Genomic DNA, 72089 nt, shown 5'->3' with positions numbered 1-72089 from the left:
TTATACAAAGACAAGTGCTTGCCCTTTCGGGTCTGTTCCACTTTGGCAGTTTTCCAAAGGCACCCGGAACAGTTAACCATGTCCATCCGTGCTTGTACTAACTACGTCAACAACATAATTTTCATGGGCACTACACACCAGGAACACATCTGCTCAACCTTTGTATCCTCTTTATCATGTTGATGCAGGGCTCAAGTGCCACTCACACAAATGCCAGTTTTTAAGTAGCTCAACAAAGAAGAAATCCATCCCACTGACTGCAATCTTTTTGCAATTGACTTTGTACCCTACCCCCAACACTTACAGAAGTGCAGGCATTTCTGAGAAAGATGAATTATTATTGTAAATTCCTTGTGTAAGCAGACCACATTATCCATCTACTCAATCAACTGTGAAAGAAGGGCATTCAGTTCAGGTGGATGGCTGACTGTGAGCCAGCTCACACACGGCTGAAGCAGCTGGTGCCCTTCACATGCTTCCTTATGCTTTTTTCTCCATTACATCCACTGGTTTTTCTGATGCTTCTCCTCATAGTATTGGTGCAATGCTTATTCATAGGAAAGATAATGGTACCAACTTATGCACCCAAGATCGAAGATGGCAACCACCCCCCACACAGTTGCAAATTGAAAAATAAGCTTTGGAAATCAGATTTTGCATTAAAAAGTACCATGTTTACATATTTGGAATCAAGTTTACCATCATTACAGATCACAAACCTCTGGTAGCACTCTTTGGACCCTGCACTCAGCTTTCAGAATGGACAGCACAATGGCTCCAGCACTGGGCACTCTTCCTCAGCTCCTACAGTTAGCCACTAAATACAAACCAGCAGAACAGCAAGCAAATACAGACGCTCTCTCTCGTCTCCCCTCAGGGCCCAACCAGACATTTGACCAACTGGAGACCTCATGTTTCCACATTGACATGGAATGACAGCATGATTGTGATGGGTTCCCATTATAGTTACTCACATCATTACAGTCACACACCAAAACCCTACATTACTGCTCATCCTGTGATATGTGCTCCACAGATGGCCTGCACACGCCTCACCCAGCATTTATCATTCATCTCCGATGTTCTCCTGCTTGATGCAGAGGCTGGTGCTCATTGTTTTGTCACTCCTCCATCATGGGCATTGGGGTATGTCATGGATGAAAGCCCTTGTCAGGTACAAGCATAGTGGCTTGGATTCAAAAATGATGTGGCAGTCATAGTGCATAAATGTTCTACTTTTGCTCAGAAATGGGCTGCTCCTCCCCAGTCCTTCACCTCCAGGCCCACCTCCCCAATAATCCCTTGTGCAGCCACCAGTGGCTCATTGTTGTGGACACATATTCCAACAACCCACATGTGTTCAGCATGGTGTCCATTTACACTGTAACTGACATCAATGTCCTCGTCCAGATTATAACCATCAAAGGACTTCTTTTCACCTTTGTGTCAGGTAATGGGCCCAATTCATGACAACAGCTTTTGGACAGTTCTACACATCCAGTAGCATTAATCACCTGTTTAGTCCACCAGTTCACACATTCTCCAGTAGCAAAGTGGAGCATATGGTGCAAATGTCTTAAACAACAAATGTTAAAAGTGGTGGGCATTTCTACCACCACGGCTGTGCACACAATGTTTCTGAGCACCTACAGGACCACCCCTGTCCACCACCTTAGCTTGGTGGAGCTCCGCCATGAGTGGCAGCCGTGTACTTCATTCCACCTTCTGGCCCCACAGCCCACAGAGGTGCCAGGCTGCGGCACACCAGGGGGTACCCATGGGGATCAGCTGTATGAGCACATTCATATGGGGCAAAACCATTGTGGATTCCAGTTAAAGTGGGTGTCACCCATGGACGACACCTTACAATGGTTGATTCTCTGAAGGATTTTGAACACTTTCACACCTATCAACCCCACCCCCACTCATTGACCATAACAGCATTAGTGGCTCAGTTGGACCTAGAATGCCCACCCTTGCTGATCTCCCACCTAAATAGATGCAGCTTGTATTCCTGCACACAAGTGGTAGCTCCTGTGGATGTGGTCATGGAGGTGGAATCCTCACTGCAGCCTCCAGCCGTGCAGCCATTGTCACCTCCGCTGTCACACTCCAGTGCGCTGCAGATCCCTGGGTGCTTCCCTCTAGCCAGCAGGCTTCAGTGCTAACACTCCTCCCGTAATACCATTTCGCCTTCCCTAACATCATATGTGCACTTCTGGACCTATGTACATTTTTTCTGGCAGATGGGATCTGGTATCCCATATTAGCCAGTATGAATGCTCACCAGAACGCATGGACCCACATGACTGCTGCTGTATGTCAGTACTATAATCTTCAAGCACTTCTGTCACCATTGCAGCACAGGCTACAGAGACACACCCAGCCTGCTGGCCTGTCATCACCAGCAGCTGCTGTTTAAAGCCAGCAGCACAGCCACCTGGTCAGTCATAATTTCACTGTGCTGTTGTAGAGGATCTCGCTACACATTGTTGTTTTGGTTATGGATTCACTACATCTTGGTTTACTTGTTGGCCTTGTTTTTCTACTGTGCAATCTCCATTGTCTGTCTCTGTCATTGTTGTCCACCTGTTTACTGTGTGACAGCTTGCTGTTAACATCCTCGGCCAGTCTCCACAGCTTCTCGAGTCATTCCCAGTGTTGTTCAATTCCAGTCACTATACTTTATCCTAATGAAAGACTTTTTCTAATGGAATGTTATTGAAAAGAAAGAGAAGTCACTTCAGAAACTGGATCAGGAGACACACAAGGTACACCATACAATTAGGAACTAACAGTGAACTAAAAGCTTAAGCCCTGATTCAAATTCCAAAGCACTCCTAGAATGAGCTTTTCTAGTATTGTTCAATAACATTTTCATTCCATCAGATTCTTGTTCTCTGCTCCACAGTTTGTTAATACACAAGTTTTAATACTTATTATTTTAATTTCTTGCTTACAAGAGTGTCAGCAATAACTTCTCTACAAGAAAAATTATTTGTTACTTCAGTATAAATAAGTTGTTGTTACAAACATACAAAACTGCAATCCTTGTACAGCTGATCTACTTCCTCCTTATGTCACAAAGACAGTAATGTGTACCACTATTTCACAGTTCGTAGTAGTGGTCATTTGGCCAGATCTTCTTCTATTCCATGCTGTCAATGTACAAATATGTAAACTGACACAGTAATCACTTCTTCCCAGTCACTACTTGCCTTTGCCAGCCTTTTTAAAAGTTGTAACTAAGAATAGCTATTGTTTAAGCACCTTATGTTCATAATTTTAATCTTCATGTAACTTACAGTTCTTTCCTGTTAATTATGTACTCACTCAAACTTTTCTCAAAGTAAGTATTTTACTGAAGTGCTTCTTGCAGTATTTGATGTAATTATGATATACACACAATTTAACTCTATTTGTTCATAACTATTCTATTTGCATAACATGAAGCCGCCACAGCCACCGGAGTCTTGGACAAGCAAAAGAGATGCTCTGGAAGAAGGCGCAGTTGCCCCACATGCAAACTGGGTGGGGAAAAAATATAAGGGTGAAGAGGATTGTCTTTTCCTTAATGTCTACACTTCAAAGGTCTTACATACCTGTAATATGCCTAGAATATTGCAATTGTTTTAGTACTGTTAGATCATAGGTTTTAAATAATCTTTGGTACTGGACATACAAACAGTAGCTTCATAAAATGCTCACACTACTAACTTAAAATGTGAAGTACTAAGTTTCAATACTCAACTAAGTCATCACATGTTGTGTTCACAGTTCATTATCCTCTAGTAAATAAATTAATGTAAATTATCATTGTGGGAAAAATATGACATCAAAATTTGTGATCCCAAGATAGACTATAGTCTGTTTGAAATTAGTTGCAACTTTTGACAGTTCAGTCATTTAACATCAGCCAGTTTGTTTACTTGGTAGTGTGGAGGTTTTGATGTGTACAGCACTACAAGTTTCATTTACTCCACCTTATATATGCTATGTTCAACTTTACCCAGTGGAAAATTTCTTTGTCAAATGTGGAGGAATATTGTCTAACAGATCTTCTCAGCTATGGATGAGTTCTTGGGCAACCACTTTTATTGAGAATCTTGCGTTTAGATGTGCAGCACTATTATTATTAATGCTATGCCAACACAGGACACTTGTCACTATAACTGATGATGCAAGAACACTAAAATGCCAGAAAATACCAAGAAATCTGATGAACATAGATGCATCTGATGTACAACACCACATGGTACTGTTTAATCATGTCATGGGAAGAGAGGCACCTTATTGAACCACCTACTGCTGGCACAGCAGGTAAAGTTGTCTCGCCATTGGTGCTACCTGGGCAGTGGCATCGCATCACTATTGCTGAGCCAAACGTCAAAAATAACCACTAATTTTAAATTAACTGTGAGTGAGGAACTCTACTGTCTTTTAAGTGGAATAAAATGTTGCCAGAAGCAAGGAGGACATACAAAGCAGACTAGTATAGGCATAGAGCTCATTCCTGGCCAACAGAAATTTATTTGTTTCAATTAACAGCCATCATTTAAAAAAGAAATTTCTGAGAATGTATGTTAGGAGCACCGCTTTCTCGGGAAATGAATCATGGACTGTGAGTAAACTGGCAAAGAAGAATTTGATTTGTGGTAGTACAGAAGGATGTTGAAAATTAAATGAAATGAAGAAGTTACCCATAGAATTGGCAAAGAAAGGAACATATGGAAAACTAACGAGAAGAAGGGACAGGATGACAGGACAAGTGTCAACACATTGAGAAATAACTTCCATTCTACTAGAGGGAGCTGTAGAGGGTAAAAGCTGTAGGGAAAGGCAGATAATGGAGTACCTCAAACAACTTATTGATGATGCCGGGTACAAGTGAGTTGTAGAAGTGGGCACAGAAGAGGAATTTGTGGCAGGCCCTATTGAATCAGTCAGAAGGCTGATGATCTGGCCCTCTCCATTTTTTTAAAGGCTTGTTCATATTTGGCAGATGGCTGTAACAATATTTGAAGCATGAAATACATTTTGTAACTTGAAGGAGGACATCATTATCAGGAGAAAGAAAACTGGCATTCTATGGATCGGAGCATGGAATGTCAGATCGGAGCATGGAATGTCAGATCCCTTAATCGGGCAGGTAGGTTAGAAAATTTAAAAAGGGAAATGGATAGGTTAAAGTTGGATATAGTTATAATTAGTGAAGTTCGGTGGCAGGAAGAAAAAAGACTTCCGGTCAGATGACTATAGGGTTATAAATACAAAATTAAATAGGGGTAATGCAGGAGTAGGCTTAATAACGAATAAAAAAATGTAAGCTACTACAAACAGCATAGTGAACACATTAGTGTAGCCAAGATAGATATGAAGCCCACACCTACCACAGTAGTACAAGTTTATAAGCCAACTAGCTCCGCAAAAAATGAAGAGATTGATGAAATGTATGATGAGATAAAAGAAATTGTTCAGATATTGAAGGGAGACAAAGTTTAATAATAATGGGTGACTGGATTCAGTAGTAGGAAAAGGAAGAGAAGGAAATGTAGTAGGTGAATATGGAATGGGGTGTAAGGAATGAAAGAGGAAGCCGCCTGGTAGAATTTTGCACAGAGCATAACTTAATCATAGCTAACACTTGGTTCAAGAATCATGAAAGAAGGTTGTATACATGGAAGAGGCCTGGAGATACCAGAAGGTTTCAGATAGATTACATAATGGTAAGACAGAGATTCAGGACGCAGGTTTTAAATTGGAAAACATTTCCAGGGACAGATGTGGACTCTGACCACAATCTATTGGTCATGAACTGCAGATTAAAACTGAAGAAACTGCAAAAAGGTGGGAATTTAAGGAGATGGGATCTGGATAAACTGACAGAACCAGAGGTTGTAGAGAGTTTGAGAGAGAGCATTAGGGAACAATGGACAAGAAGGGGGCAAGATATACAGTAGAAAAAGAATGGGTAGTTTTGAGAGATGAAATAGTGAAGGCAGCAGAGGATCAAATAGGTAAAAAGACGAGGGCTAGTAGAAATCCTTGGGTAACAGAAGATATATTCAATTTAATTGCTGAAAGGAGAAAATATAAAAATGCAGTAAAAGAAGTAGACAAAAAAAGAATACAAATGTCTCAAAAATGAGATTGACAGGAAGTGCAAAATGGCTAAGCAGGGATGGCTAAGGACAAATGTAAGGATTTAGAGTCATATATCAGTAGGGGTAAGATGGATACTGCCTACAGCAAAACTGAAGAGACCTTTGGAAAAAAGAGAACCACTTGTATGAATATCAAGAGCTCAGATGGAAGCCCAGTTCTAAGGAAAGAAGGGAAAGCATAAAGGTGGAAGGAGTATATAGAGGGTCTATACAAGGGCAATGTACTTGAGGACAATATTATGGAAATGGAAGAGAATGTAGATGAAGATGAAATTGGAGATATGATACTGCGTGAAGAGTCTGACAGAGCATTGAAAGACCTATGTCAAAACAAGGCCCCAGGAGTAGACAACATTCCACTAGAACTACTGATAGCGTTGGGAGAGCCAGCCCTGACAAAACTCTACCATCTGGTGAGCAAGACGTTTGAGTCAGGTGAAATACCCTCAGACCTCAAGAAGAATACAATAATTCCAATCCCAAAGAAAGCTGATGTTGACAGACATGAAAATTACGGAACCATCAGTTTAATAACTCATGGCTGCAAAATACTAACACGAATTCTTTACAGACAAATGGAAAAACTGGTAGAAGCTGATGTCACGGAAGATCAGTTTAGATTCCGGCAAAACGCTGGAACACATGAGGCAATACTGACCCTACGACTTATCTTAGAAGATAGATTAAGGAAAGGCAAACCTACATTTCTAGCATTTGTAGACTTAAAGAAAGCTTTTGAAAATGTTGACTGGAATACTGTCTTTCAAATTCTGAAGGTGGCCGGGATAAAATACAGGGAGCGAAAGGCTATTTACAATTTGTACAGAAACCAGATGGCAGTTATAAGAGTCGAGGGGCATGAAAGGGAAGCAGTGGTTGGGAAGGGAGTGAGACAGGGTTGTAGCCTATCCCCGATGTTATTCAATCTGTATATTTAGCAAGCAGTAAAGGAAACAAAAGAAAAATTTGGAGTAGGAATTAAAATACATGAAGAAGAAATAAAAACTTTATGGTTTGCCAGTGACATTGTAATTCTGCCAGAGACAGCAAAGGACCTGGAAGAGCAGTTGAATGGAATGGACAGTGTCTTGAAAGGAGGATATAAGATGAAATCAACAAAAGCAAAATGAGGATAATGGAATGTAGTCGAGTTAACTCAGGTGATGCTGAGGGAATTAGAATAGGAAATGAGACACTTAAAATAGTAGGTGAGGTTTGCTATTTGGTGACCAAAATAACTAATGATGGTCGAAGTAATGAGGATATAAAATGTAGACTGGCAATGGCAAGGAAATATATATGACTTACCAAATGGGAAAGCACTGGTAGATAGACACAATAAAACAACACAAACACACACACAAAATTTCAAGCTTTCGCAACCAATGGTTGCTTAGTCAGGAAAGTGGGAAGGAGAGGGAAAGACGAAAGGATGTGGGTGTTAAGGGAGAGGGTAATGAGTCATTCCAATCCCACAGCGGAAAGACTTACCTTAGGGGGAAAAAAGGGCAGGTATACACTCGCACACACACACATATCCACCCACACATATACAGACACAGTGAAACCCACATTCTCAATGTATTGTCCTGCACTACATTCGTAGTGCCCCTCCCCATTATACTTATTACTTGCGGTGCGTTGCCAATTCCCGTAAGAGTTCGGGCAATGTTTGTGCATTTTCATTGTAATTTCAATGGCAAGGAAAGCATTTCTGAAGAAGAGAAATTTCTTAACATCGAGTATAGATTTAAGTGTCAGGAAGTCTTTTCTGAAAGTATGTGTATGGAATGTAGCCATGTGTGGAAGTGAAACACGGATGATAAATAGTTTGTACAAGAAGAGAATAGAAGCTTTCGAAATGTGATGCTAGAGAAGAATGCTGAAGATTAGATGAGTAGATCAGATAACTAATGAGGAGGTATTGAATAGAACTGGGGAGAAGAGAAATTTGTGGCACAACTTGAGTAGAAGAAGGAATCGGTTGTTAGGACATGTTCTGAGGCATCAAGGAATCACCAATTTAGTATTGGAGGGCACTGTGGAGGGTAAAAATTTTCGAGGGAGGCCAAGAGATGAATACACTAAGCAGATCCAGAAGGATGTAGGTTGCAGTAGGTACTGGGACATGAAGAAGCTTGCACAGGATAGAGTAGCATGGAGAGCTGCATCAAACCAGTCTCTGGACTGAAGACCACAACAACAACAACAACAACAACCTGAAGTGCTAACAGAGCTAAACAAGAAAAAATATTCTGTGGTCTGGCCAAAACTCTGATTGTGCAGATCACAAAGTTATATTAAGTAAACTAAAATATTATGGTATCTCTCTTACCTGGATAGCATCTTACCCGCCCAACAAAAAGCAGAGGGTCACATTAACAGACTGTATCTAGGGTGTGAAAATAACTGAGAAAGGGGGAACATAACATGTGGAATGCCACAGAGTTCAGTACTGCCCCACTCTTGTTTTTAGTGCATAAGGATGGTTCACAGTTAGAGCCACACTGCTGTCATCCTCAGAGAAGTAAGGGCCAATATTCCCAAAGGAAGCAACTCCACACCACACTAAGCAGATTCAGAAGGATGTAGGTTGCAGTAGGTACTGGGAGATGTAGAAGCTTGCACAGGATAGAGTAGCATGGAGAGCTGCATCAAACCAGCCTCTGGACTGAAGACCACAATAACAATGCAGATGGTTCATCTAAAAGAGACATATTATGCAATTTCAAAGAAGCAGTAATGGCCTCCTAGCACTAGAAGTAGATGTTAATGGCCATACACTGAATTATGCTCAGTGTAAAATTCCATAGAGCCAGATGGATAACAAGCAATCATCTAGTCAACACACAGATAAAGTAATTAGATAGCTCAGTTCAGTGTGTTATACACTTAGAAGCACCTCTGATTGTGTTGACCTTAGGACAAGTGTGTTGGCTAATTTTACATATTTTTCACTCCCTGTTCTCATACAGAAATATCTTACAAGGCAGTACATCTGCAGTAAATAAAGCATTTATTCAGCAGAAGTGAGTAGTATGAGTATTATGTAAAGTAGATAATCACACAGCTTGCAGAAGTTTTTTGAAGGAGCTTAGAATTATTACATTTACTTCCCAATATGTTTACCCCTTGATGATTTTTGTTACTGACAATAAAAATCAGTTTCAGCCCAACTGCAATATACACAATAAGAATACAAGACACAGGAATAATTTTCATGTATACTTTTCCTCCTTGCCCCAGCTTCAGAATGGAGTTATGTTCTCTGTAAATAAGATATTCAGCAAGCTCCTGTCTAACATAAAGTGAGAAATAAAGAATCTTTATCAATTCCTAAATCATATCTCATTAGTCACTCTTTCTACGAATTATCTAGATCCACAGATAGAAAATTTCTGTTAGCTATCTAGTAGGTAATAGTGTTTGTTAGAAATCTGTATGGCAAGTAATAATGCATCAGCAATACTACTCAGTGTTTGTTATTGTTGTCGCTGTGGTTGTGGTCTTCAGACCAAAGACTGGTATGATGCAGCTCTCCACACTACTCTACCCTGTGCAACCCTCTTCATCTATGAATTAGTACTGCAATGTACACTGTTATCAACCTGCTTACTGCTTATTGTATTCATCTCTTGGTCATCCTCCACAATTTAACACTCCTTCTCTCCGCCCCCTCCCCACACACATGCATATATGTGCACGTGCATTTCCTTTATCCCCAATTCTATCCAGTAGCTCCTCATTGGTTACATGAACTGTCTACCTTATCTTCAGCATTCATCTGCAGCACCACATTCCAAAAGCTCCTAGTCTCTTCTTGTCTGAGCTGTTTATCGTCCACATCTGACTTTCATAGAAGGCTACCCTTCAGATGAAACATCATGGGGTAATCAATCCTTAATGCAGCTGCTTGGTGGCAATGCCTTTGTTTGTGTCAAATTGTCAGCACATGCCATAAGGAGATTATTTCATGAGGAACTTCCTGATATTCAGGTTCTTAATTGGAGTATGATCCATCAATTGATAAATAAATTTTGTGAAATGGAAAGCATTCTTGACAGGAATTGTGGATGATCACATTCTACAGTACTCGCAAAAGAAACTTTTGATAACATTAGTCATGGCAGATACTGCTAACTTCTCATCACAGGAAATTCGTGAAGAGTTTCAAGATAGAGTTATCACTAACAGCATATGGCTTCCTTGTTTTCCCAACTGAACACCCTGTGATTTTTTATCTCTGGGGGCCATTGAAGGAGATAGTGTATAAATCATATCCATACACTTAAGATGAATCTAAAGCAAACGTTCGTCAGGAAATTGCTACCATTTCTCAGAGGGAACTGCAGAGTGTAATGAGCCATTTCCTAAGCAGGTGTAAGAAATGCGTGAACAATGAAGATAGGCATATCCTTGCTTAATAAATGTCAGTAATTTACTTTTACTTTTAAGTGGTCATGTTTGTTAGAAATAACTTATGCAGCAAGCCACATTATACAGGGTGTGGCAGAGAGTGTAATTTGACTTGCGTAGTACAATGACGTACTGCAGGAATGCATGCCAGCTCGTGTCACATTTGTGTACTAATGAGCTGCCATTTCAAGTGTGACAGTGATATGTAGCGGTGGAGTGGACAGCATTGTGCCTTTGATGTTGAAAACAATTTCAACAATAACAACTCTGTTATTGCTACTCAGCATCTATTTCGGCAACATTTCAGCTTGGGAAGTCATTGGAAAGTTCCAGATGGGAGGACCATTGTGAGGTGGTACATGCATTTCGAACAACAGGTTCTGTTTGCAAAGGCAAATCGGGAAGAACTGAAAGAACTGTGTGGAAACCAGAAGCCATGGAAAATGTTCGTGCTGCACTACTGCATAGCCCAAAAAGATATGCTCATCGTCATGCACAAACTGTGCATATGTCCAATCGCTCATTCAGGAGAATATTGCATGAAGATCTCTATTTTCACCCATATAAGCTGCAGATTGTTCAGGAAATTAGGCCTCGTTATTGGGTTTCACGTGAAACATTCTGCTTAGTCATGCATGATCTCCTTCACCAAACTCCGCAAATGTTGCACACCACCCTGATGTCAGATGAAGCTCATTTCGAGCTACATGGTTCACTGAATAAACAGAATATGCGTTATTGGAGTGATGTAAACCCACATGAACTGCACATCAAGCCCTTGCACAGTTCTTGTGTCACAGTGTGGTGTGGAGTTGCTTCCTTTGGGATTATTGGCCCTTAATTCTTTGAGGATTACAGCGGTATGGCTGTAACTATCACCAGTGAACGCTACCTAAAGATGCTTCAAGACTTTGTTCTTCCCCAATTATGTATGGTCAGAAGCAAGAAGTGTTCCAAACATGTTGTGACACTATTCCTGATTTGACGGATCACATCAGAACTGCCATCGGCAATGTCCGAGGGAATATATTACGCCAAGTTATGGAAAGCTTCCAACGCTGCCTAGATGAATGAGTTGTGCATAGGGGGCATCATTTGACAGAAGTCATATTCAAAAAGTAATCCACACAATGGACAATGGCTTACATATTAGTAAGTGGCATACCTTTAACTTCCATGTTAATTGACATAAGAGGTAATAATTAAATTACTCTTACTGCCTGGTGGCATGTTTTTAATATCCTACTATGAATACTGCCACACCCTGTACTTACTGCGGATCTCCTGTCACCCACACCATGGCCACAGCAGCCAGCCTCAAAAGCCAGCTACATGCTGCAACAGCAGTTGCATTAATGAATGATAACCCTGTAGGCGTAAAAATCTTTTCTTTGAAAAATACCATTGTAATCAAGTAAATGTTGAGCTTCCAAGAGAAGACAAACAGCAGCTATATAATAAAACAGAGCAGGCTTTTTTTTAAGTTGCAGCTTTGTTATTAATTTGGTGGACTGAATTCAGATGGTATATAGGTGAATAGCATTAAGTAGTGTAATGATAGTTTATTGTTAATGGAGTATACATCTTAAGGTTCTTGCCTCTTTCCACATCCCTGAAGGTTCTCCTTGATAGGATCTACAGAATAGAATGTGTCAGCCACAGGTGTCAACAACTGATTTTGGTGACTGAGACCTGAGGTAAGACAACAATGTTAAAACAGTGAAAAGAATAGAAGGCATGATGGAGTGTGTTCTCTGCTCAGTTGTTGCTGTAGTAGCTGTTCTATAAGGGAACAAAAAATTTATTTTTTCTTCAGTTCTTCACATTTGAACTCTGAAAAAACTATCAAACATTTTATTGAAGACTCCATTAAAACTATCTTATTATGTGGAGATTAAAACAAAAAAACTAAAACAGAAAATGTGTGTCTGTGTGTGTGTGTGTGTGTGTGTGTGTGTGTGTGTGTGTGAATTCCTAAGGGGCCAAACTGCTGAGGTCATCAGTCCCTAGACTTACACACTACTTAAACTAACTTATGCTAAGAGCAACACAAACACCCATGCCTGAGAGAGGACTTGAATCTATGATGGGAGGGGCCATGCAGTCCGTTACATGGCACCTAAAACTGCATGGCCACTCCATGCGGTCAGTGATTGTGAGGCATTGTTACCACATCAAATGAAAGCAGTGAGAAGAATACCAACGAAAGTGACTTGTCGGAGCTACATAATCATTGATAACATTGGCACCAATTTTGATACCTGTGATTATGAAGTTAAAATTTTTACAACTGCAATCTATAATCATCATGAGTTAAAGAAATGGGATTTCTGAAATATCACCAGAGTCAATAAGTGCAAAAAGATTAAAAACAACAGAAATGTCATTTAACTGATGAGAACAGAGAACACCTTGTTTACACATGGAGTAAGAATAATTTCAACAATTTCATAGATTCTGTGCAAAATTTGAAGTATGAAAGAAGCCACCAAAGACGTACATGCTTAGGTATACTTGAATGACCATCCCATTCAGAATTCTTCAAAGGAAACACTGACAAAAATCATACAGCGAGTAATGTATAAAAATTATGAAGAATAAAGTTCTCTGATAATGCATCTGTGGTTTTAAAGAATAACAAATAATGATGGCTAAGTTGTTCATGTGAAGAGTTTTTCCAGAAAAAGTTGTGCAAGTTTACAAGAAATGTGACAAGGATGACCCAAACAACTATAAGCCTGTTTCTTCAATATCTTGTTTCTCAAAATTACTGTAAATGCTTATTCTCAGTAGATTACTTAAATTACAAGAGAAAGAATATTCTGATCCAGTGCAGAATGATTTCTGAAAACAAAAATCTGCAGAAACTTTTGCTTCTAGTCAAATAGAATCTGTTCTGTAGACATTAGATAAGAGAGGCCCGTAAGGAGCTATTGACACAATTACTGATATAGCTATTACAGAAGAACTACAAAGCTGTGTCATACATGGATATGCAGCCCTGTGGATAAAATGGAAGTTGATAATCAGAGCCATTAAGTCTATTGTGCCACAACAATTTGTTTCTTGATAAACAGTATTTCAATTGCCAGAATGAACAGAAAATTCTGTACACAGATGAACAGACATTATTATATGAAAAAAAAATCTAGATTTGTGCAAAAGAGCATTTATTTCTGGCAAATCACAGTGCAGTGGCTTTAAAATTTTTAAACTATAGATAACTAGAGATCTGAATAAGAGAACATTCATGGTGTTCAGCAACAAAGCAAAGGGATACCATATAGACATAGTTATTGAAGCAGTGAGACTACAAAGTGTAACTGGTGTAAAAAAATTTCCAATTACGTTAGATACTGAACTACAGTTGAGATCATATGTAGACAGTGTTTGCAATAAACTGAACATTATGAAAGAGCATGCAAAATATGCTTGCAGATGATGTCTGTACAGTGTTCTATGTTCATTTTGAACCTTATGGAATTGTATTGTAATGAAGCTAAGAGAGAGAGAGAGAGAGAGAGAGAGAGAGAGAGAGAGAGAGAGAGAGAGAGAGAGAGAGAATTAAGACCATTCTACATATGTTTTCCAATACTTCAAAGTAGTGACATTCCCACTAGATGTAGATAAAACCTACTAGTGTCCATTCACATGACAAAACCATTGTGAAGTACAGTTCCTGGCCAGTTTATTAGACACACTACAGTTTTTAAGCAAATTTTGATTTAAGTCTAACAAAATTTGTTTTTTTAATACATAGATTGTGATAAAATGATTATTTGTAGTTTACTTCATAAGTAAGATGATATAACAAATAAGGGAAATGTAGTATTTGTTGAAAATAGTTTACATCAGTAATTACAACAAAAATTAAAATATTGTGAAAGTGAAAACATTAGTTTTAACATCTTGCTGAGCCAAATTTTGCAGCTATGAGAGTCTTAATACAATGTGGCATGCTGTCAATGCAGGACTGTACTGTATCCTGCATTTGTGGATGATGATACCACACATGGATGATCTCTAAGAGCTGTGTTTTTATTGTGATGACATCTTTTGCCACCTCCCTCTTCATTGTTCCCACACATTTTTATGGGGTTCTTGTTGAGACTGTTACCTGGCCAGTCTAACAGAGGGACATTTTGTTCCTTCAGAAAGGATTTAATTGACCTGGCTGTGCGACAGGGGGCTCCATCCTGCATAAAAATAAATGGTTCCCCATTTGGGAACCATTCTATAAACAGTGGTATTAACCATTTTTTGCAGGACTTCCTTGTAGTGGTCTTCCCTCATTATGCCTTTAACCACATTTGTTTTACGGTCTGAATAATGCAGTTGGGATTAAATTTTTCTCCTGTTAGACACCACACATACTGAGACTCGTTACTTAAAATTTCAAACATGCTTTCAGCTCTGAAGCATACCTGTAAAAATCATGAAACATAATTAATATACTATGAATAAATGTATATAGGTCAATCAAATTGCAAATAATAATTTTAAAGTTAAATTACTGATCTCCAGAAGTCCACATCCTTATCACACCACTGTTTAGCCCATTTCAGATGCTTTGCTTTCATTGTTGCTGTTAACTTTGGTTTTCTCTCAGGTTGACAGGCCTTGAAATCAGTATCCTTCAACTTTCTGTGAAAAGTGCATTCAGATGCATTCACATTAGCCTCTTCCAGTTGAGATTTTATCTCTTTGATTGTTGCAAATCTGTTTTCTATGCAAATTCTTTTGAGAAATCTTTCTGACCTTGGGGTGAAAATTGGTTTTCTTCCACATTTATTCTTCCTTCTGGGGCTCAGTTCTTCAACCAAACCAATTTTCTTCTTTATGCATCTTATGCTAGCTTCTGACATTTCCAACCTTCGTGAAATTTCCTGATTGGAATACATTTTCGTATTAGTGAGGGCTTTGACTTCAGCTTTTTCACGAGGTGAAATGTCCCCTCTTTTACCCATTTTTAAAGCTCACAATTAGTAATATGTGGCTGTTAAACAGTCAACTGTGATGTCAATATTATGAAATTGATCATCAAAGCGAACAAAGTATTACACCAGTTACATAAGAGAACGCCACTGAACAGGTCATTTCCTGTATGCTGTACTCTGCAAACTGATATCTACAATAAGTCAACAATCCAATGTCACATAGCAACAATAGATACAAAATTCCACACAATAATAAGTGCCCTGAATAACTGTCATAAATTTTCAATTAATAGAATTAAATATAGTACTCAACAGGTAATTACTACAAATAACATTACAAATGTGCAGTGCATCTAAAAATTTGGCCAGGGACTGTGTACCAAACAGAGTATTCTTGAGAAAAACCCCCAGTACCTATATTTACAACTGTAGAGTCTCTTTTTATTTCTTTCTTGTTATTCTTATTATTTGTCAGGCATGGAGAGCTGGGCTACATGGGTTCTTCCCTTGGCTCAGAGGATGAGGTACAATAAAACATCCCTTAGTCCAACAGTTATTTACTGACAAACATTTCCTTGACAACAGTGCATTCAGCGGACTTCAACCAGTTTACTTTACTCGCTTGGTTCAGTGCTTCCGTAGCAACACGGCGTAGTGGCCTCGGTGCTGGCGGCAGCGGGAGATGCTAACGTAGACTGCAAGGAATGCCCCAGAAACAGCAGCTGACGACGGCCACACGTGTCGAGCACTGCTTACGCACCAAGACTGTGTGTTTGGCGAGTGTACTGGCTTGCAATTCCAGACGGCTGGGCGGCCTCTGCGATGACGAAAGTTGCCCCGTGCTAGGAGCGAACCCATGTTCTCAGATTCGGCGGCTCTGGGCGGCATCCATTGAACTGGAGTTCCTCCCAATTCACAGGTGACTTTAGTGGTTTGGCCACATCCCTTCGTCCGAACCAGTCAACCGGGTTATTCACTATACATCTCCCTCTGCTGCTGTCCTATGACCTCCATAGCTGCCGCTTCTTCTTCATGCGTACCGTCGGGAGTACATCAGCACACCCAGCAAACGTCACGGGGCTTCCGGAACATGACAAGCATACTCCATAAGTTGACCAGCACTTCCAGCAGACTTCGAGCAGACTCCCAACAGACTTCAGAAGAAGCTGCAAACTTCCAGAGGGAGCTGCCTCTTTCCGGGGTATTTATTTCGTGTTCCTGCTGATGGCGTGACGTTTGTAGCACAGTGACTGACCTCTGTGGTTCGATGCTAGAAGGTTCCCTCATGTATCGTACATGTGACTTATGCTGGCTCCTGATCCGTCTGCCCTGCTTTCCAGTGGGGCGGGCAATGTCCTCCGGACGACGCCCTCAGTAGACTGCTGACTGCTTGGTTTGCATACTCGATCGCACGATTACCTCTCCACAGTCCTGCTCCACTTCCGTGTATCTGCTAGCGTGCTTGAGTCCCTGTAACTTCCTTCACCAAGTCTTTACTTAATTTTATAACTAATATTTACACATACGATCACTACACGTATTACACTCCTCCACCGTTTTAAAAATTCGTCCTCGAATTTACACTGTGTCCACTGTTTGGGAAATTCATCCTCCACAACACATCTATTTACTCACAACACTTTGTTCTTGGTTAGTATTTTCGCAATACATTTTCACAATACTGTCACTACTGTACCTGTGACATTCCTCCCTCTCCACGAAATTCGTTCCGAATTTTTACCCTTAGCTAGCACAACAAAAGAGGAAATTATAAATAGAAGTACATAATGATAACCTTAGTATAATATTATAATATAATAATGTCAAGTAATACATTTTTGTTCTAAAGGAATGTAAGTAAAAGGGTAAGAAAAATTACAATTGTGGGCATTGTGTAGGTTTCATCCATTCTGCCAGTATTTGATGTAGGACTACATTAGGGTTTGTTTTAATTTTACATTTTACGTACAGGAAAATAATACAAAGTATAACTATAACCAAGAAGCTTCCAGAAATACCTGTGCTCTCAGTGATAAGTCGTATTTTATGTTGCTGCTGTAACTCTAACACATGCTGCATTATAGTATTGGTGTTAATTTTGCCTTGTGCATTAATGAAATCATCTAGGGATTGTAAGATAGAAGTATCTAGGGAATTATTTAGATATGACAGGTTTTGAGGAGAAAATAGTTGCATTGTTGTTTCTGGCCAATAGATTAGTGAGAAGTTTGAGGAAACAATAGTTGAACCGGTTACAGTTGCTGGTAAATGAAATTTTGAGCTGAAGAAGGAACAAAAGGTACCATTTACCAACAATCCGCTATCTCGAAGTTCAATGTGCTGACTTACAGTAACTACTTCGTTACTGTAACATTGCGTAACCACACTGGTTGGATGGTGTATTGCGTAAAGCCAATGATTTCCTATTTGTTCGAAAAAGATCGGTGTATCAGTTAGTACATCGCATGCGCAATTTGAGGCGTTATTTCGTTGGAAGAATAACTGAGATTCACAATTCTCAGCGTTCACTTCTGTGGCACATGATGAATTCCTCATGTATGCACTTATTCAATTCCGCAGTAGTCATTACTGCGGTTGAGTTCGATGCTTTCGAAACTAACAATACCTGGTTTGTGCGGAATTGTACAAATTTATTGATTTTACTCCACTTAACTGGAAATGGGTGTATTGTGTAACAATCAAATATATCAGTTTTACCAGTTACTGGGAAGGAAATATGGATTCTTAATTTTACATCGTCTGTATCAACAAAGATTTTTGCTAAGTGGTAATATTGCGGTAAATATTCCTTGCATGGAGGAAAAATTAATTGGAGTGAATCTGGTAGTTGTTTACGGATCTGGATCAAGGTTACTATGAATTTTCTTGGTGATATTAAAGTTGGTGATAAATGTCCTTGTATTGCATGTTGTACAGCTTCTTTGAGGTCTCCTATTGCTAACCGCGCATCTATTAACTTATCTGTGAGTAACCGAAGTAACTTTGCTACTAAAATTTTCCGGTCCGCCCAATCTAGCCTGGTTTCGACGATCTGTAAATCCGTATTTAGTACCGCTGACGTAGTTTGGATGTATTTATTTAATTCTTGCGTGACATTTCGAATGATCTTTGTGTTATTAAGTATTGATCGTTCTAAATCGTTCAGCCTTGTGGTATGCCACGCCATGCTAGCTTTATTGTGACTTACTGTTTCTGTTGTATCTTGCAAAGTATTATTTAATTGAATGATGTCATCATCGTCGGCTGTACCGAAAAGAGTTTTTAGAACTTTCCCTCCAGCGTTTATCCATCCTCACTTGACCCGTCTAACTGCATGAGGTACTAATTCTTCCAGTTGATGTAATTGATCTCGTAGTTGGTTGTAAAAGTTTTGTAGAGTTTAATACTCAATTTCGGTGTCATTAAATATCTCTGCTTTTCGTGCCGTTGTGTTTAATGTACTGAACTCTACGTCTAGCTTCCTTAATTCATTGCGTATTTGCCATAGATTATATCCTAACACTATCGTCCACTGGTGATTGGTTAATATTACCGGATCTTGGTGAACAAAAATGACGCCACTTGTCAACTGATGAACCTGCAACCCATCGGTCATGCATGTTACGAGTAATAGTAGTACTGCTGCATGGTAGTATTCCATTGTAGTGGAAGGCGATACCTGCAAAAATATGATTACTAAGTAAATTGCTATAAGTAAGTGATTAATGTATGTGGAGACCATGAGAAGAAAGGAGAAAGAGAAAATAATAATAATAATAATAATAAATCAATGGTTCTCAAGGTTGTAAAACCTTCGTATCCTTGAGTAACCTTCAGGCTTACCTGCTTCCAGTCTAATACATATTATCTATTGCTATACCAATAATCCATAACAATTAATTAGTGTTTAGTATTGTATTTACACTCTTCCTTTCTTGCTATAAGACCCTTATCGCTACAAAACCTATATACACTTTCATCAACAGTCGGATGGATTGTGCAGTGGATGCTTATTTCACTGTGCACGGTCGAAGACTATATGGTGCTGTATGTATTTTTTGTGCAGATGTGTCTGTTGTTTGTCGTAGTCTTGGTGCTGCACGTTTATGTTGTATTGGTGGAGGTGTCATATCTCCTTTGTAGGGTTTTACTCTGCTGGCATGTACTACAGTTGTTTTAGTTGGTAATTGCAACTTAACATTCACTGGTGATGTTATTTCTACTACTTGGTATGGACCCTGGTAATTTGTAATGAACTTCTTAGTTTTTCCTTTCGGAACGTAAGGTGTTGATAGCAGAACCCATTGTCCAATTTTAAAATTCAGATACTTGGCGTGTACGTTGGTTGCCTTTTCCTGTCGTTCCAAAGCTTTTGTGTTCGATTTTTGCACCTTTCTCCATACATCTTTAATTATTCTAGCAAACTTCCTAACTGCTTCTCCATTCTTTCCTTCTTTGGGCTTAATGACTTCGAAAGGTGATGGCATCTTTCTGCCGAATACTACTTCATAAGGAGACATGCCCGTTCCTTCGTGAATTTTGGTGTTGTACGCGGAAGTGCAGTAGGGTAAATAGATGTCCCAGTTTGTGTGTTCCTTATTTATATAGTGAATAAGCATTTTCCCTATAGTGCGGTGTACTCTCTCCGTTCGTCCATTAGCCTGTGGGCGTAAAGGAGTGGTTTGTAACTTCCATACTCTTAAGAGGTGACAAAGTTGCTGTATGATATCAGACATAAAGTTTCGTCCCTGGTCAGTTATGATAGCTTCCGGCACACCGGACTTCAAAATCCAATAATTTACTAGAGCCTGTGCAATAGTGTTCACCTGCTGATCAGGTAGAGCAACCATCGTGAGATATCTTGAAAAATGGTCCAAAACAGTTAATACATATTTATTTCCTGCTGCTGTTTTGTTAAAAGGGCCATAGACGTCTGTGCCGACGATTTGGAAGGGTTTTGAAGCTTCAGGGAGTCTTTGTAGAGGTATACGTTGACGACAAACATCCGCTCGTTGTGCACAAGGTATGCAATTATGTACATAGTGCACGAGTCCAACTTACTCGTCTGCCACCAAAGTTCCGTAGTTCTCTGACCTCCATGTCCTGATAGAATGTGTTCATGTGCCTCCCGCATGACTTCCTGTCTAAGGTGTTCGGGCACTACTATTCTCGGTCCGAGTCTCGTCATTCGACAAAGGACTGCCTCCTCTACACAAAATTGTCTTTGTTTAGCATAATTTTTACATTCAGTGTCTAATGACTGAGCTCTTTGCCATTCTTCTGCATTCCGACCTACGGCTTCTATTAGTGCAATCTTTCGACTAAGACAGTCAGCATTTAAATGATTTTTGCCTGGTTTGTGAATGACTTCAAAGTCCATTTCTGATAAGCACAGGGACCAGCGCGTTAACCGACTCGAAGGGTCTTTTAATCCAAGTAGCCATTTAAGGGCTGCATGATCTGTTATTACTTTGAATTTATTACCATATAAGCAACACCTGAAATATTTAATACCGTAAATGACACTTAGTAATTCCTTTTCTGTAGTTGAATAATTCTTTTCTGCTGTATTCAACTGTCTTGACGCATACGCTACTGGATGCTCTGCACCGTTAATGTTTTGACTCAGCACCACACCAATCGCGTGACCAGATGCATCGCACAATAGAATGAACTCTTTACTGAAGTCTGGATAGATCAATACTGGGCTGTGTATTAATTTGTTCTTTAATGTTTGAAAAGATTCCTCGCATTCCGTAGTCCATTTAAATTTACTACCTTTCTTTAGTAACTGTGTGAGTGGTTGTGCTATTTCTGCATAATCCTTTACATATCTACGATAATAATTCGAGAGTCCCAGGAATTGTTGTACTTCTCTAACTGATTGGGGATTTGGGAAATCTCTGACTACTGATATTAATCGAGGCTGTGTTTTTACTCCTTCTTCACTTATAACGTGGCCTAAATATGTAACTTCTTTCAGAGCGAATTGACATTTTTCTAAATTTACCATGGTCTTGGCATCCCTCAGGCGTTGGAAAAGTTCTCGCAAACGAATCGCATACTCATTGATATCCTTCGAGAAAATAATTACGTCATCTAAATATATGAGACAGTGTCGAGGTTTTAATCCATGTACCACACCATCTAACAATCTTTGAAATGTTGCAGGGCCATTTTTAAGGCCAAAAGGCATTCTTTTAAATTGCCAATGTCCACTAGGGGTAAAGAACGCAGTTTTGTGTCTGTCCTCTGGAGCTACTTCTATTTGATGGTAACCACTGCGTAGATCTATGGTGAAAAAATACCTACTGTTACCGAGATGGTCAATGGTGTCAGTAATGTTTGGTAATGGGTAAATGTCTGAAATGGTTTTGCTATTTAGGTGCCTGTAATCGCAGCAGAATCTGTATCGCTTCGTGCCGTCAGCCGATTTTTTCGGAACAATGACAACGTTCGTGTTATACAGGGAGTCCAAATATTCTATGATACCGTCTTTTAGCTGTTGATCTATGAACTCGTCGAGTAATGGCTGTAATTTATGTGGAACTCTGTACGGTTTTCTGTAAACTGGGGCACTATTTCCTGTAGGAATTCGGTGTTGGGTTATATTTGTAGCTGGTAGTGGTCCTTGTGAATTAAAAAGATCTTGAAATTCGTTTAACACTGTTTCTATTGCCTCTCGTTCGCTTCCTTTCAAATGAGAAATCTTTCGGTGCAATGCAGTGCTGTAGGCGGCTGGCTCAGTACTTGAATCTGACCAATCAAAATCATCTACTTCCAGTGTACTTATATTAGCTATTAGCATTCCCTTCCTTAATCCTTTATCCTCAGACCCAAAATTATCTACATGTATTGGTACCTTCTGTACTCCGTCAATTTCTGTAACATGAACTACACTCCTGCGCACAAAACAATGTGCTGCGTCTAATTCATCATTTTCTTCCAAAGGTTCCACTATGCATAGTGCGTTTGTGCGTGCGGCAGTATGAATGTCTACACCACGCATTTTTCCCGTACCGACTGGTATTGTATCCCGCGAATCTAACTTCAAGGAAATAGCGTGCAGTTTTGGTGATTCCTCATTCCGGGGTAAGGGATCTTGCAGCTGAATTTCCTTGGCAACGGTTTCACTTACTTGAAACACGGTTCCACTAAGTTCCACGGTTTGTTGCCCGAGGTTGATTATGGCGTGATGTTTGTGCAGGAAATCTAACCCTAGGATAGCATCGTACTCGTCGCTCACCCTCGATACTACCTCCATAACTTCTTGGAATTTTACTCCATTTATGTGAAAGGACAGTGACGTACAGCCTGCTGAACGTATGTCGCTTCCGCCAATACTACTCAACTTATACCTTGGAGGGTAGTATTTCATATTTACTGTACATTTCTTACTAACAACTGACACAAAAGCTCTGATGTCCACCAATAGCCTACTTTCTTTACCATTAATAATGCCAGATAACCAGCATTCCGCCTTTGCATGCACTTTGATAGCATGGAATTTTACTGGGAACGCCGGGCGGCGGTTCCAGGGTTCCCTGATTCGTTTAACTGTCCCCTATTCTCTGATCTCCTTACACTTCTACATTCCCGAAATGTGTGACCTATTCTGTGGCAAACTGTGCACTGTGGCTGCCTGCAATTTTTTGCAATGTGTCCCTGTCTGTAGCATCGAAAACAGCGAACTCCTGTGGCGAATACATTTTTCTTTTCTTTGTATTTTGTCACAACATCAATTTCCTCAAAAGCGGTAGCAATGCTAAGTGCTTCGTTTAAGTTTTTTGGAAATTCTGCACAGACACGGCGTGAAGATTCAGGTGGCAAACCACGTAAAAAAGTATCTAAAGCTCTATTTTCAGCTTCCATCAAAATGTACTTATTTGCTTCATCGCTCATGGTCAACTGGTATGTGTGACTATTGACTTTCCGTATCCTATCCACAAAACTTTCAAGTGTTTCATTATGTCTCTGAGACATGGTGTTTAGTTGTTCTCTGTAAAAACGGCAACTGTTCTGTTTTTTATATCTTTTTAACAAGCCTTGCTTCAATTCCTCAAATGTTAATACATTCCGCAATTCCTCTTGGTATAAGATGTGTGTCTTTGCTTCTCCAATTAATCGTAATTTTGTCATTTGTAGTAGCTGTTCATCTGTCCAAAACCCTAGTTTAGCTGCTGCTAATAAATCTGCAAAAAATGCTTCTATGTCCTCACCCAGCTTGCCAGAAAATGGGGTCACTAAGGTTGGTGCTGATGGGTCTAACATGGTTGGGGTTGCTTTGGAAGATGAACTACTCTAGGATAATCTTTTAAGCAAGTCACTGTTATCTTGTTTTAACTGAGCAACTTGATTAACTAAGCTTTGTATAGCTTCGGTTGCGGAAACTTCTTGTACCTGACTGTTTGTCATTGTACTATTTTCCATTTGCACAAGTACAATACAAACCAATATTTAACTTTACTACAGAAATAACTACCAAGTATTTGATTTAATGCAAGAAATAATGAGTACTTGTCTATGTCGTTACCAAGAGGGAAAAAAAAACAATATCAATTACTACTTGAAAAGAATAATAGTGACTCACATGAGTTTCGCTAAAAACAAAAAGAACGAAAGAGCAAAAGAAATATTGTTAGCCATTTTGCACTCACCAAAAACTGAATTAACGTCTGTTGGTTGTAGATGGTTGCTAGCTATCTTGTGCCTGTGGCTGATACTGGTGTTGATGACTTCTTGCGCCGTGTTCCTCGAATCAATATAGCCACTACCGACGTTTCGTTACCGGATAGATCCAAGTTCTTTCTGCCAATATATTTATGTCCTACACCCAAAAGAGCCAAGGTATTCTGACGCCAAAAATGTAGAGCCTCTTTTTATTTCTTTCTTGATATTCTTATTATTTGTCAGGCATGGAGAGCTGGGCTACATGGGTTCTTCCCTTGGCTCAGAGGATGAGGTACAATAAAACATCCCTTACTCCAAGAGTTATTTATTGACAAACATTTCCTAGACAACAGTGCATTCAGTGGACTTCAACTGGTTTACTTTACTCACTTGGTTCAGTGCTTCCGTAGCAACACGGTGTAGTGGCCTCAGTGCTGGCGGCGGCGGGAGATGCTAACGTAGACTGCAAGGAATGCCTCAGAAACAGCAGCTGATGACGGCCGCACATGTCGGGCGCTGCTTACGCAGCAAGACTGTGTGCAGGCAAGTGTACTGTCTTGCAATTCCAGGCAGCTGGCCAGCCTCTGCGATGATGAAAGTTGCCCCGTGCTAGGAGCGAACCCATGTTCTCAGATTTGGCTGCTCTGGGCGGCGTATACTGAACTGGAGTTCCTCCCAATTCACGGGTGACTTTACTGGATCGGCTGCATCCCTTCGTCTGAACCAGTCACCCGGGTTATTCACTATACGTCTCCCTCTGTTGCTATAGGTGAGACTTCGACTTTAATGACTTGACTCGGAACGAAGACTCGACTTCTGTGACTTACTGGCGAAGGGATGACATCTTCTTCTTTCTTCGTAAGTCGTGGTAACTAGACACTGCTATCAGGTTTGATGCTGTCCTAGACGCTGCTATGAGGTTTGATGCTGTCCTATGACCTCCATAGCTGCCGCTTCTTCTTCATGCGTACCGTCGGGAGTACATCAGCACGCCCAGCAACCGTCACGAGGCTTCCGGAACATGACAAGCGTACTCCATAAGTTGACCAGCACTTCCAGCAGACTTCGAGCAGACTCCCAACAGACTTCAGAAGAAGCTGCAAACTTCCAGAGGGAGCTGCCTCTTTCCGGGGTATTTATTTCATGTTCCTGCTGATGGCGTGACGTTTGTAGCACAATGACTGACCTCTGTGGTTCGACGCTAGAAGGTTCCCTCGTGTATCGTACACGAGATTTATGCTGGCTCCTGATCCGTCTGCCCTGCTTTCCAGTGGGGCGGGCAATGTCCTCCGGACGACGCCCCCAGTAGACTGCTGACTGCTTGGTTCGCATACTTGATCGGACGATTACCTCTCCGCAGTCCTGCTCCACTTCCGTGTATCTGCTAGCGTGCTTGAGTCCCTGTAACTTCCTTCACCAAGTCTTTACTTAATTTTATAACTAATATTTACACATACAATCACTACACCTATTACACAACTAATAAGATGTATATTGAAGAGTATACGTAACATTACAAGTGAAAATGCATGCTCCAGCCGCTGAAGGACTACTTAGTGTAAACATGAATTCTACAGTGTAGATGATTATATTCTTAAGTGAAGTAAACAAAATGTAAATGCCATATGGCACTATTGGCTGAGATATCCCACAGCATGGGTTCAGTTGCCAGTCAGAAAAGGTGTTCTTCCTCCACACACTACCCCTTTTCCTTGCAAATATATGAGAGTTGCGTCATTAGTGTAGCTGTAGAGAATAGGTGGGTGTACTGGATCTGTGTATAGTCTGTTATGTTTGTGTTGTACGACGATGAGGAAAGGCTTCAGAACCAGATAACCTTCCACAGACATTTGGAAAATTAAGGTACTTAACAACAAAGTAGCCACCTGGCTGGCAGATTCAACCCGTACATTCACTGCAGCCATACCCTCACCAATGGATCACCTAGCATCACCGTACCTATTTTAAGGGCAGTGGTGACCACATTGAATGTACCAACTACTGCCCAATTCAGCTTCTGTCCAACATTATTGAGATATTCAAATGTATCCTTGATGACAGGCTGTGGATGTAGTCCAGCTCTCAATAAATTGATGTTGGTTTGTGAAGGGATGTGGCATGATAGACACAATTTTTGCTGCACACTAATTATTGAAGAAATTCCTCAAGAAGATAAAGTCACTACATTTTTTCTTTCTTGACCTAGAAAAGATATTTGACTGAGTATGATGTGAGATGATTTGGTATTCTCTTTGCATTCATCAAGTTCTGAAACTTATGTAAATTGAATATAAATGCTTACATAACACCAGCAGCCTCATGCAATGCTCTGCGGGACTGACAGACAGCTTATCTGTGATAGTTGGTACTCATCAAGATTCAGCTCTGCCTCTTCTGCTCAATGTTACCGTAGTGGATACAATAACGCACGACTTACAGAAGTGTGTACCATGGATAATCCTATAAGCTGATGATGTGATGCTTGTGGCAGATACTGGAGAGGATGTTGAAACCCTGGTCCAAATATGGTATGATTGTCTACAAAGATTTAGCCCCCATTTGAACTCCCACAAGACTCAGTACTTTTAAACGACTCCATCTCCTGGAACTATTCACATTAATGGAGCTCCTCATACTGAAGTGGACAGATTTCAGTATCTAGATTCTTGACTACAGAGTGACAGCTATGTGAATGAGGATGAGTGAGCAAAACCCAAAGTGACCTAAATGTGTTTCAGAGACATCACTGGTATTCTTTGTAATAAGAAGATGCCTGTCTTCCAAAATCAAAGATATACTGTACAATGGGGATCCCAGTTGCATTACATGGTACCAAGTATTGGCCCACACCTAGAACTGCTGAGCACATACTGCATATCATGAAAATGTGGCTACTGAGAAGATCATAGACATTTTCCTAGTACAACAATCTGACAGTGAGGATGACTCCTCTCAAATTGCACATCCTCTCAAATTGCACAGTGTCACATGCACTCTTTCCATTGGAGAGTTCAGAGAGGCTTGGAATTTAATCAAGGATATTGACAGAAATACTGGTGACCAGGAGCTTTATATCACCACCTCTCCTCTTCTTACCAGCCAAGTACTGGCAGTGGCAGTTTCATCCAACACCAGGATTTGAACCAGTTTACCTCTGAGTGGAGTGCCACTGCACAGGAATGCATTAGTGACTTCAGCTATAGAGGAAAGTATACCACATAAAGTAGTATGTTGTAGGTTATGTACTTGACTAAACATAAACACCACTCACAGATTATGCCTTAGGTCTGTTCCAACTGGCCAACTGCTGCCTACAAGTCACTAAGAGGAGTTGTGATCTATGATTTTGGGATATGTGATCAGTGTGTCACCAATTCCTCCAGCTGTTATGCCACTGCTTCTTTATTCAAGCAGCTCCTCACTGGCCTCACAAGTGCTGAGTGGACCCTGATGTTCTTACCAGTGTGAACTATTGTCTATGAACAAACACATGGCTGCCATAGTTCAGCATTAACACTTTAATAATAATAGGAAATTCAGTTAAATGTGTGTAATATTGCTGATGATCACAGTCATTAAGTGTTTGTTTTAAATTGTAGTATACAGACTACATATTAAGACTCTAAGGCAAGCTACTGATGTATCTGATATACTGAGTACATTGTCTGTGCACGACTAATCAGATAGGACCAAGTAAAAATGAACTGACATTATTAAAGAGCAGTTAATTAATGCTTCAACAAAAAGTGTTAATTAAACAATGGAAGCTCCAGGTTGGAATAGCAACACTGTAGGAACAGAGAATTTGATACTTAATGTAAATATGATATGTTAATTTGCAGACAGGCACAATTATAGACACGCTAAACATAAGCTTTCATTCAGAGCCTTCATCAGAAAAAGAAAGAGAAACACACACCATTCATTCACACAAGCAAGCACACATGACTGCTCACTCTGGCAGCTTGGGCCAGAGTGAAACTATCACATGGGATGCAAGCAGCGATCTGGAGGGGGCGGGGAAGGGGAAGGGATAGCAGTGTATGGGTGGAGGGAGAGAGGAGCACTGTCTGGTGGAGTGTGCAGAAATTACAATTCCAAGAAGCACAGCATCAGCAAGATGTGGGCCATGGAGGTGGGGAAAACAGAGCAAAAAAAGGAGAGGTGTGGAGAAAGTTGGACAGATGTGTTGGCAGAGAGTGGCAAACAAAGAATGTGGGAAACAAGATTGAGGAAGAGGTGATAGGACAGAGAAGGTGGAAACTGTTGGGTAGAGGGTGTGGTGACTGTATATTATCATAGGTTGAGACTGGGATAATTGCCGGAGTAGAGAATGTGTTGTAGGGATAACTTCCATATGCACAGTTCAGAAAAGCTGGTGATGGAGGGAAGGATCCAGATGGCTTGGGTAGTGAAGCAAGAACACCACTAGCTCTTCTGAACTGTTCAAATGGAACTTATCCTTACAACACATTCTCCCCTCCAGTAATCATCCCACCCTCAACCTACAGTAATCTAGTGTCCCCACACTCTCCACCCAACAGTTTCCACCCCCTCTGTCTTATCACCTCCTCCAGCTCTCATCTCCCACCCTCATTGTTTGCTGCCCTCTGTTAATGTTTCCACCCATCTTTCCCTGATGTTCTCTTTCTTTGCTCCATTTTCCCCACATCTCTGACCCACATCCTCCTGATGCTGGGTCTCTTAGCATTATAGTCTCTGCACGCCCTGTCAGGCAGCTCTCCTCTCCTCCCCCCCCCCCCCCCCCCCCCAATCATATACTGCTATCCCTTCCTCTTCTCCACCCCTTTCAGATTGCTGCTTCCATCCCATGTCATAGTGGCATTCTGGCCCGTCATACTGGATTGGCAGTCATAAATGCGTGATGTGTGCATGCTTGTGTGAGTGAATGATGTGTGTTTTTCTTTCTTTTTCTGATGAAGGATGTGACCAAAACCTTATGTGCAAGTGTTTTTTAATTGTGCATGTCTGCAACTTAAAATGTCATCTTTATGATACATAGCAATCTATCTTTTCCCACTTGGATTAAAAGTGTTAATCGATATTTATAAATAAGAAATCAGAAAAAAGTTATTATATGCTTACAAAATTATTTGTTAAAGAGAATTTCATGCTATATGAATATAATTAAAAAACCTATGTGTAGTGTTTTTCTATTACCAGCATTAATATCAAGATCAAGTTTTAAATTTGCTATCTTGGCCTTGTCAATGATCGGCATGAAAGATTTCTGAAGGTGCAATGTCTTCAAAAAGTTGTACAAAAGTGCATGAGATACTGTATATGAAAGTGCAGGAGACACTAAATATTTCAAAGTAATAAGTGAGATACATTGTATTTCAACATACTTGCAATGTTCTCATTGTTCTCCTGAAAAGGATTGTTGTAATTCAGTGAAAACAATGGCTTTTATTTTGCAGTTTTTATTAAACTTTCCTGCATGATATGGTATAATACGAAATAAGGTTTCATTCAAAATGGCACTGGCTATGGATAATATCACATTTAAAATATTTGTGTCATTTTTACAACAATACAACAGATTTTGAGTGATTCTTTGTTATTTTGCTTATTGTGGATAAGATTTCAACTTGTCAGCACATCTCAAAACTTATCTGTCCCCATGGCTGAGGTCAATAATGCCTGCTTGTGCAATGGTGTTCAACCCCTGGGGTAAGGCGGTTTTAATCCTGGTTGTGCAAAAGCTTTTTTCTGCCAGTATTTGGCTGGCAAGGGGAGGAGAGGTAGTGGTGTAAAATGTGGCTATGTCCTGGTTTAAATACCAGACCTCTCTGCAGTGTGTCATGAAGTGAGGGCATGTGACACTGTGAATGGTGATCCGTCCATTGGCGGGCGATGTTAAGCTCGGAAGCCCCCTTGGCGCTATTCGCGAGGAGTAGACTATGTGCCAGCACTGGGTTTCACCCTCTCTCTTTTATTGTCATCGCTACACAATACAAACATTACATTACACACATGCACGCACACACAAATACACAATACAGACATGTATCAATACAAAAGAGTTGTAATGGGGCATGTTACAAATAAACAAACAAACAAAAAATACCAAAAATTACATAGCAGTTGCAATAAGCTGGCTGAAGATGGACACAAAACCAGAGATGATTTCATTGTTAGAAAACCCTAGCAATAGTATTTTAAAATTCTGCGTTTACACTAGCTAACAAAATTTTACTTTTTTCTGTAACTGGCATGAAAACAGCTAATCGTTATGGTTTTGGGTGTGCTGATAATGAAAATATTAATGAAAAATCAAGAGTAGCTCTCATTTTCAAGTTATTGTAACATTATGTCATTGCCTCTATAAGCTTATGCATGTATTTACCTTGGTGGTATCCCTTGGGGGAAGGTCACTGGAGGTGCAACCTATTTGCCTCCCAGATTAGTGTCCAGCAGTAATCAGCTAACACTGATGTACTCTACTTTTCCTGGTATCTCATTTCCAAGTCCAAAATTTGCTGATGGATGTGTTCTCTTTGCTCTTCAATTACAGCATTAAATTTATAAGGAAAGAAGTCCAAGTATGAATCTAGGAGACACTAATTTACAGACATGTTGGACCCCAGTGTATTGTAGCAATGAAGAAGAGATCCTTATAGTTTTCTGCCCTATTATTTCCTAAAAAATTTGTTGACACTTGGACAAAGGCATCCCAAGCTAACTGTCACTTGTGTCAGTGGTGTTGAAATACTCATCTTTGTACAGTTTGTATATCTGGGGACTCCCAACAACCCCCCTTCTATTTTTGCCTCGCTAAGATGTGGAATTTTCTCTCACAAATAGAGAAATGCTTCTCTGATTTTGTCTATGGCCTCGAAGAAGTTTTTCATTGGCCCAAATTTTATATGAAGAGCAGGGAGAATTATATTCTTGGATTTGACAAGTGCGTTGTGCATAATATTGTGAGAGCCATGTTCAAAAGATTGATGCTTAGGCCAATCTTTCTTTTTATAATGAAGTGCTTTGACGTAGCTATCCTAGAGGCACAGGAAGCAACAGAATTTGCTATAGTCATGTTGTAGCCCAAGTACTATACCTATAACTTTCAAATTCCCACACACCTGCCATTTAAACTTGTCGTACTTCAATTGCAGTAACAATTGCTTCATGCTATCTTATGTCTCTTTCATGTAATGGGAATCCATGGTATCATATTGGCATTGTGGAATAGCACGTGCTTAAGACTGATTTTGGAGGAGTCAATGAACAAGCACCACTGATCACTTTTATAGTTGATGCACATAGCTGCATTAGTCAATGCACAGCACTACAAAATACCAAGTTCTTCTTACTTTTGCAAAATGGAAGGAATGGCATAAGGTGGTTAAGGAATGCAGTTACATTTACCATCTTATCAAAGCAATCCTGCTGTTGTAGTCTTGATGCCCACAATTCAGATTTATCTTTCGGCAATTCCAGATCTCCCACTAGGAATTAAGTTCACACTGGGTTATTTTGTCAATCTCTGTACCCTCATTGTTACATACAAAATCAGGTCTTTTGAAGAAATTGGTTTTGAAAATGATGGTGCAGCACTAGTTTCACTAGTGCCATTGTCACTATTACAATCAGGTGGGATAGGAGCAGGCAGTTCGTCTCCATGAGGCACTGGTCACATGGCCGACGGTATGGTAGGATATGTCAGGGGGGACTTTTTCTTCTTGGAAATACCACGTGTTATTAATGAAATCTTCTTGGACTTCCATCCGGGTAGCTGCATCGAAAATCCGCAATGTTTCGATGAGTGTCATTCTCATCATCTACTAGTCCGGCCCCCGGTAGCTGAGTGAGCAACGTGACGGAATGTCAATCCTAAGGTCCCAGGTTCGATTCCCAGCTGGATCGGAGATTTTCTCTACTCAGGGACTGGGTGTTGTGTTGTCCTAATCATCATCATTTCATCCCCATCGACGTGCAGGTCGCCGAAGTGGCATCAACTCGAAAGACCTGCACCAGGCAAACGGTCTACCCGATGGGAGGCCCTAGCCACACGACATTTCATTTCATTTATCATCTACTGGCGAAGTTTCAATGGATTGCAGCCTTCATCTGCATATAGGTGGTCAGCGGCGAGTGGCCGCCATCCCTCCCCACCACTCCTATTGGTGCTAGGCCAGTGTGGGGACCATGTGGGGCCTGGTGATGTTGGCCATCTGCTGCGTTAGTCTATCTTAGAATCATGAAGTATTAGCAGCTGAGCATGGTCCTGGCATACAGCTACTATTGCAGGGTTACATCAAATTTAAATGGTAGCCCTCGTCCCTGTTGATGACACTGTCATGTAATCGTATTTTGACTGATTCCTTGATGATGCTCTCCCAGAAGCCACCAGCTTGGCAAAACATTTTCGTTTCTTCAAATTGGAAGGTGTGTCCCTCCTTGAGGCTGTGTTCTTCTACAGTCGATTTGTCCTTGTGCCCCAGCCGTACACATATAATGTGTTCCTGCCAGCATTGCGAGATGCAGTGTTGTGTTTGACCAGTGCACTGGAGCCCACACATGCATGGTATTCTATATATACTGGGAACTTGTAGCCGGAATTTGTCCTTCACTGAGCCCAGTAACTCTTTCGTTTTTGTAGGTGGTCGAAAAATTGTTTTTAATGTTGTTTTTCCCCATTATTCTCGCAATTTTGGCTGCCGGGGGCACAATGTAGTGTATAAAGGCAAGTTTCTTTTCCTCTTACTCTTCTTTGTGGATGGCTGTGTCACTCTTTTTCCTCCTCAATGCACACCTAATGTGTGCTTCGCTGTAACCATTCTGATGAAACACATCATTAAGGTGCTGCAACTCAGCTGGAAGGCTGTCTTTGTCACAGATGGCTCTTGCTCTGTGAACCAGCATCATTAGAATGGTATGTCACTGCACTGGGTGGTGGCATCTCAAAGCATGGAGATATAGGTCCGTGTGGGTCTTCTTTCTCCATACTGCATGTCCTAGCATGCCATCTGCTTTTCTCCTTATAAGAATATCAAAAAATGGAAGAAATCCATCTTGTTCTAACTCCATTGTGAACTGTATGTTTTTGTTAACGCTGTTCAGGTGTTCATGGAATTCATTCATGGTTCTCTTCCATGTTCCCATACAATAAACGTGTCATCAACAAAACAAAAAAAGTATTTGGTTTAAGCTGTGTCGTTTCTAGTGCCAGCTCCTCAAAATGCTCCATATAGAGATTGCCAATCCCTGGAGCAAGTGGCAAACCCATGGCTACTCCATCAACCTGTTCACAAAATTCTCTGTTGTATTTGAAATAGGTTGTGGTGAAAACATGTTCAAATAATTTTACCATCTTGGGCTTGAAATGATCTGACAAGAGTACCAAGGCATCCTGAAGTGGTACATGTGTAAAGAGGGATGTTAAGTCAAAACTCACGAGTAGATCTTCTTACTGCAAGCACATCTGCTTCAGTGTGGTTATGAATTCAAATTGTTATGCAAATGTGGGCTCCAGAACATTGGTCAAACACAATGCTGCATCTCGCAGCACTGCCAGGAACACATTATATGCATACGGCTGGGGCACAAGGACAAATTGGCTGTAGCAGAACACAGCCTCGAGGAGGGACACACCTTAAAATTTGAAGAAACTAAAATGCTTTGCCAAGCCAGTGCCTTCTTGGAGAGCATCATCAAGGAATCAGTCAAAGCAACATTACATGACAATCTCGTCAACAGGGATGAGGACTACCATTTAAGTTTGGTGTGGAAACCTGCAATAGCAGCTATACACAGGAAGTGTGCTCAGCTGCTAACAAGTTGCAAGTCTAAGCCAGACCAATGCAGCAGTTGGCCAATGTCACCCGGCCTTGCGCGGTTCCCCCACCACCACCGGCCCAGTGCCGGTAGCAAGTGTGGGAAGGGACCGTGGCCACATGCCCCCTACCAGCTATATATAGATGATGGCCATAGTCCATCGACACTTTGCCAGAAGATGATGAGAATCACAATCATAAAAATGTCATGGATTTTTGACGCAACTACTCCGATGGAAGCCCGAGAAGATTTCATCAGCAGTAAACTCTGGGAAAGCCTACATTCACATACCATGTGTTATTGGATTTATCATACAAAATCAACACCCGTTTACATGGTTTGATCATTCTCACCAGATCATGGGTATAGCAAAGCACATGGAAGGAGACACAAAATATGCAACATACGTGAGGACCCCAGGGCTTGTCTTGCTCCCCGATTTCATAGACTAAGTACAGTCTGTAAGCCTTCCTAATGTACAGTGCTATTGACCTCCTGTGCAATTTCAATGTAGAATGCCTGCAAATGTAGCAAAAATAGTCAGCACTATTTATTCATTTGCAAGGCATATAGAATTAGAGGACTTATAATGACAGCATATGCTAACTACACTTCAGTAACACTTTCTTCCAGGACATTAACAGAGCATAGTTTGTAACAGACTAAAACTATGCTTAAATGAAACATACTCCTTCCCCTCCCTTCCACTTCTCCTTCCACTTCCCCTTCCCCTCCCACTTCCTCTTCCCCTCCCACTTCCCCTTCCCCTTCCACTTGTCACTATGAGCCTGGGCTAAAAATAGTGATAAAATACACACAGCTAATGTTGCCTGAAACTTCATCATTGTGTCTACCATCAGCGGGATTTTGAAGCCTATATGGGAAGGGTTTGACAATAAATGCTAATAAAGTATAATTATAATTAAATTCCACCCCCTGTAACTTGGAAAAGAGAGCTGATTCAAGCTTTTCATTGTTGTTTTTGGTTGTCAGCATGGTTGATACAGTTAACAAACATTTATTTCACCCCAGTTACATTTTCACTGTTGGCTAGTGTTATTTGTAAATTGAGTACTCTGAAAAAAGTAAAGAAGAGGGAAATTATTCTTATCTCTTGATCACAATGAATACCAAATTTTGGAATGATGCATACTCTACATAAAAAGATTATTTTTCATCAAGACATCACTCCTGATCACAAAAAGAGTTGGGCAGTGAAAACAAACCAGTTTTCTGCATCAAGACCTGGTGCAACACCCATCCTATTTCCCAGATATAACTCTTACTTTTCTCCCTAAACAAGAGCTCCATGACACTAATCAAAGATTTTCTGAATGCTATGACATTTCCTGTTCTTAAAGATGTCATTAGAATAAATAAATAAAGTCAAAAACTTCCAGCTGATTGATAGTGTATGAAAAGACTGTGAAAAATTATATTTGCAATTACTAATTATTAGAACAGGTAAGGATGCATGCCTGTTCATTATTTTTATTTATATGGTGTAATTATTTGTTGAGGTTGTTGTTATCTATTCCTGATTATTTCAGATTGCCAGAGTTCATTCTGTAGGAATATTCTGAAATGCAGACGTTCAATTCAGGAATAGTGACTTTCTCTTGCAATAAGCAGTCAAACTACATTTTTATGGAGCTTGAATAATTTATTCATAAATAAAAAACTTTGTGGTAACTGCTAACACACTATCAAATTAGTACCACCACAAAATCTTTACCGCCATGTTGACTACCCAGTAATAACTAACTTTTGATTACAGCCATGGTAACATGTGATTCATTGTAACAATGTAAACAATTTCAGGAATTTTTGGGGCATAATATTGTAATAAATTTACAATCACAGATGACATGTAAAACTATTTAAGTGCAACTATTCACACAGCTTAAAATATAAATGTAGTTTTTATGGTTACTTTTAAATACTTTCTGTTACAAATACTACATTGTGAGTATTTTTAACAATTAATATTAGAAAATGCTACTTTTAACAGAATTAAGTGGTATAACAATATGATAATCATTATTATTTTATACACTTTCAGTTTATACTGAAAATTAAAATGTGACATATTTTTTCAGTGAAAATAATTAAACTAGTCATTATATAAAGATTAGATAAAGACTCAGTTAAATATAGGTATTGAACTAGATTGGGTGATATACTGAACAGAAATATTGTGTACTACAGTACCTCAGCCTCTGTATTACAATACTTAGAGTATTACAATACCTCAGACTCAGTATAACAATACTAAGAGTATTACAATATAAGAGAAACATAAAACTATTGAGCAATGAGATTAAATTCAGAGTGAGGAAAAATTAAATATGGCCTTCCACCAGGTTTGGTGCATGGCCTGCTCCTGCTCTTCATCTACATAAATGATTTACCAGGGACAATGGCAGGCCCTTCAGAAACTATGATGGTTGCTGATGACACAAGTATATTGGTAAAAGACCCAAAGATATCCATACTAGACATAACTGGGAGAATAATGGAATTGGTTTACACTGCCTAAACTTGTAAACCCTTAATCTCGTAAAAACTAATATGAGAGATTTCCAAACAAAGCACATTAACTTTTAGGTATCATAAGTAGGCATCATTGGGCATGCATTGGATGAGGCACCATGTGTGAAGTCCCTGGGTATCAGTATGGATAGTAAGTGGAGGTGACAACAGCATGTGGATCAGTTAACCAGAAAGCACAGTTCTGTCTGCTGTGTACTGAGAAGTCTCCCTTACTGTGTTGATCTGCAGACAAGACTCCTAGAATACTTTCACTCAGTTCTGTCCTCAGGCATAGTCTTCTTTGGCATTGCAGCTGGAGTGAGGAAAGTGGTTATTCAACAGAAGTGTGCAGTAATAATACTGTGCAAAGTTGATAACAGTATGTCTTGCAGAAGCCTCTTCATGGAGCTAAGACTTCTTACACTTACATGCCAGTATATATACTCCGTTATGGTATTTGTGTAAATAACAAGAGCAAATTTGGGATTAACTTAGCAAGTCACAACCACAAAACTACATGCAGAAATAATTTCCATAACGACTGCGCATCCCTCTCTAGGGTTCAGAATGGAGTCTTATATTCTGGTGCAGAATATAGCAGGTTGCCACAGGACATCAGGCAGGAAGTTGAAAATCTCCAAATATTTAAAGATGAAGTAAAGGAATACCGCATTAGCCAGATCTTCTACAATACAGAGCATTCCACTTAACTCCACAACTTCATGTATTTACAAAATGAAACTAAATGTGAAAAATGCAGTTGGCCAGGAATGCACCTATGTCAAGGCTCATACAATGGGCAGGAATGCACAATCCATACATCACTTTCAACCCAAAGTTACTTTTGTTTAAATAGCACATGTATGTGTTTTCTACCAAAATGAAACTTAGAAGACCAATTAGTGATGGCAGACTTGGTTTCCATGTTCTAAACCTCATACCTTCTGAAAAAGGATGGCAGTGGTTTCAGTTTGTGCTGCAATGTGCATAGCAGGGGTTTCCTCCACTGTCCATTTTGGTAGAAAACCATTTAAATAAATTTAACCTTGTAGTGAAAAGGATGTTTGTTTACTTCTGTGGATTGTGCATTCCTGCCCCTTGTGTGAGCCTCTGACATATTTTCATCCCTGACCAATTGCATTAAAAATGTTTCATTCTGGAAACACACTATGTGATCAAAAGTATCTGGGCACCCCCGAAAACATACCTTTTTCATATTAGGTGCATTGTGCTGCCACCCACTGCCAGGTACTCCATATCAGTGACCTCAGTAGTCATTACACATCGTGAGAGAGCAGAATGGGACACTCCACAAAACTCATGAACATCGAAGATGGTCAGGTGATTGGGTGTATGTGAGATTTTCACACTCCTAAACATCTCTAGGTCCGCAGTTTCTGATATGATAGTGAAGTGGAAACGTGAAGGGACACATGCAGCACAAAAGCATACAGGCCAACCTCGTTTGTTGATTGACAGAGACTGCCAACAGTTTAAGAGGTTTTTAATGCATAATAGTCAGACATCTATCCAGGCCATCAAACAGAAATTCCAAACTGCATCAGGATCCACTGTAAATACCATGAAAGTTAGGTGGGAGGTGAGGAAACTAGGCCGGTAAATCCCAAGTGACACCTCGCTAGGTGTAAGGAGCGCAAACATTGGACAACTGAACAGTGGGAAAACATTGTGTTGAGTGACGAATCATGGTACACAATGTGGCAATCTGATGGAAAAGTGTGGGTATGGCGAATAACCAGTGAATGTCATCAACAGTGTGTGTAGTGTCAACAGTAAAATTCAGAGGTGGTGGTGTTATGGTGTGGTTGTGATTTTCATGGAGGGGGCTTGCACCCCTTGTCGTTTTGCATGGCATTATCACAGCACAGACCTACATTGATGTTTTAAGCACCTTCTTGCTTCCCACTGATGAAGAACAATTCGGGAATGGTGATTGCATCTTTCAACACAATCGAGCACCTGTTCCTAATGCACAGCCTGTGGCAGAGTGGTTACACAGCAATAACATCCCTGTAATGGACTGGTCTGCACAGAGTGCTGACCTGACTCCTATAGAACACCTTTTGGTTGTTTTGGAATGCTGACTTTGAGCTAGACCTCACCGACCAACATCAATACCTCTCTTCAGAGCAGCACTCCATGAAGAATGGGCTGCCATTCCCCAAGAAACCTTCCTGCACCTGACTGAACATAGTCCTTCGAGAGTGGAAGCTATCATCAAGGCTAAGAGCTGGGCCAACACCATATTGAATTCCAGCATTACCGATGGTGGGTGCCGCAAACTTGTAAGTTATTTTCAGCCAGGTGTCTGGATACTTTTGATCACATAGGGTATATAAAATTGCAGATTTAGGTGGGACACCCTGTGTGCCTGAATATTTTTTCTCATAAATGTAAATTCTGCATCATTCTAATATTTGTATCCGACAGACCTTGATTTTGCCAACCTAACCAAAAGTAACCCATTTTAACAGCTGCTGTGGAAAATGGCCATGTAAAAAAATGTATGTATATGCTCTGTTCAAAGTATTAATTATCACTTAAGTTAGCCTATCACATAGTTGCATACACAAATTCAAGTGGCCCACCAGAGACAGCATTACCAAAGGTGTTCTTGGTTTCCTTCCTAAAACCAAACAAGAGAACAATGCAAAAGTTGGACATGGGATGGTAGTAAGAATCTAATCTGAGCCAAGGGCTGAGCAATCTTGTGCACTATCATCTATGCTATGAGAACAACTAGTGTTAATTGTATCTGGCACACGACTTGAATATGCACACTTAGTGGCCTAATTGGTTATCTTCAATGCTACCAGTAATTAGCTTGGAAATGGCAAACCATATCATTTTTTTTTTTGTTAACAACTATTTATAATCACGACTTACCCTGTAACTCTCTTAAGAGCTTTTCAGACTCTCACTGGCCACCCTGTGTAAAGTTTTATAATTATTGGTTTGGTTAGATTGGCCCTAGTTATAATTTGGTGTTAATATACTTTGCACAAGTAGGCAGCAGTGTTTGCTTCTGCCTGTTAATGTACACTCCTGGAAATTGAAATAAGAACACTGTGAATTCATTGTCCCAGGAAGGGGAAACTTTATTGACACATTCCTGGGGTCAAATACATCACGTGATCACACTGACAGAACCACAGGCACATAGACACATGTAACAGAGCATGCACAATGTCGGCACTAGTACAGTGTATATCCACCTTTCGCAGCAATGCAGGCTGCTATTCTCCCATGGAGACGATCGTAGAGATGCTGGATGTAGTCCTGTGGAATTGCTTGCCATGTCATTTCCACCTGGCGCCTCAGTTGGACCAGCGTTCGTGCTGGACGTGCAGACCGCGTGAGACGACGCTTCATCCAGTCCCAAACATGCTCAATGGGGGACAGATCCGGAGATCTTGCTGGCCAGGGTAGTTGACTTACACCTTCTAGAGCACGTTGGGTGGCACGGGATACATGCGGACGTGCATTGTCCTGTTGGAACAGCAAGTTCCCTTGCCGGTCTAGGAATGGCAGAACGATGGGTTCGATGACGGTTTGGATGTACCGTGCACTATTCAGTGTCCCCTCGACGATCACCAGAGGTGTACGGCCAGTGTAGGAGATCGCTCCCCACACCATGATGCCGGGTGTTGGCCCTGTGTGCCTCGGTCGTATGCAGTCCTGATTGTGGCGCACACCTGCACGGCGCCAAACACTCATACGACCATCATTGGCACCAAGGCAGAAGCGACTCTCATCGCTGAAGACGACACGTCTCCATTCGTCCCTCCATTCACGCCTGTCGCGACACCACTGGAGGCGGGCTGCACGATGCTGGGGCGTGAGTGGAAGACGGCCTAACGGTGTGCGGGACCGTAGCCCAGCTTCATGGAGACGGTTGCGAATGGTCCTCGCTGATACCCCAGGAGCAACAGTGTCCCTGATTTGCTGGGAAGTGGCAGTGCGGTCCCCTACGGCACTGCGTAGGATCCTACGGTCTTGGCGTGCATCCGTGCGTCGCTGCGGTCCGGTCCCTGGTCGACGGGCACATGCACCTTCCGCCGACCACTGGCGACAACATCGATGTACTGTGGAGACCTCACGCCTCACGTGTTGAGGAATTCGGCGGTACGTCCACCCGTCCTCCCGCATGCCCACTATACGCCCTCGCTCAAAGTCCATCAACTGCACATACGGTTCACGTCCACGCTGTCGCGGCATGCTACCAGTGTTAAAGACTGCGATGGAGCTCCGTATGCCACGGCAAACTGGCTGACACTGACGGCGGCGGTGCACAAATGCTGCGTAGCTACCGCCATTCGACGGCCAACACCGCGGTTCCTGGTGTGTCCGCTGTGCGTGCGTGTGATCATTGCTTGTACAGCCCTCTCGCAGTGTCCGGAGCAAGTATGGTGGGTCTGACACACCGGTGTCAATGTGTTCTTTTTTCCATTTCCAGGAGTGTATAACTTGACTTGTTTTGCATCCATGAAGGCTCTCCTTCTTGATGGAATTGACAGAGCATGATGTGGGAATGAATAACTGAATAACTAAAGAACCAGTTCAAGGGTGTTGTTATGTCATTGGAACACTGTGGGAAGATAATGTTTTAAAAATGTAAAATATTTTTTATATTATATTGTTTGTGTTTTCATTGTTAGATCAAGTATTTTTCATGTAATTCTCATCAGAAGTACTTTTATTTATATTAAGGCTGACAGTTCATAGCGCATTCTCACATATCTGCCCCTAATTTTTACTCCCTTTGTCAAAGCAAAACAAAGAAGGATAAAATCATACTTGATGTCCTAGTGTCATTTTGCAACTGTAAAGCATTCATAGCTTTGTTACTAATTCCACATGATGAGTAATTGTGATTATGGACATTACTAGTAAATATGTTTTCATGTAATATATTACAGATTACTTCACAAAATGAGCCACTGAAAGCTGTTATGGTATGGTTCCATGGAGGTGCATTTGGATTTGGATCAGGAAACACTGATCTTTATGGTCCAGATTATTTTGTTGCTGCTGATGTTATTGTAGTCACATTGAATTACCGCCTTGGAGCTCTTGGTAAATATACTGTGGAAAAATTACTTAAGTTTTCTTTGTTAAATTAGCAGGTAGTCTTGATTACCTTCCTTAAACCAGAAAAGCACTATATTTGCTCTAATAAGCATTTGAAGTTACCTGTATTAGTAAAGCTTTCAAGCAATCTTGTATTACTTTATTGCTGAGTGTAGAACATATTATTCGGCATTGATAACATGACTGTTGTAGGCAGATGCACATATTATTCTTCTACAAAACCCATACATTGTTTTGCCTAATGTGTTAGTGTTTGTGCATACATGAGTGGAGTTTTGACACCATACAATGAACAGATAGAAGGGCAAGTGAGTCCGATGGCAGTTCAAAAATTGAAAAGTGTTTGCCGGCCAGTGTGGCCGAGCAGTTGTAGGCGCTTCAGTCTGGACCTGCGCGACTTATACGGTCACAGGTTTGAATCCTGCCTCGGGCATGAATGAGTGTGATGTCCTTAGGTTAGTTAGATTTAAGTAGTTCTAAGTTCTAGGGGACTGATGACCTCAGATGTTAAGTCCCATAGTGCTCAGAGCCATTTGAAAAGTGTTTGTAACAGGAAAGTGGCATAGGTGAGTAAAATTCAGGCAGCTGTGAAATGGACTACACTCTGTAATTCTATTGATCATCAGGCTGTTCTCCACATGAAGATAATCAATGTGAACTCCCAGAACATATCTCTTGTGAAGCACCTTTCCAAAAACGTGTTTCTTTTCAAGCTTTAATTAGTTTTTAGACACAGTGCAGCAGTTTAAAAAAGTGGACAAATGTTTGTTTCTCAACAGGCTTTTTAAGTTTAGAAGATGCAACTATACCGGGCAATAATGGCCTTAAGGACCAAGTAGCTGCCCTCAGATGGATTCAGCAGAACATCATAAACTTTGGCGGTGATCCAGATAATGTTACAATATTTGGTCAAAGTGCTGGTGGTGCCTCTGTACAATATCATTTGATATCTCCAATGTCAAAAGGTAATAAATGTTTAGAATGCTTCTGGTAGGGTGTTGGTCTCTCTTTCTCTCCCTCTCTCCCTCCTTCCCTCCTTCCCCCCCTCCCCCCCTCCCTCTCTCTCTCTCTCTCTCTCTCTCTCTCTCTCTCTCTCTCTCTCTCTCTTCTCTCTCTCTCTCTCTCTCTCTCTCTCTCTCTCTCTCTCTCTCTCTCTCTCTGGGCTTCCCTGACAGTGATGACCATCCACAACAGTGGACCTGATTTATATTTGTTACGTTCTTCTCCTTTTGTGACACCTGCTTTGGAAATGTCTTATAAAAATAAATCAATTTGTAAGACACCATTCTGCTGCTTAAAAAACTCCATAGAAATAAAAAGACTCTAGTGATCAATTGTCAGACACCAAACTAAAACTTTCATTCTCCTGAAGGTACCACATACTATTCCCATGGTATTGTGGGAAAGTTTTGTAGTATTTGAGAGAAACAGAGGAAAGTCAATGACGAGTTTGTGAGTTGTGTGATAAGCACACTGCTTGCTGAAGGCAAGAATGTGGATTTAAGTCTCACTTTAGATCAAAATTTTTATTTCTCGCATGCCGACTACACAGCATACACTCCACAAGGAGTAAATGACTTCCACCTTAAATAGACAATATTTCTTCCTTTTTTCTATATGGATTTTATTACCTTTGTCAAGCACCTGGAAAACAAAAATGTAATCATAATTCTCTTTGTTAGATGTATTTCACAAGAAATTGCTTATAATAATGTGCATCATATTGCAAATGAAGCAACTATATTTCAACACAATAACATACCTCATCCTTTTGCTTAGCTTCTTTTACCCAACTTCCTCTTTGTGAACTGGATGGTGGACTTAACACCAGAGGTTGGTGTAAGATTTGTTCAAAGTATTTTCATGGGGGGAGGGGGGGGGGATGCAGTGGTAAAGACAGTGGGCATTCTAGTGAGATCCTCTCCTGGGAATGCAGGATTTGTAGTGGAAATAAGCTGATAGAACAGCAGGAGCATAAGATCTGTACCCTTCAGGTGCAGTTAGGAAGTGCAAAGGAGGAACTAGATACATAGAGGAGAATGAAGGGCATTGGGAAATGGGAACTAGCAGTTGGTAAGAAGGTAGCTAGAAGGAGGTGATATTTGACAATTGTACTTTGTGTATAACCAATAGATTTGACCAACTGTCAGAGTTTAGTGGAGAGGAGCCTCTCGCAGCTGCAGGTATAGGAAACTTGCAGCAGTCCTCAGCAGTTAGGGAGCCTAAGCCAGTTGTAAATTCTAACAAAATGAAGAAGATTCTGCTGCTAGATAGTTTGCATGGCAGAGGTGTGGGGCAGCTTGTGCAGGAAGTGTTGGGGAGCGAGTAACAGGTCACCAGAATAGTGAAGCCTAGTGCATGGTGGATTAAGTGACTATTAACATAGAGGAGCTATGTAGGAATTTTATGAAAGATGATCAGGTAATGATTGTGGATGGAACTTGATAGCGACAGAGAGTATGATGTAAGTAGTGACTAGGTTTATTTATTTTTTCATTTATTTACATGTCAAGCTCCATAGGACCAAATTGAGGAGCAAATCTCCAAGGTCATGGAATGTGTCTGCACATGAAATTACAACATAAAAGTAACAACAGATAAAAATAAATGCTTATGAATCTGAAAAACGTCAGTTCATAAGTTTAAGTAAACGCAATCAACAGTACAACAAGAATCGGCTTAAATTTTCAAGGAACTCCTTGGCAGAACAGAAGGAGTGACCCCAGAGGAAACTCTTCAGTTTTGACTTAAAAAGCATGCGGATCACTGCTAAGATTCTTCAATTTGAGTGGTAGCTTATTGATAATGAATGCAGCAGTATACTGCACATCTTTCTGCACAAGATGTAAGGAAGTCCGATCCAGATGCAGGTTTGATTTTTGCCAAGCATTAACTGAGTGTAAGCTGCTTATTCTGGGAAATAAGCTAGTATTGTTAACAAAAAATGACAGTAAGGAATATATATATTGAGAGGCCAATGTCAAAATACCCAGACTCGTGAACAGCAGTCGACAAGATATACCGTTGCCTCCTCTTTATTCTTCTTCTTGTTTCTTGTTTATCGCGGCTTCTTGAGATCTGTTGTGAAGAGACATGATACAACATGTTCAGTAGTGGTGTTGGACAATCAATAAAGTTACACAGCAGTTAGTAATTCAACTTTTAAAAACCCCAGTTTATTGGCATTTCTGGAAATAAAATCACTCTCATATTCTCATGCAGTCAGCAAATTTTGTGTAACAGTTTGTATGTATAATGGGACTTACTATGTTGCAAATCATTCTCATGAATTAAAACAAAACCACGATATTTTGAATAAACATTCAGTTCATTTTTGTCAAAATCAGCACTTGCCTCAAAATTAATTTCCAACTTTGTGCTTGAGTCCAAGTGTGTTTGCAACTATTTTACATGATTCACTGTACAGCTCGACCATGCATTAGCATATAACATATTTCAAATCAAGTGTGCAGGTTTCAGTTTTCCCTAATGGGCTAAATGACTCTTTTGAAATAACGTGATGTGTCTATCTCATGTTAAGTCCAAATGAAACTGGATTTGTCTCCATTCTGGTCAAAATCACATAAAATAAAATTCACCACGCAGGTCAGCAAACTGTACATGCACACTTTTAGCACTCTATGTGATAACTCGTCTCAGAGTAAAAGCCGCACATAAATTCACTCTTTTTCATGCATGCAAAATTCAAAACACTTTTATATTAAACAGATAAATCCTGGCCTGCAATTACTAATTAACATTTCCCATTCTGAATAAACTTCAAGAACTTTTGTTTAACCCATCCAGTGACTCACAGAGAAAAGAGAATATAGCATTTTAAGTTGTTAAATGACTTCTAAAGTTAAATGACTTCTAAAGCCGAACTGTGCATTTGATAGCAAATGATATGCTATAAAATGATCAGTTATCCTTACATATACAGCCTTTTTAATAACTTTAGCAAACACTGATGGCATAGAAATAGGTCTAAAATTATCTACATTAACCCTTTCTCCCTTCTTATAAAGTGGCTTTACCATTGAGTACTTTAATCATTCAGGAAACTGGCCATTCCTATAGGAAAAATTACAAATATGGCTAAATTCAGGGCTAACATGTGCAGCACATTACTTTAATATTCTGCTAGGCATTCCATCATAACCATGAGAGTCCATAGTCTTCAGAGATTTAATTATTGACTCTATCTCCCTCTTGTCTGTATCACAGAGGAGTATTTCAGGCATCAATCTTGGAGAGACATTTGCCAAGGAAGTTATATGATTCCCTGTAGAAACTAATTTTTTATTTAATTCACCAGCAATGCTCAGAAAATGATTGTTAGATACTGTACATATATCTGATATATCAATAAAAGAAATATTTTTACTGTGAACTGACTTGTCAACCTTGTGCTGATGACCAGGCACTTCCTTCACAACTGACCATATGATTTTAATTTTATCCTCTAAATTAGCTATTCTATTTGCATACCACATACACTTTGCCTTCCTAATAACATTTTCAAGCACCTTACAATACTGTTTGTAATGGGCAACTGTAGCCTGATTGTGACTACTTTAACATCTTGATATAATTCCTGCTTAGTTCTTCATGATATCCTTATCCCACTAGTCAGCCACCGGGATTGTTTTTCAAGAAGTTCTTTAGAGAGTTGAGGAGTGGCCATATATTTAAAAGACAGTACTCCATTGAGACATATCACACCACTGCACTGAACGAGTATTTGAATGTTGTGCAAGGGCAGTTGAATTTCGTGAAACTAAACTTCTAATTGTTGTTATTTATAGGTCCCCTAACTCTGACTTCAGACCATTTCCACTCAAGCTAGAGAGAGTTCTTGGTTCACTTTATAGGAAGTACCAAAAATTAGATATATGTGGTGACTTTAATATTAATTTTGTATGTGATTGTTCAAGAAAAGGAATGTTGGAAGACCTCCTAAATTCATAAGATCTGATGCAGACTGTGTTTTATCTAACCAGGGTGTAGAGGAACAGTTGCACACCCATAGACAATATTTTTATTAATTCTTCATTACTAGATGGGCAATCTGTTAGTAAAGGATGAATGGCCTTTCAGACCATGATGCACAAACTTTAACACTACAAGGTTTTTGTAGCCAAACAAATGTTATATATATTACAAACTACATAGAAAAGCTAATCCAATGGCAAAAGAGAGTTTTTTAAACCTTGATCTGGAACAAGAGTGGCAGAGTGTATATAGTGCTGATAACACAGATGACAAATATAACACTTTCCTTAACACATTTCTCATCCTCTTTGAAAGTTTCTTTCCATTAGAATGTTCTAAACAGGGTACTAGCAGTAAAAGGCAGCCTGGATGGTTGTCTAGTGGGATTAGGGTGTCATGGAGAACAAATTAGGAATTACATCAAAATATTAGAAGTAGTCACAATTGAGCTACAGTAACCCATGACAAACAGTATTGTAAGGTGCTTAAAAATGTTATTAGGAAGACAAAGAGTATTTGGTACACAAGTAGAGCAGCTAATTCACAGGATAAAATTAAAACCATATTTAGGGTTCAGGTGTCTATCAGTATTTCAGTCCACAATGAAATTGAAGATAATTAAATGTTTTCAAAATGTAACACAAAAAAATACAAGTGATTCATACAATGATAAGACTTTGTTTATTGAAACCTAATACAACAACTCACCTATTGTGTGGATATAGAAGAACATAACTTAAGTAATTTACAACTTAACTATAATTTAACACATAAACTGTCACTTATGGTCACTTCCCACTGCACTTTTTGATGAATTTAATCTATATATGCATCATTATCACTCCATACTCTCCATGATTCTTGATTTCTTCTGTTTTTGAGGACCATGCACATGTGCTTTGGTTTATTGAAGGTAACCACCAATCAACTTAGTGGTAATGTGGAGGAATATGCTGTAAAAGTTCCAGCATATGCTCTTAAACAGGTTCCGGCATATGCTCTTAAACAGGTTGGTGATATGTCTACAGGGGATCTTGAACACATTGATCAAATAAGGACACTTTCCTTTTGAATTTGATGTAATGTTGATCTCATAAAATGCAATATCTTCCAGCAATGTTTCTTTGTAGAAAACAGAATTTTCTTGGTCTTTTCAGTATCTTAGCCATTTCATTTTTAACCAGTTCACTTTACCCCCTTCAGTATTAGTTTTCCTGTTGGAAATTGAAGCTTCCAAGTTTTTGGTTGGAAGCAACTCTTCTCACTTCATCTCTTTTTCCAGAAATGGATTTTTGCATTTGGTAATTGTTATCAAATCAATCCAATCTCTTGGACCAAAAATAAATTCTTTCTTTTTTGCTTTGGATTCAGTAACCCCAAAATCTGCATCATTTGGGAGGTAACTGTGTCCCAATACCATAAATTTGTGGCCAATGTAATCAGATGCCATCCCTGGATCTTGCAAAGGTTTTTGCAACAATATGGTTAGTTTGATATGCATGTTTTGACCTGTGCAGGGATCTGAATACATGATAATTTGGTGATGAGATGAGGCATGTTGTTTAAGATGTTTAACAAGACATGCACCAATTTCCTGTGATCCTTGAGATCCTTCTGTCTCATCCCACATGTACATGTAACCTTTAGAGCCATTAAGACTGTGCACTCCTAGGTTATATACATACATATTTAGTTTGTAATAGGCAACAGATGTGGGAAGTTTTGAGAAAGGTAAAGCTTTTCGCAGATCAAAAGTAAAAATGTAAACATCATCTCCTGCAAGCAACTTGTCTGAATTCAAAGAATCTCTTGCTTGTTGTGCTTGCAGAAGATGAAGTTTTTCTGTAATCCTTGCCTCATCCTTTTTTTTGTATCATCATTATTAAAAGTAAGAATGTTCTGCAGGGAATTGCATAACTGACATGTATCTTTGGATAGGAGTTTAAAATGTAAATAGAAATTAGTAGAAAACCCATGATAATACATATTTTCTTTGACAGGTTCGATACCATCCTGTGCACATTTCTCCACAGAAAGGTTGTACATCTTTCTGATATTCAGATCAGAATGCAAATATATCTGATTTGGCACACCAGAGAGGATATAATGACTTTTATAACAGGGAAACAATTCGATGTGTTCTTCCGCTTTTGTCACATCAATTTTATTTGTTGGCGGCCTGTGGTCTCTTTTATCAGTACATGTGGATGGTTCTATACTACCTGATATTTTATAAAGATGAGCATCATTAACTTGAAATGTGTCCATAAAAAACTTTTTAGACACACCAACTGACATTTCTGTTGTTGTCAAATAATATGTCTGAGATTTCGATTTTGGTGCCTTCGACGAGATTCTTCGATGACATTGCTTCACCTTCATGTTGTGAATCAGTCCACGAAGATAGACATTCTGCTTTGCTTTATCGCTCAGTTTATTAAAGGATAAAAACACTGTAGTGAACATTAACAGTTCACATTTTTAAAGGATTTTGCAGGCATATTTTTCCCACTTCTGTTCACATAAGCTTTCCCAGAACATCTCTTGGCAGAACTGACTATCCTTTTCCATAAATATTGCTCCCTCTTCCATTTTTTTCTTTCTGTTTCATCGTATTTTCATTTTCATTGCTTTTATCATGGTTGTCTAACTGGCGATCATCTTCTTCAGTGACATCTACAAATAAATAAAATATTTAGGAAGTCATACAATGAAGCTCACCAAACATTTCACAATTCAAAAATATTATTCCAAAATACATGTTCAGCAGTGCTTGTAATGAAACGTTCCTGTTGTGAGGTTACAGTGTCAGTAATGAGATAAACAATACACTAGTTTTGGGAAAGAAGCCTTTTCTGAGTAGTCACATGAAATTATGACACATTTTAGAGGATAGAATGTACATACCTGAATCGGACAAATTATTATGATTGTCTGGTACACATTCAGCACTGCTATCTGAGAATGGCATGTTTTCAATGAGTGGAGAGGACATCCTGATCTAAAAATAACATATTTTGTAACAGCAGCAGATTACTATGTGTAACACTATGCCACGACAAGTAAACCGGTATTGCAAACTGACTTACACTAAATGACTTTGGAACATTTCAGCTCATTTGCTCTGTGGTCAGTATATGTACTGCCATCTAGCGTAAGAAATCTCTAATTGTGACTTACTCATCTTGGCACCTAAAAGATTGAATACTCAGAAATCTGTTAAGTCACTTGCAGAAAAATGATTACTTACACTGATTGGCTTCTGATCCCTCCATATGATCAATCATGAAGGAAGTGTCTAGTGAGCAGCACAAGGTTGACTATATAAAGTAAGTTTGTAGTAAAAGTATTTCTGTTATTGATAAATCAGATATATGTGCAGTAATTAACAATCACTTTCTCAGCACTGCTGGTGAATTAAAGAAAAACTTAGTTTCTACAGGGAATCATATAACCCTCTTGGAAAATTCCTTTCCAAGACTGATATGTGAAATAGTCCTCTGTGATACTGGCAAGGGAAAGATTGAGTAATATTAAAGTACTGTGCTGCACATGTCAGCCATGTACTTAGTCATATTTGTAATTTTTCCTTTTAGAATGGTTAGTTTCCTGAAAAATTAAAGTACTCAGTGGTAAAGCTGTTTTATAAAAAGGGAGAAAGGGATAATGTAGTCAATTTTAGACCTATTTCTATGTCATCAGTGTTAACTAATGTTATTGAAAAGGTTGTGTATGTAAGGATAATTGATCATTTTATTTCACATAATTTGTTGTCAAATGTACAGTTCAGTTTTAGAAGTGCTATACTCTCTTTTCTCTGTGAGGACTGGATGGACCCTGTACTCTCTTTTCTCTGTGAGGACTGGATAGATTAAACCAAAGGTTTTGAACCTCGTCATCTTATTTTGATTTAACAAAGGCGTTTGATTGTGTTGATCACAAAGTATTGCTTCAAAAGTTGGACCATTACAGAATACAGGGGGGGGGGGGGGGGGGGTGTAGCACATAATTGTTTAACAACATACAGAAAAATGTCATTATCCATAGTGTTGAGAATGGCTATGATGATGTGAAGTCTGACTGGGGCACAGTTAAATGGGGGGTGCCACAGGGATCAGTGTAGGGGCCACACCTGTTCCTTATTTATATAAATGATATGCCCTGTAGTATTTCTGTTTGCTGATGAAATAGCTGGGCATTAAAGGATGTTGTGCGCAATGTTGGTACTGTTTCAAATAGTGCAGTTCGTGACATAAGTTCATGGCTTGTAGAAAATGAACTAACGTTAAATCACAGTAAGACACAGTTTTTACAATTTCTAACCCACAATTCAACAAAACCTAGCGTTTTAATTTCACAGAATGGGCATATGACTAGTAAAGCTGAACAGTTCAAATTTCTAGGTGTCCAGGTAGATAATAAACTGTCGTGGAAAACACACATTCAGGGTCTTGTTCAAAGACTTAAAGCTGCCATTTTTACTATTTGAACGGTATCTCAAGTAAGTGATAGTCTGAAATGAAAAGTGGTCTACTTTGCTTATTTTCATCCTCATATAATGTATGGTATTATATTTTGGGGTAACTCTTCTGATTCTCAAAGGATATTTTTGGCTCAGAAACGTGCACTTCAGGCAATAAATGGCATAAATTTGTGAACCTCTTGTCGACCACTGTTCATTAGCCTGGATATTATGACATTGGCCTCTCATTATATATATTCTTTACTATTGTTTCTTGTTAACAATATCAGTTTATTCCCAAGAATTAGCAACTTTCACTCACTTAATACTAGGCAGAAATCCAATCTGCATTTGGATCGTACTTCCATGACTTTTGTGCAGAAAGGTGTGCAGTACAATGCTGAGGTGTGCAGTATAATGCTGCATCCATTTTCAAGAAGCTGTCACAAGAATTCATAAATCTTAGCAGTAATCCATGCATTTTCAAATCAAAACTGAAGAGTTTCATCATGAGCCACTCCCTCTATTCTGTTGAAGAGTTCCTTGAAAAAATAAGCTGATTTCTGTGTTATATTGTTGATTGCATTTACATAAACTTATGGCTTGTCTTTCTTTGGGTTCATAAGTATTTTATTTTATATGTTATTTCTTTTATGATGTAATTTCATGCACTGACATGTTCCATGACCTAGGAGATTTTCTCCTCAGTTTGGTCCTATAGAACTAGAAGTGTAAAATAAAATAAAGTAAATGAAGGGATCAGAAAACCTCTTATTTTTCAAATCTTGTGAAATGTTGACAGTATTAAATACGTAGCATTAGTAAAATATTGTGCAACATGTACTGATCTGATATGAAGCAATGCAGAATTAGATTAAATTTCAGTCAGAATATACTATATATGTTGATTCAAAGAAATGTTTACAAACCAATATGGCACATTGGGCATACAAAAGGATCAGTAATCACAGAGGAACCAGGGGTTGCAAATGCCACTGGAGGGCACAAAGGTCATGAAAAGACATTGCTATAAGAACATGGGTGGAGTGCATAGAGACCATAGCCATTTGTGCCCTGGAAGTGTTGGTAGTCACATGGCTAGCTGCACATACTGCGAAATTGTTGAGTTGCATTTGATCTGTGGCGAGGCCAACTACAATGGATGAGAAGCTGTGTGATTGATTGTGCAAAATATCACCATAGACAAATGCTGTTCAGCACATTGTTCACCACCCTGCATCACCAATTGTGAGAAACTGGCTCGTTTTGTGTGCACAAGCTGGATGCTGGTCACCAACAAACAGCATGAATGGCTGTGGTGGAAGGAAGTGTTCCACACACACATTGAAACCCCCAACCCTTCATCTGGCACTTTTTACTCAACAATGGACTGCATCCATTTCATTTACGTGCCTCCAGTCATTGTGTCTGGGGGAACTACAACAAACGCATCTGGGGGGACTACAACAAACACATGGGATTTTTGTGGTGATTTGTGCACGAACCAACTGCAAACCAAAGCTTCACAGCAAGTGTTCTCTTCACCAATGAGTCTGTGTTCTCTCAAGGGTGTAATGAACATTCACAACCTGCATGCAGTTACAAATGTGAACCCATGTGCTATACATACATGTGCCTCACACTGTACATTTATACTTAATGTGTGGGCTGGCATTGTGGGAGACTGTTTAATTGGACCATACATCCTCCCAGACTGACTTGATGGTGGCACTTATCTAATATTGCTGCAAGAGGTTCTGCTGGACTTGCTGGTTAATGTTCCCATAGCTGTTCATTGTCACATTCAATTTCAGCACAATGGAGCCCTGTGCATTTCAGCAAACAAGTGATGGCACATCTTCAGGCAACCTGTGCCAGTCTCATGGCCACCACAATCACCCAAACTGTCCCAAATCGATTTATTCCTGTCGGGGTGGAGTATCTGCAGTGCCTTGTGTATGAGACAGCTGTTACATCACAGGAGAACCTAGGTGGCTAGATTGTTGTGGCAGCAGAATGACTTTGAGATACATCAGGTGTCTTTGAGAGGGTGCTACATTCAATGCAGGGTCAGTGTCAGGCATGTCCCAATGCATCTGGACAAAACTTTGAATTGGGTGTCCATATTTAGCATGGGACTAAATAACTGCTACGCCATTTAATAGCCCTGGATGGCCTTTGCGAGGCCTGGTTCCTATGTGATTACTGGTCCTCGTTCTATGTTCGATGTGCCATGTCAGTTCGTAAACTTTTTTTTAAATTGTCCTGTGTGTGTGTGTGTGTGTGTGTACACTTTGAGTAAGCTGAGAGAGATGTATGCTGTACAGTAATGGTAATGATAAGTGCACAACATCTCTTAGTGAATGTTCTGTAGCAAGCACAGTTGAATTTATGTTAGTAATAAATGTAATATAATTTTTTATTACTATTACTCCAGTTATTTCCATGGATTTTATTCCCTTTTCTTTTCCTTATTGCATTGTCATACAACTGTTTAAAGAAAAATTGTTTGATGCATTCAGGGAGTTTAAAAGTTTCTTGCAGAATACATTCTTTTTTCTTTCAAATTGATGATAAAATATACCATGCAAACCTTTATAGTTTGTGCCATCATAGCTTTTGATTCACTGAATATTTGGACCTATTAATACAGTGACATATAAAATATATTTTCTTATTTAGGACTTTTTCACAAAGCAATTGCACAGAGTGGCTCTGTTTTTAATCCTTGGGCAAGCAGAAAAACTTTGAAGGAGAGGTCGTTTGCCTTGGGTGCTGTGCTGGGATGTAAAACGAATGATCCAAAAGTGCTAATTGATTTTCTCAGGACTTCCACTCCAAAACAGATAGTAGAAGGCACTGCAAGAATAGTAACTCCTGATGTAAGTTGAGTGAAATTATTTTACACTTACTCCGTTTTGTGATGTTCATAATGAAATAAACACACCAGACATAAAATTAGTTACAAGCAGGAAACATCACACTAATGTCATGTAATATCACCTGAAACCTTAATAATTTCCTCAATTTGGCAAACAAGAGAGTTCACAAGTTTCTTCTGATATGCCATATCCAGCTGAAGCCACTCACTGATGTTTAGATCCTGTGGTGTTACCATATTTTATGTTTGTTGATTACTACATTTCATCTGCTGTTACAGATAGTTCCAAACATTTTCATGTAATTAAAAAAGAGTTATGTAGCAAGCCAGGCAAGGTTCAGTAGTGAACCTGAGTGTTCGTGAAATCAGGTATATATGTGTGTAGCCCTATGAACACAGCTGTTGGCATCATAAAAGACAGGAGTGTCCACACCATACTCATCATGAAGATATACTAGAAAGGGTAATATTGGGCCACCAATAATGTTGAAATAAACATCTTGGTTAACGTTCATAGTGACGTCAATTAGTGGATCCAAGTCATGGTAGCAAAAGTGCCTCCAAAATGCTGCAGAATTAGCTCTTTTCTGAGCTACATCCTCCACACATGGTAGGTTTTCTACCTCTTTGGGTGGCTGGTGCTGTCAAGGCCCTACAGGATTTGAAAAAGTAAAAAAAAATATGGCATTTCAGACCACACTACATGCTTGCAGTCAGCTACTATCCAGTTATTGTGTTACCTGTTTCATTGGAGCTTTCTGTGACACTATGACCAGTGATCTTTTGCAAAGTACCTGACTCCAAATGTCAAGAGCATTCAGTTCCCTCTGCAATGTCCATTCAGGGACTGTTTGAGAGGAAACTGCATTCACTGACAATAGCAACTATTATCTGGTTTGAAACTTGAAACCATTTGTCATTGACAAGGTGTGACCTCATCTCCTGTCCCTGTCAGCTAGGATCTTTTTATGACCACTGTTCTTACACTCCCTTCTTCTAGAAACATTGGACAGCCCATGGTGCCACAACTTGGGAAACTTCATTCAAAACGTGGTAATGGGTTTGTCCTAACACAATAGCTCTTTCCTGCCATTCTGCCACATCTCCACACACCTTACTGAGCTGATTCCATGCAACTTCCTGGCACATCTACGCCATTTCACTTCCATGAGTTACATTTGAGAGTCATAAAATTTTCAGGTATCATTTGTGCACCATATACAGCATTCCAAAGTGGCTAGTCTGCTTCTTTAATGGAGTTCTTAATATTTTGCCCAATGAGCTAAGTTAGTTGCTCAAACCGTTACACTGAATGTACATTTATTCTCTTTCTGTTAGAGAATTTGGACATTGTGTAAATTAGATTATTATTATTATTATTATCATTATTATTATTATTGTTGTTGTTGTTGTTGTTACTGTTACTATTATTTTTTCTATGCTAGGACAAACGAAGAGGAAAGAACATACCATTTTTACCAATACCAGAAAAGGACTCTGGCAGTTTAGAAGAAGTTTTCCTACCCGATAATCCACAAAATATTGTAAAATCAGGAAAATTCTGTGATGTGCCTTATCTTACTGGAATTACTTCTCATGAAGGCATGATGGAGCTTAAAAGTATGTCATCCTCATAGTTTCCATTGTACAGGTTGTTCAAATTAATTACTTCTAATACTTATTCAAAATTTCAGATATTCTAAAAAAGCCAGATTTGCTGAAAGAAATAGACAATGACTTTGAAAGATTGGTGCCGGAAGATATGGAACTGGGAGAAAAAAGTGGAAGATTGAAGAAAGCCAGTGATATGATAAGACAGTTTTATTTTGATGGTAAACCATTCACAAAAGATAACATAATGGATTATGTAAATGTATGCGAAATAAATTTTTCTATGTAACTATTTCAGAATATCATCTGAGTTTTGAGATGTCAGTGAGATTTTTCTGGCTTTTAGTTGCAGACTGACATAATGATAGCACACGGGTTGTATCAAACAGCAAAGTACCATGCAAAGTATAGTCGCAGCCCATTATATTGTTATAATTTTGGGTTTGATGGTGCTCTGGGTGTCTTCAAAAGTTGTTTTGGTGCATCTCATCTTCCTGGTAATGACTTTCTGACTATTTCTGAGCACAAATATAAACTTAATTTAAATAATGCCACAGATGTATTGATTTTTTGTTTATTGTTATTTGATCATTTTATTTCAGGTGCTTGTCATGTTGATGATATTGGATACTTATTCCATATGTCAGTTGTTGATATCACTGTGGAACATGACTCTATAGAAATGTCAACTATACGAAGGATGGTGAAATTGTGGACAAATTTTGCAAAGACTGGGTAAGCTTCAATATTGTACGAATTGTTGCATGTTAATGTAAAAAAAAGAAAAGCCTTGATAAGTTCTTTGAGTCTTGCACCTCCTTTCAGATAATTAGTTCATATTTATAAATCTTTGTTTTTGCACAACAGTGTAGATCTTATTTTCTCAGGATTGGGGTAAATACTTCTGCAGTCCTTTTGTAGTGTCAGAATGGTTCTTAGTAATGATTTTTACTGACATTCACACAGAAATTATTTGTAAATATAATTAACTTTTCTGTTTATGCTGCACAGAAAAAGAAGAAAGAAAAAAGGAAACAGGAAATAAAGGAGACACATAACTACTAAAATAAAAACGTTTTCCTGAAATGGAAACAAGAACACCCACAGCAGAGCTGACAGGCCAATGCAAATTTCTTAAGATGAAGGGAAATAAATAAAATGGGGTGAGTGTAAGAGGGTTAGGATGAAAGGTACAGGAGTCATTGAAAATTCTGATCAGTGGAGACACTAGGGGAAGTAAATAATATACACTCCTGGAAACTGAAATAAGAACACCGTGAATTCATTGTCCCAGGAAGGGGAAACTTTATTGACACATTCCTGGGGTCAGATACATCACATGATCACACTGACAGAACCACAGGCACATACACACAGGCAACAGAGCATGCACAATGTCGGCACTAGTACAGTGTACATCCACCTTTCGCAGCAATGCAGGCTGTTATTCTCCCATGGAGACAATCGTAGAGATGCTGGATGTAGTCCTGTGGAACGGCTTGCCATGCCATTTCCACCTGGCGCCTCAGTTGGACCAGCGTTCGTGCTGGACGTGCAGACCACGTGAGACGACGCTTCATCCAGTCCCAAACATGCTCAATGGGGAACATATCCGGAGATCTTGCTGGCCAGGGTAGTTGACTTACACCTTCTAGAGCACGTTGGGTGGCACGGGATACATGTGGATGTGCATTGTCCTGTTGGAACAGCAAGTTCCCTTGCCGGTCTAGGAATGGTAGAACAATGGGTTCGATGACGGTTTGGATGTACCGTGCATTATTCAGTGTCCCCTCGACAATCACCAGAGGTGTACGGCCAGTGTAGGAGATCGCTCCCCACACCATGATGCCGGGTGTTGGCCCTGTGTGTCTCAGTCGTATGCAGTCCTGATTGTGGCGCTCACCTGCACGGTGCCAAACACGCATACGACCATCATTGGCACCAAGGCAGAAGCGACTCTCATCACTGAAGATGACACGTCTCCATTCGTCCCTCCATTCACACCTGTCGCGACACCACTGGAGGCAGGCTGCACAATGTTGGGTGAGCAGAAGACGGCCTAACGGTGTGCGGTACCGTAGCCCAGCTTCATAGAGACGGTTGCGAATGGTCCTCGCCGATACCCCAGGAGCAACAATGTCCCTAATTTGCTGGCACTGCGTAGGATCCTACGGTCTTGGCGTCGCTGCGGTCCGGTCCCAGGTCGACGGGCACGTGCACCTTCCGCCGACCACTGGCGACAACATCGATGTACTGTGGAGACCTCACGCCCCACGTGTTGAGCAATTCGGCGGTACGTCCACCCGGCCTCCCGCATGCCCACTATACGCCCTCGCTCAAAGTCCGTCAACTGCACATACGGTTCACGCCCACGCTGTCGCGGCATGCTACCAGTGTTAAAGACTGCGATGGAGCTCCGTATGCCACGGCAAACTGACTGACACTGATGGCGGCGGTGCACAAATGCTGTGCAGCTAGCGCCATTCAACGGCCAACACCGCGGTTCCTGGTGTGTCCGCTGTGCCGTGCGTGTGATCATTGCTTGTACTGCCCTCTCGCAGTGTCCGGAGCAAGTATGGTGGGTCTGACACACCGGTGTCAATGTGTTCTTTTTTCCATTCCCAGGAGTGTAGAAATGATAGTAGATTTGCAGTCTAGATAAAAGTTAAATGGAGCTCTTATTTTGGCAACTCATCAAAATTGTAAAGTTTGGTTGTCTTGCTCCTAGAATCATTGTATGACTCAGCAAGCATAGCCAGTTTCCAATATCCAAAAATAGGAAAGAGAAGATAGGAGTGACAAGGTTTAGGGCACTGGAAGAATTTGGAAAAGTCACCCAGAAACCAGGTCAGGGGAGATGTAGTGGATGAGATGAATAGGAAGAATCAATCTTTCCTTCTCATCCTGTCTGGTAAGTCGTCCATGACCCAAAATTCTAGGCAATTTTTCCAAACTCTCCTCATTTCCTAAACGTCTTGAGTCCCTTTTCTTCATCTCTCTTCCTTCCCCTTCAACCCTTCTGCCAGAAGAAGGAGCCACCAGCTCCAAAAGCTTGCAAATGTCCTTAATCTTTACATGTTTACGTTCTCCTGCCACTGCATGGTAAGTAGATTTTTTTATCTATCCAATTACAGTATATTTTTTATCAAATATAGTAATGTTTTTGGGATTAGTCAAGGTCCCCTGTATTTGAACTTGGAAGGATCTACACCAAGACTTGCATGTTTCTGTAACTAACTTCTCTACAGATTTCTTATCCTGTGCCATAAAATGAAGAGCTTTAGGTCTCTTCTCTCACTGAAAAGACCATAAACCAACAAAACACAGAAAACCACCAAATAGGCAGACAGTATTTGTGGTATATCCATATTGGTTTTATACTTTTAGAACTTACGATTCTTATTATCACTTCTTTGACCAAATTCAGTCAGTCAAGTGAAACAGTAGCAAGAATACATCATTAGACAATAATATGGAACAGAGTGTCAAAGAAATTGCTGATATGTTGTTTTTAAACTGTCACAGTGGTAAGATGTAAAACAGCCCACTCTGTCTGTTCTGGCTAGTAATGCGAACATGTGACTCAGATTCCCATCTGTTGCTAAAGCCCTCCCCAAGGATGTATGATGACGTGAAATGAGTATTGCTTAGTCTCTTGAGGCGATCTATGAAGATACTTACGTAAATAAGCAGTGTTCTTGACATACAAATTACTGAAGTGGCATCTAATCAAAACAGATGCAACTAGTACCAAATGTGTCTTTTAAAATGTGTTACTAACTGTGTATTTCCTCAGTTGTAATTATGACATATGATACATACTAAACATAAAACTAGAACTGTCACATCTATTTGTTTGAGTATGTCCAAAACTACTACATGACTTTTCATGGTATTCTCACAGTAGGCTTCATTTCATCAAAATCAGGTAAAAAAAATGATATTATGATTTAAAATCCTCTGCTCAGCTTAGTAGTTTGGATGTTTACCTCCATGGCACAATTTTCAGGGCATAATACACCCAAGGACCAATACACACAGCTGTTGTGTCTTTTTTTTTTTTTTTTTTCCTCCAGCTCAGTGACAGATGTTTTTTTAGAAGTTTATATCAGTGACAGAATTAAGTGCCGCAATCTTATCTTCATGAATACAAAGAAAGAGCAAATTTACTTGGTTACGATATATGGATTTATTGATTTTGCTTTGTGTTTTAAAAACTTAACATCATTCCTCTGCTTCATTCGATAGGCATTATTTATGTTCTTTTCTAGGAAAATGAATTTCTTGTGTTTGCTCTGTGATTTCAGTGCCTACTCATTACATTTTTATTTAGTTTTGTTTACAAATAAAAAAAAAGCCTAGAAAATGGTAGAGTCTTTCAGAATGCACCAGAATGGGTAAAAGATTGAGGACTACATGGTCTCAAATATCCAAAGAAGATTGTGAGGCAAGAACCCCAGGTTTTAGCATGGTATTTGGAAACTCCTTCTGTAAGCAAGGGCATGATATAACTCTATCTGAGAGTGTCATGCTTTAACTTGCTTGTCCCTACATCTTGTAAACAGGATACCTGGCTGTAGATACTTAGAGTTACCTGTGCGAAGTGGACTAACATTAAATGTGTAGAACCGGACAAAGTTCTTTATGCAGTAAGAGTACTGCTGAACCAAAACTGTAAAAACTCAGAAAAAATGACATTTTAAAAATCAAAAATAGATGATTTTACTGTTTTTTCTTCTTTAGAACACTTTAATGGAAGACAGGAACTTTCTTAGAAATTATCTCATCTTCTCATTACATCATGGGAGTTGTTTGTTTTACCAGTTCTTAAATGCAGTACACAGTAGAGATGAAGATTTTCACAAAGTTGTTCAGAGTTCTTTATGTGGGACTTTTTGTTGCCAGTTTTCTTATGATGACAGATAGAACTGTTTGGTTATAAACTACAGCCACTGTTGTTGAATAGTTCCTCATTGTCAGGGACTGGAATCTTATGCTTGAAGGCAATTGGATTTCATTGAAAATTAATTAATGTTTTAATTCTTGTCTTATTGTTGTCACTTTCTTCTTGGCGGGAAACATCCAGTTAGGCTCTGAACTTTGCTGGTGCTGAATCTTTAGGACAACAGAGTTGCATTTATGTTGTGGTCTGTCGCATTTATGATTAATGAATAGAAGTTTTATATAATCACCTTATTTATTTGAAGGGCAATTAGTTCCTCATAGTAATAATGCTTCGTAGCTCTAGAAACTCAGATGCATCTATCTACTACAAAACCGCAATGCCAGTGAATGACGTATTAGTCTGTAAGAATTTTCATTTGTTCTAAAAATTTAAAAAAAAAAAAAGCTAAGTGAGAAATTTTTAAACATCATTCAGAATTATTAATATTGCAGCTGAAGGCTGAGTAAGCCTCACAAGGTATTAGCAGAAATACAGCTGTGAGGATGGGTCTAGAGTCATGCTTGGATAGCTCATTCAGCAGAGCTCTTTCCCACAAAAAGCAAAGATCCCAGGTTCAAGTTCTGGTCCACACACAGTTTTAATCTATTATGGAGTTTCATATCAGTGTATAGTGTGCCATAGAATGAAAATTTATTGGGGAAACTGTTTGTGACTTTTGTTTTATGGACATCATACCTTAAATTCAAACAGATGTAATTTTGATTGGAGCCTTGTACCTTCTGTGAAAGCACTTCCAAAGGAAGCTGTGATCCATTCATTCTCTTTATGAAATTTCATGAAAACTGAAAAGTTTTCCATTCATGTTAAGTTAACTATTAGTGATTTTGATGAGAAATATAGAAAAAAAGCATTTTTCTGCAAAAGATGTGAAGAACAAAATGGCAAAACAGTTTTTTGTTTTCAGCCTTCACTACAATAGAGATGCCAGAAAATGTTAAGGGTAGTTGGATATTGTCTTATGTTCTTTACTAAGTATGCTCTGTGACTGGCTCCATTTTTGTGGGACATTCATTATATACTGCTGGAACAGCAGTATATTGATTTTAAGCCACCACTTTTGAAGAAAAAACACAATACACACACACAATTACAGACTTGTATTGTTGCTGTGACATGATTGCTTTTCTGAAAGACACGAAACTCCCATGTAAGTCAGCAAGGCTCAAACTGTGTAGGATTCAACATTTTTTTTTTCTTAATGTTTTTTTAATTTTATTCCACCTCCTTACAAGAGACTCTAAAGCAGTTTAAAGAACCTGACAGATGGACAGATGTTTCGTAATATTTTGTAAACATACAAGAGTGTAACACACAGTTATTTAGTGCAAAAAAACTCTCTTCCATAGCATATACTTATCTGTAGCACACAACTGAAAACTGTAATGCCCCTGTAGATGTAATGATCACAAGAAGTAATTGCAGTATCAGTTTTCCTCTGAGAAATGTCATGGGATTATGTCTTGTACAATGCAAGTTACATAAGCAATGTGTTGTACCATGTCTATAGTACACATCTGTGTACTCTTCAGGAGACCTGTATACTACAAGTTGTCAAGATAAAAGATGTAGCATAATATAATAAGGCTACACTAATAAGATTGAAGTAATCCTTTGATTGGGGTGACATACGCTGAAACAGAATGTGAAGGAACCAAGTAATATATGTAACAAATCCAAGTAATGCAAATATGGCTTTATTGATAAACATCTCAACAACAGTGGAATTAAGCCTCTCATGACTCCACATGTAACAAGACATAGAACAACTGATGTGAGCAGTACAAACTGGAAGAACATAGAGAGTCACGGAGCAGTGCTCCACATATATATAGGCACAGTCATCAGCAGATGGCATAACGGAGACCTGCTGCACAAATGCCTCTCACAAGAAGCCTCCAGTGACCGGCCGGCCTGTGCTCATGCAGTTGATGGCCGATTCCAGTGCACATGCATGGTGACAACACACTTGGTACACTCACACTCACACTCACTAGTAGCAGGATACAGCACACCTCTCCATTGTGTGAAGTGGGTGCCCAGGAGACAGAGGAGACAACGGCAGCCTCATGAGAGACACAGCCGTCAGATCTCGAGTGGCAGTAGTGAGACAACGTATTGGGCAGGCACTAGAAAATATGACCAGAATATACCTAAGGGAGACAGGCCCGCGTGGCACCTGAAGACAGCACCAGAGCAGGGTGCCATCGCCATCTCTGCATCGTCATCAGCAGGCAGGTCTCATTGTGGAGGAGACAGGGCTGACCCACCAATGACAATGGTTGAGATGATGATGGTGATGGGGTTTGTTGAGGCTGCCCGACCATAACAGCAGGCTGTGGCAATGGACGTGAAGCCAGAGATGAGCCAGTGCCTGGCACCAGGAAGCTCTAACCCCAGGCATGTGGAGGAGGCAGCCAATGGGATGGAGCCACCTCCACAGCAGGTGACAATGGGCTTAAGTCAGAGTCTGTGGGATGGGCTCTAGTGTTGGGGCTGCACCCACAAACCGGTAGCTTTCAGTGGCAAGAGGAGCGCAACTAATCAAAGTGTCACACCACCACTCCATCGGCCATATGGATATCACAAAGATGGTGTCTCTGATGGCAGACAACATTGGCCGGCATCCACCTTGGGCCAGCGACCAAACCCTCACACCCACACTGATGATTCTGGTGTGAAGCGGCCAGATGAACTTGACTGCAGCAGGTGCAATGCAGGCCACAGAAGGCCTTACTATTGACTGCATAGTCACTGATTAGCCACTGAATCAGCTACAACCAGCAAATATTTAGGAATATATATGTGGAACAATTTAAGGAAAAATGACCACACAAATCTAGCTGTGGGGAAGACAGACAACAATTTATTGATAGGGTCCTTAAAAATGTAATTCAGATACAGGAGAGGTCACTTGCATAACATTTATTCACATAGTTATGAAGTATCATTTGATATACAGGGACTTTTACCATGTTGGATAAACAGAGAACAGAGAGAACATTCAATGAAGAGTTATGTGCTTTGTCAAAGTTTCAGATGGTTATCATGAAGGTTCCACAATTGCAGAAAGAGACAACACAAGAAGCAAATTGTGCATTGCAGAGAGCCTTACTCAGAAAATTCGGAAAACCCCCGTTCCATAACAAGGCAAGAAACATGCTACTTCCTCAAATGATACCTTGCATAATAACCATTATGGTAAAATTAGATAGATTTGGGCTTATTTGGAGGAGTACTAACAATCTTTCTCCCTACATACTGCCCCTGAGCAAGATATAAAGTCTAAAAAAGTGAGTTTGGTATAGTACTGTATGGCGGCCTGCAGATGATGATGTATATCTCATGGAAAACTATACTCACAGTTCTTTACAATTCGTAGTTTTGGAAAACAAAGTAATTCATTCAAATACATTTTGCAGGGCCTTATCAGCCACTGGAAATCAGAAGCTACTGTCTGCTGTGTACAATGCACTTGCAAACTAACAAACACAGCTCTTCCAGCTACTTAATGACTACTCACCTTCAGATTTGCAGTTTGCCATTGAAACTAAGCAGCATTTAAAATTACCATTTTCTTATTAACAATGTTATGAATAGGACATACTGCTACTCACCATGTAGAGGAGATCATGAGTCACAGATAGACACAACAATAAGACTGCTGCATATTTAAGCTTTCAGACTTCTTCTGAAATGAAAACACACACACACACATGATCACTGTGTCTGGCCACTGTAGACAAAACACAGCAATTGCTGTGCATATTTCCATTTTTATTGTGTTTTTCAGGTGACATTTCCCCTTGTGTGACTTTAGTTATTAAATCAGCTTTGCTATTAAATCAGTTTAGCTATTAAATGAGTTAGAGCATAGCAATTGCGGTTAATCTTCACTTTTGTAGACAGATTATTACCATTGCCTACAAACACCATCACAAATATGTTCTTTACAAATTTCAACATTGATCAATTAAGTATAAGTTACTGCATTACCTGGATCTAATTGAAGGCAAATCTTGTGCCATAACTAATGAGGTTATCCATCAGAGCTGGGAAACACTGCTAAAATGTGTGTTCCACAAAATACCAGTGTGCACACACAAAAAAAAACAGATGATTATCAAAGGTGTTGAGGGTATGTGGAGGGATTTCAACTCATGACCAGCTATAAATAGTGGCGTGAGATCAATTACAGTTTAGTCTGGCTGGAGTCAAGGCAGACTCTTGCCTGCCTGCCTCTGTCTTGTGCCAGAATGGCTGTCAGGAGCTTGCTGTGTGTCCTCCTCCACTTGATATTCTTGAGAACTTCAGTACAATCTGAACCCACCTAGTCTCTCATTTTGTTCTGTGGCTTCTAATTAGTGCAGCATGAGTCTTACAGTGGAGCCAATTTGCAACATTTGGCCAACCATAGTGAGCACAAGACATGTACTGAATGGTTGAATCTTGTCCTTGTGCTGTATTGTCATGATTTTTAGTGGCTTGGAGACATATTCCTTGATTGCAGCAATATTTTGCTGCTACCCCTCTTATTGATTCTTAGAGAATGGGGGCTTTGAGCCAAGTTCCACCGGGAGGAGCTCCATCTTCATTTGAAAGCCCAGGATATTATTCAGCTTGTGATTTTCTCTGTACCATTCTTCCACTGGCTGCATACTCCTTTATCTACAGGCAAGATAAAGAGTGTCAGTCTCTTCTTACTAGTCTGATTATGCATCTTTACTGTCACAATTCTGAAGCCTTCATGTAACACCCCTGCTCAAACTGTCCCTTCAGTGTAAAGGCAGGGTAACCCCTGGGGTACTGCTGTTCTCTACTTTAGCTGCAGTTTCTCAAGCACTGAGGTAGCCTTATAATTGTAACAGTTATTAGCCTTTATCTCTTGCTAAGTGACATTATATGGAGACTTGATACTGAACTCTAATGATAAACAGCCCATGACCTCATGCTTCTATTCTTGCTCTGGATTTACATATGAGGAACATTCAAATGCACTTTGTAGCTGTTCTTCTCTGTGGCTCTTAGATTATTTGTTAGTTGCAGCATTTGATCATTATAGATGTATGTACACTTAGGTGGAAAAGGTCATGGGATGCCTCCTAAAATCATTGAAGGCCTCCTTTTGCCTGACATAGTGCAGCAGCTTGATGCAGCAAGTCATTGGAAGTCCACTGCAGAAATATTGAGCCATGCTGCCTCTATAGCCATCCACAATTGCGGAATTGTTGCTGGTGCAGGATTTTGTGCACAAACTAACCTGCAGTTATGTACCATAAATGGTCAATGGGATTCACGTCAGATGATCGGGTGGCCAGATCATTTACTCACATTGTCCAGAATGTTCTACAAACTAATCACAAACAATTTGCGCCCAGTAACATGGTACATTGTCATCCATAAACATTCCATCATTGTTTGGAAACGAGAAGTCCATGAATGGCTGCAAATGATCTCCAGGTAGTTGAACATAACCATTTCCAGTCAATGGTCGGTTCTGTTGGACCAGAGGACCCAGTCTGTTCCATGTAAACATAGTCCACACCATTATGGAGGCACCACCAGTTTGCACAGTGACTTGTTGACAACTTGGGTCCACAGCTTCATGGAGTCAACACCACACTCACACCCTACCAGTAACTCTTACCATCTGAAACTGGAAATTAGGCGACCAGGTAACAGATTTGCAGTCATGTATGGTCCAACCAATATCGTCATTAGCTCTAAAGAGCCACAGCAGGCAATGTTGTGGAGTTATCAAAGGTTCTCTTTTTGGTCATTTGCTGCCATAGCCCATTAATGCCAAATTTCACTGTACTGTCATAATGGATACATTCATCATACATCCCACATTGATTTCTGCAGTTAAATCAGGGTGTTGCTTGTATGTTAGCACTGAGAACTCTATGCAGATGCCACTGCTCTTAGTCATTAAGTGAAAGATATCAACCACTGTGTTATGCATTGTGAGAGGTAATGCCCGAAATTTGATACTCTCGGCATGCTGTGGGTTTCAGAATATTGGATTCCCTAACAATTTCTGAAATGGACTATCTCATGCATCTAGCTCTAATTACCATTCCACATTCAGACTGTTAATTTCTGTTGTACGGTAACAATCTTATCAGAAGCCTTTTCACATGACTCACCTGAGTACAGATGACAGCTCCACCAATGCCCTGTTGTTTTATACCTTGTATACATGATACTAGTGCCATTTTTTATATGTGCATATTGCTATCCCAAGACTTTTCTCAACTCAGTGCGATTCTACTTTATTGTTGACCTAGTCAAAGTTCTCCTCAGAAGAACTGTGCAATCGTCTGCAATGTTTTGTTGCTTGTAAATCAACCAAGAGTCAGTTGCTACATTATTTAGTCATTCGGTCAATTTGGTGAGTAGCTTTGTCAAGGATCTTTTCACTTCTTTAATCTTCTTTTTATGTCCAGGGTATATATTCTTGTCTGTATTGGGAGCATATTATGACAGTTGATTTTCAATGTTTAACAGCAAACAAAAGAATTTTGTTGAGACTGTATCACACGCGTCCATCTGCTTGCTTCTGCCCAATGATCTCTTGCTGCTGTTGTGATGACTACTAACTTTTTAAAAATCTTTTTTCTCTCTCTGTGGTTTTCAGTGACCCTACACCACACCTGGATACTGATGTAATGGTCAAGTGGACACCATATAGCCTGACAAACCCATGTTACCTGAATATTGACAAGGATCTCACCATAAGGCAGAATCTTAACAAAGAACGCATGGAGTTTTGGGATGATCTATACAAATGGAGTACAGCAACATCAAAACAGTGAAATTATTACAAAACATAAGGGCACATCAAATGTGATGTTCATGGGCTGTCAGAATGCACATATCATTTAATTTTTATGTAAAAGTGAAAAAATAAACTTGATGTATTAATCAGTAAAATATACTCACAGAGAATAACAAAAAAAAAAGGCTCTGAGCACTATGGGACTTAACATCTTAGGTCACTAGTCCCCTAGAACTTAGAACTACTTAAACCTAACTAACCTAAGGACATCACACAAAACCCAGCCATCACGAGGCAGAGAAAATCCTTGACCCCGCCAGGAATCGAACCCGGGAACCCGGGCGTGGGAAGCGAGAACACTACCGCACGACCACGAGATGCGGGCACAGAGAATAACACACTTTCATGATGTAGTAAGGTAGATGACTGCTGAAAGTTACTTTTATGTTTTGCATGTAGGCCTTCATGCTTCTTATAGTAGAAACAGTGAAATTCCATTTTCTGTAGCAGCTTAGTAATAGTGAAATACAAGAGAGAAGCTCAGGGAGCAAAGATTTTGCAAGAACAAAATGTTAAATTAGTCATATGGGGAAAGATCAGTCTGGTATTAAAAACAATAATTAATAAATAGGATAAAGTTTTGGTGAAGATGGAAAGAGCCATATATCACTGTGTTCTGCATAGTAGCTGAAAGTAAGGTATTAAAGAAAATTGTCATCATCTTTGTAGAAAACTTAAATAACATGTAGTGGTAGTAGTTGTTGCCATAAATTAATTTCAAATAGATGCAGTTGGCTAGAATCACTTTCTAAGTGAATGTGATATCATTTGCTCTAGATAACTCTTAACAACCATCCGTTTCTTTCTGTTTACTGTTTAATGAAAGTTGCAAAAATGTGTGCATATGTATGCTAGTGGGAAAGGTCACTCTCCCAGGTTTTGTGAAAACAGGGCTCTCTTTTGTGTGGATATGGAATTACCACATATATTGCTGATTGGAAGTTTGAGTTTCCAGTTGGGTGGGAGGACTGAAATTCCACAGAACTTTAAACACATTCAGATGTGTCACGACATTCCTGAGTTCCTTCTCTACATGTGTTGAAGAAGGGTTGTCCTTGTCCCTTGTGTGCTGGTTTTGTTATCCCATATGGGCCAACGCTGGCTGGTAAACTGGATCTGCATTTTAGTCTTCAGGTAAGCTTTATTATCCTGGCTCCTGTGATTGTCAGATTCTCATTGTGTTCTCGCCATATATCCACTGGCACAGTGTACTGGTCTGAACTGAGAGCCCTTGGTCCTATTAACAAGGTCATCATTAATAATTATTTGTGTGTTTCCATTATTATCCTCTCCCACTAACCATTTTTTTGCCTTGTTGCAAATACTTTATAGCATAAAAGGGTTACACAGTAAACAGGAACAGGTGTGTTGTCATAAGCAACACTGGTGCAGTTTTCGAGAATGTTCTGAGCAAGTTTGCTGGAAAACACTTATTTGTCATAAATATTTTACTGTCAGTCCCCACAATATACATTCAAAAGATCAGGTCAGCAACACACTTGTGGTACCTAATTGAGGCAAAAATCAAGGCACAGAAATCAACAGTTAAACAGCTAACCTCAGGTGGCATTGGCACTTAGGCTAACTGAGAGAGAATGTACCTATCGGAGGCATATACAGTGCAACCTGTGGCAAGTGTGACCTCTTCAGAATGGTGCATGTATTGAACTATTCTAATGTACCATCAGAAATAGAAATGCCGGGCTGGAATACCAGCTATAAGTGTAGTTTTTTTTATGTCCTCCTTTGAGTTAACTGTGTCTCTCATCTTTCTCGTGGATAGAAGACTGTTTTGTTGTTACATTTTCAAAGCCCTCTTGCAATTTTGGCTGAGGGTTTCTCTAAGTAAAGAAGAAACTCAAACCACTTTTGCTCCCATTCATTCATTCATTCATGGTGTTCAGTAAATCCCATCATGAAGGCAAGCTTTCAAGGATGTGAAACAAGTCAAGTTATGCATTGGTAGCCACAAGCAGCTACTGAAAGCTAACTCTGTGAAGTGTGAAGTATATTAACAACAAATCATGGATTATGCTAATACACTCATAATCATGAGAAATATTTATAAATTACTTTATGTGTTAGGAGAAAAAGCACCTACTTGTAAAAAAACCACTGCTCATCTTCCTATACTACTCTAGTTCTGATTTTATTTAATATTTCAGATAAAGGGTTTACAAAATGTAATGCTGACAGCTTTCAGCTGTCTATGTGCTGGCAAGATATGTTTAAAATATTGTGATAAACTCTAGGAGTGGCTAATTAGATGTTCTTTTACTTTGATTACTAATATCTGGGGATTTTCAGTTTCCTGCCTGATGACCATAGACATCTGCAACAGAATATAAAATTATACTCTGGCCCTAGCTAGGGATACATAGTGTACACTGATATGTCAAAACACTATGGCCACTGCCCACAATGATGTTGGATGCCACCTGGTGGCATTGTGGGCACATGACGTGGTAACAAAAGTATGTATGCAGAGCATAGAGGGATGGGGATCACCCTAATGAAGATATCAGCTGCAAATGTGGAAATCCATTGAGATAATGACTTTGACAGAGGGCAGTTTATTATTACACAGAGCCTCTGAAGGAGTGTCTCGAAAATGTTGAAGCTGGTCGAACATTCACACGCTACTGTCATAAGCATCTATGGAAAGAGGTAGGACAATGAAACTAACACTAGGATCTAAATGGTTGGATGTCCACGACTCTTCACAGAACATGGGGTTCAGAGGCTTGTCTGCTCTGTAAAGTAGGATAGATGGTGATCAGTGGCATCTCTGCTGAAAGAACACAATGCTGATGCACACATAAGTGTTTCAGAGCACACCGTTCATTGTACATTGTTGTACATGGAGCTCTGCAGCAGATCACCCCCATGTGTTCGCATGTTTACCCAACGACACCATCAATTACGATTGCTGTGGTGTGGGACCAATCGGATTTCAACTATCAACCCCATGTGTTTGCATCTTTACCCAATGACAGCATCAATTACAATTGCAGTGGCGTGGGACCATTGGAATTTGACCATTGACCAATGGAAACGTGTCGGCGCTTGGGGTCAGTCACAGCTTAGCTACAGTAGGTCGCTGGTCATCATAAATGAAAACAGCAGCTCGAAACATGCAGCACACCATGGGCACAGGCTGATGGGTGTAGTTATGCTATGGGAGATATTCTCCTGTGATTGCATGAGACTGTGACAGTAATCCAAGATACATAGAGAGCTGCAAACCACTTGCATCCCTTCATGCTTGATGTCTTGCCTGATGACAATGTTATGTTTCAGCAGTATAGTTGTCTATGTATCAGAGCCAGGACCATGCTATAGTGCTTTGAGGAACATTACAGTGAACTCAGGTTGATATTTCAGTGACTGAATTCACCTGATGTAAATCCTACGGAATCTATCCGGGTCACTATCGGGCACTACCACTGTGCACGCAAATCAACAACCCCTTTTTTACATAAATTGCGTGACATGTGCATAGATATCTAATGCCACATACCTCCAAAAACCTACCAATGAACTGTTGGATCCCTGATATGCAGAATCAGTTATGTACTTCATTCCAAAAACAGGCAGGCAAGCTATTAAGCATGTGGTTATAATGTTTTGGCTCATTAGTGTATATGGAAAGTATTTTTACATCTAAAATTTGGTAGTGAATTACACTGTTCATCCTAAATGTACTCTTCTTATGAATGAGAAATAACATTAGGAAATATATGTATTGGCATGAATGTGAATGTCGTGTGATTCGGGCCTCCCATCGGGTGCAAGTTTCTCGATTTGACACCATTGCAGCGACTTGCGCGTCAATGAGGATGAAATGATGATGGTTAGGACAACACAACACCCAGTCCCTGAGCAGAGAAAATCTCCAACCCAGCCAGGAATCGAACCCAGGCCCTTAGGATTGACATTCTGTCTCGCTGACTATTCAGCTACCGGGGGTGAACCGTATTGGCATATAAGTGTGAGAATCTCTAGGTCTCTGAAGATATTTGGTTACTAAGTTTACACATTGTTGTTACGACATGCTTTTGTAGAAGAAGTTCTTTTTTGACCTTAGCTGTATTTTCCCAAAAGATTATACCATATGGCAGTAATGAGTGAAAGTGTGCTAGCAATTCTGTCTGAAGGTCAAGACAATGACAGAAATTTCTAAGTGTGAAGTAGGAAGAACTGAGTTTTGGGTTAACCGAACCTCATGCTGATGTCTCCTCACTTTATACCTAGGAACTCTACACCATCCAGTTTGTGCCCATTAATTTCTTCTTGCAGTACCTGTAAGTCATTTTGATTTGTATGGGACTGCATACACATCTTTATAAGATAGGAAGTTGAACTGTTTGCTGTGAGTCACTTGTAGGTAACAGTTTTTCTTTTGGCTATGTGTGGTACAGATGTCTAAGGATCCTTACCAGTATACTTTTGTAATCAGCAAAAGGTTACCATTTTTGATGCATTCTGTTACATAGGTATGAACATGACTGAGACCAGGACTGAATTTTGCATGATACCATGTATAATGTTTCCCCAATTTGAATTTAGCCTTATTCCTGTATTGCTTGTTAATTTGACCCTCTGTTTTCAATGATTTGGATATGACCCCAACCATTCATGGCAAATGCCTTTAACAGTCTACCATTTTAGTTTCTTCAGTAGAACTTTATCATGTACACAATC

General features: G+C 39.8%; 2 protein-coding genes across 3 annotated transcripts; one reads left to right on the top strand and one right to left on the bottom strand.

Moving 5' to 3' along the window:
* Positions 1-14872: 14872 nt before the first annotated feature.
* LOC126335911 (uncharacterized) lies at positions 14873-15547 on the bottom strand. The gene is made up of 2 exons (XM_049999385.1): positions 15095-15547; positions 14873-15004 (listed from the first exon to the last, which is right to left on the bottom strand). Exons 1-2 carry the CDS (start codon positions 15545-15547, stop codon positions 14873-14875), a joined length of 585 nt encoding a protein of 194 aa, XP_049855342.1.
* Positions 15548-41337: 25790 nt separating this feature from the next.
* LOC126334680 (esterase FE4-like) lies at positions 41338-67473 on the top strand. 2 transcript variants are annotated; one of them, XR_007564771.1, is made up of 9 exons: positions 41338-41617; positions 42412-42597; positions 53772-53971; positions 55416-55590; positions 55665-55843; positions 55928-56078; positions 56184-56316; positions 56593-56744; positions 67185-67232. XR_007564771.1 is itself a non-coding variant. In XM_049997156.1 (8 exons), exons 1-8 carry the CDS (start codon positions 41437-41439, stop codon positions 67360-67362), a joined length of 1383 nt encoding a protein of 460 aa, XP_049853113.1. In that variant the 5' UTR covers positions 41338-41436; the 3' UTR covers positions 67363-67473. The 2 variants fall into 2 exon arrangements, 1 of the variants encoding a protein (XP_049853113.1); XM_049997156.1 differs by lacking the exon at positions 56593-56744 and having other exon boundaries at positions 67185-67473.
* Positions 67474-72089: the final 4616 nt, after the last annotated feature.

The sequence above is a fragment of the Schistocerca gregaria genome, chromosome 2 (genome assembly GCF_023897955.1).
Source record: "Schistocerca gregaria isolate iqSchGreg1 chromosome 2, iqSchGreg1.2, whole genome shotgun sequence".
Taxonomy (NCBI): Eukaryota; Metazoa; Arthropoda; class Insecta; order Orthoptera; family Acrididae; genus Schistocerca; species Schistocerca gregaria.
Note: the sequence above shows the minus strand (reverse complement) of the source record. Positions and strands in the feature narration are given on the sequence as shown.

Bases quoted from the DNA above. Each gene is read 5' to 3' on its own strand.
- LOC126334680 (XM_049997156.1), top strand. From the start codon at position 41,437: ATGTTTTCATGTAATATATTACAGATTACTTCACAAAATGAGCCACTG. The intron at 41,618-42,411 runs GTAAATATACTG...GTTTCTCAACAG, and splicing joins TTACCGCCTTGGAGCTCTTG to GCTTTTTAAGTTTAGAAGAT. The intron at 56,079-56,183 runs GTAATGACTTTC...ATTTTATTTCAG, and splicing joins TGGTGCATCTCATCTTCCTG to GTGCTTGTCATGTTGATGAT.
- LOC126335911 (XM_049999385.1), bottom strand. From the start codon at position 15,547: ATGGGTAAAAGAGGGGACATTTCACCTCGTGAAAAAGCTGAAGTCAAA. The intron at 15,005-15,094 runs GTAATTTAACTT...TGATTTTTACAG, and splicing joins ATGTGGACTTCTGGAGATCA to GTATGCTTCAGAGCTGAAAG.